Source organism: Cibotium barometz, chromosome 54, assembly GCF_041138505.1.
Source record: "Cibotium barometz isolate CiBa-2024 chromosome 54, ASM4113850v1, whole genome shotgun sequence".
Lineage (NCBI taxonomy): Eukaryota > Viridiplantae > Streptophyta > Polypodiopsida > Cyatheales > Cibotiaceae > Cibotium > Cibotium barometz.
Window position 1 is genome coordinate 39164032 of NC_141099.1, and position 72089 is coordinate 39236120.

Consider the following 72089-nt stretch of genomic DNA (forward strand, 5'->3'; position numbering starts at 1 on the left):
ATCTACATACAGGTTTGCATAAGTTTAATTGTCTAATGGACAATGCATACAAAGCCTTGGGTCTTTTACACAAACTATACATATTGCATCTAACCCATTGGCTTGCAAGTTCTATGTGGTTCCCATAGGTGAGACAAAAGAAGCAGTCATCCTCAGAGGAAGCTGGGTCCAGAACGCTACAAGTAAAATCAACTCCCCCGCTGACAACACAGCTACCCTCAAGCTTCCCCAAGGCAAGGCAATAATGATCCTCTGGGACGAGGAGTGCATCAACTCTGATCCTTTTCCCCCATCAACTGCTTCCACAAAGGGTACTCCCTCACCCCCCACAATAACTAGTAAGTCTTCCACTGCCCCTAAACTACCACCAAAACTTAACTCACCAAGAATATGGATTGGAATCTCTATTGAGAATGGTCTACAATGATGGCAAGCCCACATATATCCTATGGTCCACACCAATCTTATATTCTTGGAGGTGTGGAAAACTCTTGGACAACCCACACTAACAAAAGGAAATACTTGCATTCAAATTTCAGATGAAATGTGTTCAATGAGTGTTGGGTATTTCATTCCTAAAATTTCTATTGGAAATAATCAGTTGGAGTGCAGATTTCATGTTATAGATGTAGGAAAATTCCAAGGCCAGATGATAATTGGAAAAGAGTGGATTCAAGCCACTCACTGCCAAATTAATTGGTGTGAAGAAACGGCCACCATGGAAAAGAGTGGATTCAAGCTACTCACTGCCAAATCAATTGGCCTCATATCTTTATCATCATGACAATCAATGGTAGGTGCCCAAGAATCTTCTGGCCACTCAAGGTTTCTACGATGGCTACATAGAACTATGGATCCTCAGACGGCCATCTCTAAAACCCAAGCGTAAAAAGACAACTAAGCCAACAACCACCAACCCTGAGACAAAGCTTCAATGTTGGCTAGTTCCCGACCACCTACCAAGGCTACTATGAAGGCAACACTCACCTCTGGCTACCCAAGCATTTTGCATGTGCTCATTCCCCACATCAACTCCCTAGGATGCCGTGAACAAAAGGTCCCACAACCCCACAGGTTAGGCAACCCCAAGCACAGTGAAGCCACCAATAGTGGGTACCTACCAATATGCTCAAAACACAAGGCTTCCATGAAGGCAACACACACTTGTGGCTCCCCAAGCCACAATCAAAAGCTTCTCCTCCACGTCGACAACCACCTCATAACTCAAAGCCTCATCAACAAAAAAGCTAGAAGCCTCGCCAACCATGGACCTTCATCACCCGGCAGCATTGGGTGCCCAAATGTCTCTTAGAAGCCCAAGACTTCCATGATGCAATTCCATCATTTGGCTCCCAAGGCATACCCCTCAACAGTTTGCCCAAACCACACCTACCATGCCACACCTGTCCAATCGGGACAAAGATTGTTTTTATACCAACAAGCAGGCAAGTTCCCTCCTCCTCAACAAAATCCTCCGGACTTGCCCACACCCAACCCATGGGCACTCCAAAGCTCAATTCGTCCAACCCTTTTAACCCACGGAGCCTCATCCATGATGAAGCTCCATCCCGCCCCTTGACTTTGTCGCCAAAACAAGGGGTAGTGCTACACATGGCTGAGCTTATCCAACCACTTAAAGATAAACTCAAAGGTAATCTCACAACTCTAGCCACATGGGCCACTCAGTACAAAACCCTCTTTATGGGTGCTAACCAATAATCACATATCACTCGGTAATGTTGGGTGCCCAAATGCCTCTCAAACCCAAAACTTCCATGATGGAAATTCCATCGTTTGGCTCCCAAGGCATACCCCTTAGCAGTTCGCCCAAACCACACCTACCATGCCAGTACCTATTCAATCGACAAAGATGGTTTGGAGACCAATAGGCAGGCAAGTTCCCTTATCCTCAACAAAATCCTTTGGACTTGCCCACACCCAACCCATGGGCACTCCAAAGCTTAATTTGCCAACCCTTTCAACCCACAGAGCCTCATCCAATGAAGCTCCACCCGCCCCTTGACTTCATCACACCAAAACAAGGGGCAGTGCTACACATGGCTGAGCTTATCCAACCACTCAAAGATAAACTCAAAGGTAAGCTCCTATGCACACATCGCATAAAGCTTCATCATCGAAAGCTATCCAGGTACATCTTTGGATGGGGGGACCATGGTGGGCGCAAGCCTGGTCCATGGTACAACCCATCGCGTGGATCTTCTTACTCACCCCTACTACACCCGAATAATTGTGCCTCATGTCTAATCAATCCTACCCAAAAATTCTTCTTTGGCTCAACACCTATGGATCCTCGCCATCAACTACTAGATCCCAGGTCCATGAACTTCCATGATAGAAGAGGACAAAGCATAAAAAGAAAAAGAGAGAATACCATAACCTGGTGACTCAACATCCATGGGAGCCAAGATACCCATTACAGTGTCTTGACATAGATACTAAAGCTTCATGAACATCGCCATCGACCTACAGCATCTCGGAGCACAAGTAGTCTCCATGCGTGTTGCCTCCTTGTCCCTCTGGAATTCCCCCCTTTCCACTTGCTTACTAACCCCATTTTTTTACTAACTCCTCTTTAATCATACCATCTACCACTAGGATACTAGTCATTAAGTATTCCATGCTAGTCTACTCATTCAGAATGTCTTGTTGGCAAAGGTGACACTCCCAAGGCGAATAGGCAACTTTCCATAACAAGTTAGGGTAGGGTTTCCTTAACATCTTTGCTACCACTGCTGGGGAGTGCCAATTCGCTACTTGTCTACACATCTTTGATTCGAATCCGATGGAGCCTCCATAGCCCGGTGCCAAGTAAGCTTTTTGACATGCAATTTTTTGATTTTTTAATGTATTTTGATGTTTTGCATGGTTTTTGTTGTGATTCATGTATAACTTTGTGTTTAGAGTAAGATTATTACTTGTTTGAGTGAAAAAACTTGAGATTTGGGTGATTAGAGAGCCTAATTAAGAGGATTTTTGCTTAAACCTGGATCATTTTTCTTAATTTTTAGCTTAATCTTGTTTCTTTTGCTTAATTCCTTAGCATAGGTAGGTTAGCATTGTTAAATAGAACCCTAATCCATCAAAAAACCAAAAACTCTCTAATTTTCACTAATCTATTGGTTAGTGTGATTAATGGACTTAAAGAGAGCAAAAAACCCAAAAAATGAGCTTAATGGACTTAATGGACTTAAAGAGAGCAAAAAACCCAAAAATGAGCTTAATTGCTTGTAATTAGACTAATTAGAGTGGCATTAGTGTTCTAAACACTTTTCTTGATCCCCTATAGGGTTGATGGGCTATGCAATTTCCAATGGCACTTGTCCTCCACCAACGTAGCCTTAAGGCGATAGGCTTACTATGCGGCCTGAGGACATTCTTTGTGAATGCCCTTGTGGATCCCTTTGTGATGAGGTAGTCCCGGACATTTCCCCTAGTTCCTAGTTCCTCGTCCAAATGGAGAAGAATTGGAATTGGGCTCCGTGGGGTAAAGGCACTTCTATAATGGGCTCTTGTGGAGAGCAGGACTCCTACTTATGCTATGTACGCTTGTTGTTGTGTATGTACTACAAAACATTTATCCCTAGTGGTACAATAAAAGAGACTCCTGTGGTGGAGAGTGAGACTCTTAATTATGTTGTGTACACTTGTTGTTGTGTGTATACTGCAAAACATTTATCCTTAGTGGTACAACAAAATGGACATGTTCCATTGTTGGGTTGCTTGTTGTCGATCATGGTCTACTTAGGATAAGCCTAACTTAAGATCAACACCAAATGTTTGAAACATTGTGGCGTTTGACATGGTTTGACCACTTCATGTGGGAGAAGTGAACCTTAAGGCTACTTACTAGTCCTACTCGTGCTCCTTCACTAGAGTTGAGCCCAAAAAAAGAATAGTTGAACACCTTCTTTATAAAATTAAGGCGCTATGTTAATAGAGCCAATTGGTGAATTTGAAGCTTGGAGGCTCGCTGTGTGAATGGCTCGTGTTTCTAGGGGTTTCATTGTTCCTCTACTGCATGTGTTTTATTCTCTCATTTCTTCCTATATCTCCTCACTCTAGAGGTGGATCTAAAGGAGGGTAGCCTTTTTAATAGGGGAGTACTTTGGTGAGCGTTGGTCATTGCTAGGATCAAAGGCTTGATAGGTTTAAGAAAGTGTGGTTTGATATGCTATAATTTACTATATTATTATTTCTAACAATTAGACTAGATGGAGTTCACATCCCTTGAGTCTTTGGTGCAAAATGGTTTTATACAAGCTTTTTTCTTGTTGCTAGGCTCATGTGTCCAAGTTCACATCTCCACATTCACACTTCTAGACTCACATCTCTAGGTTCATGTTTGTAGGTTTACATATATAGATTCACATCTCTAGGTTCATGTCTCTTGGCTCACATTTCCAAGTTCACGTCTCTAGACTCATGTCTCTGGGCTCAAAGGTCCATTTTCCTGCCTCTAGACTCATGTCTCAAGGCTCACGGGTCAAAGTTCATGCCTCTAGACTCATGTTTGTAAACTCATAGGTCTAGGTTCTTGTATGGAGGTTATACCTCTAGACTGTAGGCTCATGCCTGTATGAACATAGGTCACATAATTCCCTTGTATGAATGTGGCCTACTTGGGATTCAAAAACTAGGTCTATGATAAGTCATGAAAATTATTGGGTAATAAGTGTAGTCAATTCTCCAATAATTATGAGAGGATAAGAATTTTTATTGTATGATAAGAAAATCTTCCAAGAACATGGGTTGGTGTGTCTGTAAAAATCTTTATGGAAATAAATAATTGGTCCAGACTATATTTGGTATACCACCTCCAGACTCACGTCTCTAGGCTCATGTGTCCAAACTCATGGCTCGCATGTCTAGACTCACGAGTCATGTGTCCAAGCTCATGGCTCACATGTCTAGACTCATGGCTCACATGTCTAGACTCATGACTCATGTGTCCAAGCTCCTGGCTCATATGTCTAGATTCATGTCTCATGTATCCAGGCTTATGTTTGTAGGATCACGTCTTTTTGCATAAGGCACATCCCCCTACGAGAGCTGGTTTGGCTTGGTTCTCACATCTTTTTGCAAAGGACATGTACCCTACAAAAGTTGGTTTTTGATGATTTTTTTTTATTTTTAAAATATGATGGGGTATGATTAATGGTCTTAATCTTAATTAATGGTTGTGAAACAAATAATTAAGTGTTTTTTAATTTATTTTTTATGGTTTAGCATGTTTCTAATCTAGCAATTTCAACAATGCATGAACAATTTATGAAAAATTATGAAATGCATAAATAAAACTTGAAAAGCCCACTCTAATTCAACCTAATAGAGCTCAATGTTTATGTTTTTGGAGTGGATTCCACTATTAATCATAATTGTTAAGCTAATCCTTAGATTAAAGCAATGAAATTTAAGCCTCTTTAGCTCCAATTTCATGCAAATCACCCAAGAACCAAGGTTTTTCCCTACTAATTGATGAATATATAATGCCCTATGCAAAATAAACTTCAAATCAAAATCAAACACACAAACAAATACATCCAATGGCTTCAAAACCATATATTTTTTGGAGTGTGACCTCCTAATGAAAATCAAACACACAAACAAATACATCCAATGGCTTCAAAACCATATATTTTTTGGAGTGTGACCTCCTAATGAGCACTCTGGTAGTATAGTGATCCCAATAGCTTAAAATGGATAGAAAAACAGAGCTAAGCTCAAGGCTAGTCCCTTGTACAACATCACCAAATATGTTTAAGTCAAAGATTACCTTAGCCTTGCCAAAGCATGTGTCATTGGGTGTTTCCTTCAAGCTACAAACAAGTGCAACTTCCTTGTGTGGGTACGCTAGCTTGTCCCCATTACAATGCTCCTTGTGAAAGGAGTGAAGGGAGAGCTCTTAATACCTAGTTGAAGGCAAACAAAGAGATGGTGATGGTTCTCTCTCACACAAAAGGTGGAAAACCTATAATCACCTACTTAAAAAGTATCACACAATCAAGTAAGAATACAATGGCATACAAGCAAGTGAAAGATCCCTGCCCCCTCCGTGCAACGAATTCGGGGGTGCTAGCAGCGGAAATAGCCCTTCTTGTGCAAGGCAAATCCTCTAACTCGGGGCCTCGCCCACGGATATCCGGACAAGAGACTAATCCCTCGGTTTGTTCCAAAACCGTACCCGAAAAAACTTCCCTTGCCCAGAAAGCACGGGTGATTCCTCTAGGATATTTTTATTCTAACGTAGTCAAGAGCCTTAACTAACCAAACTGATCCGACCGAACCAGTAAGTCACATGGTCAGATCAAGGAAGAGACTTGCACTTGGATCATAGAGACCAACGCTTTTTTCCTCGTCTCACAGCCGTTGATTCTTTTCCATGAAACAAGGACTATCCGATATTTACTTCATCTATCGTAACATAACAGGATTGAGTCTTATTTTAGGGATCCATCAGTCCAGCCTAACCCCATCCAATCCCATGGGTTAGCCAACCGCTGTAGTAGTGATAGGATCCATTTAGGAATTTGGTTATGTTTTGCTCCGAGTACCAGGGAAAAGAGTTCCCAGGCCCCCTAGCCGACGCTTTATGCAAACTTCAAGATAGTCACACCACTTACACACCCAATATGAAATTGCTTGTTTCACAGATTCAGCTGTCTTTAAAACAATATGAAATTGCTTGTTTCACAGATTCAGCTGTCTTTAAAACAATCTTTTAATAAAACCATAGTATCACAGATCATAATCCTCCAAAATATCTGGTTGAATTCTAATTTCCAATCATTCCTTCATCGGTGTACCTATGGCATCATTGGCAACTAGAACGCTCACCACCTGTCCACTCAGGGGCCTTTTTAATAGTTCCTAGCTCATAGTACCCAAAAATATATTCACTTATAAAAATCCAAATGGACTCTTTGTTGAAGATTAGCAAGATCAACTAACAGATCCATATAAAAGAGCCATGGACTCATCCTTTGAGGACCAACAAGGTCAATTAACCAGATCCATGCCCGTGTTCAGAAAACAACTCTAACACCTTGTTCCATTTTCTTCCTCGACGCATGCATGGGTATCTTCGGCGACCTAGAGCCTGAGCACCGTATGGTCAGCACCCTCTAGGATCCTTCGCAGGTCACCTAGCGTTTCACTCATAGGCCGCTTCCTTGGTCCCTCATCCACCGTACCGGAAGCTCACCATTTAAATCGAATCGAGGCTGGTCAAGACCTTGGCTGACCTTGCTACACGAGACGTCCTTCGTTGACTCTCTGTCCAGCCAGCTGTTGCAACTTTATCACTTAGGTCTCCACGACCTCATTCACAAGATGGTCAAAATGCACTCTTGACATAAAACAGTCATTTAAAAACAGGTCATAAATACAGATTCTAACAAACTCTCATCATTCCACATTGTTTCACATAATTTCTCGTTATTCCACATTCTTCTACATCAATTTACTTTGCTTAATCCACATCCAATCATATGTATTCCTATCGTCCTTCATCCATTCTCATCCAATCACATCATATTACATCTCATCACATCTCATCCATTCTCATCACGTCTCCTCCATTCACATCTATCCTGATTCACATCACATCACATCACATCCATTCACATCACATCTCATCCATTCACATCTATCCCGATTCACATCACATCCATTCACATCTCATCTCATCCATTCACATCTATCCTGATTCACATCACATCACATCACATCCATTCACATCTACCCCGATCCACATCACATCACATCTCTTCCATTCACATCTATCCCGATTCACATCACATCACATCCATTCATATCACATCTCATCCATTCACATCTATTTACATCATGTCACATTCACATCCATTCACATCTACCCCGATCCACATCACATCACATCCATTCACATCACATCTCATCCATTCACATCACATCTCATCCATTCACATCTATTTATATCACGTCACATTCACATCCATTCACATCTCATCGCATCCATTCACATCCATCACATTCATTGCATCCCCGTCCCATCACATACATTCCATCCACATTACATCACGTCCACATTTATCCACATCCACATTACATCACGTCCACATCTATCCACATCATATCTCATTCATTCCATCCACATTACATCACGTCACACCCATTCACATATCATAACATCTCTTCACATTCACATATATAACATCTCTTCACATTCACATCCATATATATTTACATCACATCACATCTTATCCCATCCACATCCACATCCATTTACATCACATCACATCCTTTCACATATCCTCACATCCCATTCTCATCTCTTCATCCACATCCACATCCACATCCACATCCACATCCATTTACATCACCTCACATCCCATCCACATTCATTAACATCACACCACATCTTATCACATCGTATTCTCATCTTATTCAGATCTATTTACATTTAGTAACATTTTCTACTTTCGATACCGATAGGACTTTTTCTAAATTTCTGCGAATTACTTGGCCTAGTTAAAGGTACTTTTTCTCGATGGATATTTTCATATTCTTTCTCAAATTTCTCAAGTGAATTATATTCAATATTCTTCTTTTGAGTAAAAGATTCATGGGATTTACAAAAATCAATTCTACCCATATTTCCCAATAATGCTCAAAATTCCACTTTTGATAAATACTCATAATTTGAATTGTGCTAAAAATTCCTCTTTTTCCCATTTAATTTCTTGGATCTCAAATATCATGGGAATTCCTCGTTTTATATTTAAATGATTGAATTCCAAATGTCATGGGAATTCCTCTTTTATCATAAAATAAATTTATCTAAAATTCCTCTTTTCTTTAATAAAATATCCATTATTTCAATTTTACCAAGAATTCCACTTTTACCATTTAAATGATTGAATTCCAAATGGCATGGGAATTCCTCTTTTATCAGTTAAATTTTCTCATGCATAAATTAAATTTATCTAAAATTTCTCTTCAAATTTAAATAAAAATATCCATTAATTCAAATATGCCAAGAATTCCACTTTTACTATTTAAATGATTGAATTCCAAATGTCATGGGAATTTCTCTTTTATCATTTAAATTTTCTCATGCATAAAATAAATTTATCTAAAATTTCTCTTTAAATAAAATATTCATTATTTTAATATATCAAAATTTCTCTTTTTCCATTTAATTACATGGATCTCCATTATCATGGGAATTCCTCTTTTTGCATAAAAATAAAATTACCAAAATTACCTCTTTTCTTAATTACTTATTTATGCATAAACACTAAAAATTAGTTTTCCATGAATGTGATGAAAATCATTCTTTTAGCATAGGATGACCAATCCTAGAATATAGTAGGAAGTCCTCTTTTCACATTATGTACAAAAATGAATTATGTATTAATTTCTTAAAAATTTTACCATAGCTTTGCTTGATATTACTGATAATTTTTAATATTTTTGAAAAGAATAATACTTTATAATACAATTATGATAGAATAACTATCATTGGACCTAAATCCAATTTATGCAATTAAATCATAAGTTTACTATAATTTCATTAGCATAAAAGCATAAAAATCCATTTTCATAACCTCTAGCTTAACTAGCATAGAGTTTGATTTTTGAATTGAGAATTTATCAATGAGAAGCATCCATTTGAATAAGAATTAGTCATAGGAATGACCATTCTTTTGGGAAGAGAGAGATATACATAAAAAGCATCCTAATTAAGCATAAAAACTAACTTTTTGTGATTAATCATTAGAATTCTTATAAAGAGCTTAATTTGCATTAAAAAATAATTCATTTGAAACTTCTCAAACTTGAGAGGGGTTGAGAGGTGAAAACATTGAGAATATTAAAGAAAACCATGAAATTACATCTTACCTCTTGATTTTGCTTGCTTCTTTATCTTAGAAGGAAGCCCCCAACTAATCAATTGGTTTAGTATGTTGAGAAGAAAGCTCCAAGGATTGTTGAAGAGAGAGAGAAGCTCCAATCTCTCCAAAAGTAGAGGATTTTTAAGGGATAATAGAAAATATCATTATTTTAATGTAATGTATAGCTCAAAGATGAGAATACAAAAGAATAAGGGTCTATTTATAGGTGAGGGAGGCCACTAACTGAGTCCAACTAAGTTCTTTAATTTTCCAGCTTCAGTTTGGTTGAATTTGGACAAGATTTGGATCAGTTTGGCTCCCTTTTTTATTTGGTTTGATCCATGAGAGAGGAGAGATAAAAATATCACAATTGTTTTGAATTAAAAACTCATCCACGTGTGAAATAGGTGCCTACCTCAAAGGTCTCACCCTCCTTTACCAAGGTGTCAAAAATTCATCATTTCTCCAAAATATCTCATTTTTTTGGTAATATATCTTAGTTTTTAACTAATAAACCTTATACTCAGTCAACTCTTCATCTTATGTGAGCATTTACTCATTTTTGGGTATTTTCTTTTATTCTATGGATTTATCTCATTCCAACACTTGGATTAATCTTATTGGCCCATAGGAACCTTAATTGGACCATAATCTAAAAATTTCAAAAAATCTTGACCCTTAGGCTAAGGTCTTTTAAATCATTTCTAATTCACCTTAGAGAATTTATTTTGAATTTCTATTTTAGGAAAATATATTTTTGATATTTGTAGAATTTTTATATCAAAAAAATCTCAATATTAAATTACCTCTCTCTAGACATTTTCTCTCTCTAGGCCAAAATAGGGTAAAACAAGATCTTTCTTCTATTTCAGAGAGGGGAATAATTATAAGAACAGAAGGGGAGTTTCTTACACCTTTACACCTCAAAAGCTGGAGGGAGAAATCTTACAAGCAAGGAAGAAGAGGGAAGAAGGAGAGCTTACAAGAAAACTATTGCAAGGGGATAATTGTGTATTGCTTGTTATAAAAAATGTCTTCTATACAAATGATTAGTTTTCACACTAGGTAGACCAAACTTAAAAAATGATCCTATCTCTACTACTACTACTCGTAGCTATGTACATTAAGTCTTTAGACTTTTCCTATTTGACATTAAATGCATGGTAAGGCACCTTTATATATAATAGTTAAGTGCCCATTCACAAATGATTTTGACTTCAACAGCAGCTACATCAAGAGTTTCTTAACTCACTTTAATTCACTTTATTGTATAGAGATTGTATATTTGCTAGTAAGAGCACAAAATATATTTATACATTTTTAAAAAAAAGCACAGAATGAAGAACATAAGAATTCTGTATACTTTTCCTATTTGACATTAAACGGATGGTAAGACTACTTTATACCTTCCAACCCTATATTACAAAAGTTTAAGTTTCTATTCTCATGGGTAAGATGGTGAAGTGCCTTATAGTAAGTCAGGTAGGCTAAAACCGTGTTAAAACCAATGGAGTGGTTAGTACTCTCCAACATAGTGGATAGTACTCTCCAATGATTTTGACTTTAACAGTAGCTACATAAAGAGTTTTCTTGACTCACATTAATGTACTTCATTGTAAATTTGGTAGATATTTATGGCAGTACTATAGTGAGACGTACTGATGCCATAGGCACTTTTATCCCACTGAGTTTTTTCCTATGGCCATTTAGGTGTGAACAAACACCTTAGGATTAGCTAGTATATAAGCAACCTCATCCATTGCTTCAGGTTGCTATTTATTTATACTGTCTCCTTTGTACTTGTAGAAGCTTCATCTCTCTCCTCTTTAAGCTAGACATTGTCTCTCACACTCTACACTCTTGTGTTCTTCTCATTGAGCATTGTGTGTGTAAGTTCAGATCCATTTGTGAGCTAACAGTGGTATCAAAGATAACAGTTTCTTCTTGTTGGATCTTTGGTGTTTTTACAAGCTTCGATTGAAGCTTCTCCTGTATCTTTAAAGCTTTCATAACTTCTTTCATAGGTGGACAGGTTTAGTATTGAGAAGCGATTGAACCAACAATCGACTACAGTACTACTGCTGTGCAACATGAGGCGGGCTTAACAATCGGCTACATTAATACTATTGTGTAACATGAGGTAGGTTTAACAAGCTCTTCTAACTTTGAGTAGTGCAATCATGTCACAGTGCATTCGGTTCATTTCCAACATTCATTTATAAAAACAGTTAACTCAATCCAACTTGTTAATTATGGTTCCATCCCAATGACTTGACTTTAACTCCAATAGGCGTGACTCGACTTTAGCTCTAACAGGCGACTCGACTTCAAAAGTTTAATCGTCTCCAACATCCATCTCAAATAACATCAACAACTCCGTCACTTTGCAGCTCTGTCAATCACGCCATCAAATCGTACATGACATTGTCAACTCGTCACTTCTCCACAGGTCGACATGTGGAGGATATGTCATCAGCTCACTACTTCACCATAGCTTGACACGTGGTAGATAATCTTTACAATTACCTGATCCAAATTTTACAATCCTATCGACCAAGTTGATAATTTTTTGATTCAACTACATAATTCAATTGTGTGATTCGGGTCTAGTTCGATTGGTGATCCAACCTTTACAACAATTGTTAACTAAGATCAGTTCAATTAGCAATCTAACTTTTTCAATTGTCTGATTTAACTTTTTCGATTGATGATTTCACTTCTTCAATTGGAAATTCAACTTTTTCGATCAACATTTTCGCCTTTTTCCATTGACAATTTTACTTCTTCAATCGATCGATTTGACTTCTTCAACTACCTGCCAATTCTCCTATCTGATTCTTCTACAGAACTTCAATCATCTGATTCTATTACAGTTTGATGATTCTACTTCAACAATTGTCTAATCGAGGGCTTTAATTTTTCAACTTTAACTATTTAATTCAATTGTTGCAGACTTCAATCATTTTCGATTCAACTATTGTAGACTTCAATTGTTTTCAATTTAACTTCTATAGACTTCAATCGTTTTTCAATTCAACTGTTGTTGCTTTGCTGATATCAATCATCTCTGATTCAATTGATTCTAAGTGAAAATTTGATAGATTAGTCATCTGCATCTTGTGACTTCAGTTTAAGCTATTTTTAGCATCTCTCTTTCTCAGATTCAATAGCTACAGTTAGGTATGGCCACACGTACTCATCCAATGATTTGTTTGGTATTATTTCAAAAGAAGAAAAGTTTGATGGGTTACTCCCTCTAGAGTTTCATGTAAAAAAATGCCCTTATTGCTAAGGGTTTATGAGATCTTACAAAACCAATGAGCCCCACCCTGGCACAATTGTTCCTACCACTCTCCTCAACAGGGAAGTCAATATGAGCCATTGTAATAAAATTCTTTCACTCGAATTCAACTTCACTTACCCTCTTTTGACCAAGATGTTCTAGCAAATCAATTCGTTTTAGAACTGACTGCACATAAGAAAAAATGCTTTAATTAGCATTTTGGTGGCTAAACAATAGTAAAAAATCATGAAAATACTATCTAGAATTAACCAAATGGAAACAACTATAAATATGAGGCATACTCGTATTAATTATACATAAATAATCCACATCTATCTAATGTCAGCACGTAAAAAACATACTTCAACACTAGATAACCCTCGAAAATATTAAATTCTTGAGAAAAAAAATTATTATAATTTTTCCTATTTTACTAGGGCCTCAAAATTTACTAATTTTGAAATCCACCAAATTCTATCTTATGGCACTCCAAATCTAAAATTTTCCAAAAACTTTTAGCAATAAAATTTACCAAAATACAATTGATATTTTAAAAATACCAATTTCTAGGATTTTTAAAATAATTTCTAGAATTTTTCTAATTTTTGGTAATTTAAAAAATTACCCCGAGAATCCCATCGAATGTGAAATTTTTTATTCCTCCTGACAATTGTCAAATCCAATTAAAATTTACAATTTTAATGAATTTACTAATTTTTTGGGCAAAAATCTTTTTTATAAGGAATTTGAACGGTCACAAGCATCCAAATGGACACACCACATGCTGGTCACCAAACCCAATATTCCAAAAGTTTGAAATAACCTTTGTCTAATTTTCCATGAGTTTTTATTTTTTTAAAAAAATTTAATGCACCCCAAACACCTTAGAATACGAACAATAAAAAAAACCGAAACCCGAAAGGTCATCCCGGAATACGAAAAGTCAAGGGTTGCTCGAAAATGAAAAGACAAAAAATACCAGAATTCGAAAGGCAAAAAAAAATTGGACCCCAAAGGTCAAAAGATCTCTGCATGAATTTTTTGTTTTTTTTTTAAATATGAAATAAGAAGTTTTTTTTCTCTTTATTTTGAAGCTTTAAGCTAATTTTAATTAGCTTTAATTAAAATTAATAAAGCTTAATCAAAAGCTTTAAATAAGTTTTAACAAAATCTTTTTTTATTATTATTAAAGATAGACGTATGGGGTTTGTGCGCCGGTGGGCTAGTGATTAAATTGTTTAATCATAATTATCATTTGATAATCATGATTAAAGCTTAATCATGTTTAATTCAATCCCACCTAAAAGGTGTTTACACACGAGGGATAAGAATATGAAGGAAATTATCATTTGATAATCATGATTAAAGCTTAATCATGTTTAATATAATTCAAACCCACCTAAAAGGTGTTTACACACGAGGGATAAGAATATGAAGGAAATTTCGGATTTGAGAAATAGAAAAAATGCCACGCACACCGGAGAGTACCTGATGCACCGACTTGCTGTCCCCTACCAAAATTCAGCAGAAAATCAATAGCATGCTCGTGTGGGAAACCTGTAAAAAATGCATTAAAAATGCTTTTTTAACCATAAAGTGCTCAAATAATGTCCCAAAAATTAGAAAAATTTCCTAAATTTATTTGAGATGTAGAAAAATCATTTTTTAGTAAAATACCCACATATCATGTGCGGTATTTTAGTTTTAAAAAATCCATAAATGCTTATTTTAACCATAAAAATAATGAAAAAAATAGCATTTCCACTCACAAAATTTCCCCACAACGTCAATACATCATCCAAGTTGAGAAGAACAATGTTCCAACTGCCGTATTGATGTTCCAATGCATAGACCACCAAAACAAACCAAAATTTTATATTTTTTTGCTTAGTAAATGTTTAAATTTACTTAAACAATGCTAAAAATTTACTTAAACAATGCTAAAATTTTTAGAATAATGAGATAAAAATAAGAGGAGTATAACATCAAAAATTAACTAGAGACCGCTCTGATACCACTATTAAAACCCTAAAAATCTCTCTAGCTAATAACCATGCATGAACCAGGTATATACTCATCCACCCAACCACCCCCGAGCCCAAGGGTACACACATAAATACAATGAAGTATCACATATCTTACCTTAGTGTCCCATACCACCAAGAGATATGACTTCACTCTAACAGCACTTGGCTCTAGCTTGAAATGGCAACAGAGTAGACACAATGCTCTACACAAGAGAACATCCCTTGAGAATGCCCCATGCCCCTATTATATAGGAGGGACCTCAAGTGACTCTTGACTCTCCATTTCCATGTGTGACCCTTGGTTTTCTGACCCTAACCTCAACCCAAGTTAGACCTAACCCTTGCCCCACTAGAGCGTATTCCCATGCTCCCATGTTCACATGCTTAGGGTGGGCTAGCCTCCTAGTATATGCACATATAATGTGCACATAACAATTTGTAACATGGTAACAAGAAGTTAATACGCCGATGCATTTTGAATCATAACCATTAAATGAACTCAGAACAAGATTTGTTTCCTTAAGTTTTGGTTTTCCTCTTGTAATGCATCCTGTAGCACAAGTAAAGAAGAGCTTCAACAAAGAACACAAACTTGTTTTCCAACAAATAGTGTCGTAACTTTTTTATTGCATAGACTATGTCCATTCCTTCTCTCTCAGTAGTTGTGTAATTTTTCTCAGCATCATTGAGTTGTCTACTAGCAGAACAGATAGGAAAATCCATATCATGTTCTCCGGAGGTTAAGCTAGTATAAAACCAATAGCAAATGCAGAGGCATCGATGTGAACATGGAAGATTATGTCCCATTTTGGTGTCCTTACTATAGAAGCTAATGCCAATTACTTTTTACGTTTATCATATGATTCTTAACATTCCTTCATCCATAAAAGTATAATCAAAAGTTTGCACAAAGGTCTTGCAATTTTTACATACATGAAGATAAATCTTTTGTAAATAGCCAACATGACCCATGAACCTTTGCACTTCCTTGGGATTTGTTGATAGAGGCAATTCTAGGATCACTTTAATTTTACCATCATCTATGGAAATACCATTTTTAGAGACAATGTGACCCAATATTTCTCCATGCTTTACCACCATGAATTGGCATTTCTCAGGATTCAAAAAAATTCTATAGAGTTTACATCTAAGAAACACCTTCCTTAAATAGCTTAAATGTTCCTTCCAAAGTGATGCTACAACTAGATCATTCATAAAGATTTTAAAAAATTCTCTTAGATAGTCTTAGAAAGCCATACACATTAGCCTTTGAGCATTGGTCAAACCAAAAGGCACAACCTTGTAAGAAAAAGTGCCCCATTCTGTAATGAAAGCTATCTTATGTTGATCTGCAGGATCAATTTGAGCTTGATTGTAGCTAGAGAAACCATCCAGAAATCTATAAGCCTCCTTTCCAACCACCTTCTCTAATACATGTTCAATAAATGGTGAAGGATAATGATCCTTAACTATGGCTACATAACTTTCTTTACACACACTGAGTTTTCCATTCTTCTTTGACACAACTACAATTGGTGAAACCCATTTTGTGTGCTCAATTTTATAAATGAACTCAGATTTGATGAGCTTATCGAGTTCTTCTCGGACTAATTTTTCATACTTAGGATTCATAGATCCATAATAGGAATTATGTGCTTGACCCACCTTTCATATTTGTGTATTTCTAGGCAAACATAGATTCTTTGAATTCTTTTTTAAAAGATCAATAAGATCTTGCTCCTCCTCTTTTGTAATCTTGGTAGCAATGTAAACCGGCTTAGACATGCTTGACCTCAATAGGCCCTTCATAAGAGTGTCATGTACTTTCTTCCTTGGTTCTCGTGGCCTTTTCACCATAAACAATGTGTTCACCTATGTTATAGTTTCTAAAATACTTAGGGATTTTGGACACATCTTCTTCAAGCTGTTCCTCTTCCCAAGTTTTCTTTTTCGTTTCTTTTCAGCTTCTTTCATAAGCTTGTTCTTCTTCTTTTTGGCACTTCTAGTCATCTTTTCAGAGGACATGTCTTCTGAAGTTGTTTCAATTTGATCATTGGCTCCTCGTACTAACTCGAGGGTTTGAGTAGGAGTGATACAATTCAAATCTTCTCCAAGAGTTTGAACTAGCTTATCATAGGATTGCATAACACCCACATATTGTAGGAAATGATTCTCACTTTCAAGATCTGGATGGGGACTTGGCCTAATTCTCAAAGGTTTGTTTTTAGTTTTACCCAGTTTCTTTTTCCCTTTGTTTATTGTCTTATAAAGGATATATTTGGAATCACTTCCACTAGAAGATTCATCACTAGATATTTCCTTTATCGATAAAACATTCATCATACACAAATTAGCTTCCATGTTTTTATCCTTCCAAAATTTGGTTCCAATTTTCTAGGGTACTACATCCATGGTTCCCAATAATTGCATCCAATTTTCATAGTAAGTTGGATCTGGAATAGATGCTATCTCATGGTTATGTTTATCAATCTCTATTGCAATTTGGTTAAGATTAACGTCTAGTTCTCCATTTATAACATTTGCTTTTTCAGCCAAAAAAATCATGACGTTTAATCTTTTCTTTGCACATAAGACATACACTAGTTACAACGGATTTTCTTGAATGAGAAGTAATATTAGAATCCAAATCTATTGGAGATCTAGTTGTTGGAATTAGGGTTACAAGAAAGCACACAAAGCCTGGAGAAGAAAAGCAAGAATGCACACAACACACAGTGTATTAGATTGTGTCAATGTACAAAGATAAGTTAGCCCTAGAATGATGGGCGTATATACAAGCCAGGGGAAAAAACCTCCTAAGGAGGGAAAAAGTGCCCCGGCGGTCCTAAGTGTGTTCACACACATCACTGCCTATATATATGGCAACAAATCCCCCTGGGAGTGATGGTGTGAACGAGAGCTGGCACTCATGTATAGGGAAGTGCCATTCTCGAAGTAGATCAGTCCACAAAAGGGAGCAAGTCCAAAGCTTTGCGGAAAGCTTTAAACTTCTCACGACGAGGAAGCGCCTTTGTGAAAATATCGGCAAGGTTGTCTTGTGTTGGCACATATGCCAAGCTGATCTCTCCTGCTGAGAGTCTCTCCCTGACATAGTGATAATGCACCTCAATGTGCTTTGTGCAAGCATGAAAAACTAGGTTTCTCTGAACTGCCAATGCGCTCTAACTGTCAGTGTAGATAGAGGTGGCAAACTCCTGTCCAACACCCAAGCCATAAGCCGTCTGAGCCACACACACTCAACCGTAGCTGTGAAAGCTACCCTGTACTCAGCTTCACAACAACTAGAAGTGGCCATGGTAGGTTGCTTCTTGCTCAACCAAGATATGCATGAGCATGAAACAAAAACCACTTGTGGACACTCTTGTGTCATAGCAACCAGCCCAATTTGAGTCCGAAAATGCATGTAAATCTGGCAGCAACGATCCCCCCTTGGGATAAGACAACCCAAGATGTATGGTGCCACTCAAGTAGCAAAAGATGTATGGTGCCACTCAAGTAGCGAAAGATGTATGGTGCCACTTGTGGACACTCTTGTGTCATAGCAACCAGCCCAATTTGAGTCCGAAAATGCATGTAAATCTGGCAGCAACGATCCCCCCTTGGGATAAAACAACCCAAGATGTATGGTGCCACTCAAGTAGCGAAAGATGTATGGTGCCACTCAAGTAGCGAAAGATGCATTTAACTGCCTTCCAATGCTGAGACCCTGGGCTATGCATAAACCTGCTCACCTGTGAGACTGCAAATTGAATGTCCGACCTCGTAATGCATACATAAATGAGGCAACCAATAACTGTCTGATAGAGTGTGACATCAAAGTGATCTCCAGCATCATGATGAAGACTCAACTTCAAACCTGTCTCCATTAGAGTAGCATCATGAAGACTCAACTTCAAACCTGTCTCCATTAGAGTAGCATCATGAAGACTCAACTTCAAACCTGTCTCCATTGGAGTAGTAATAGGCTTGCAATCTTCAAGGCCAAATCTCCGCAACAATGTCTGAATATACTTTGTCTGACACAAAGCAATACCTCCATCACACTGCTTAAATTGTATCCCCAAATAATGATGCAAATGCTCCAAATCTGACATCTCAAAAGAGGCATTCAAATCAGCCTTAAAATAAGCAATATGACTCGCATTTGGTTCTGTGAACAGCATGTCATCGACATAGAGAGCAATGATTAGATGTACATCATCCACACGTTTAACATACAAAGTTTAACATACAAAGTGCTTTCTGTTGGACTATTCTGAAAACCATGTGCAGTCAAATATGCATGTATCTTTTCATACCAAGATCATGGAGCTTGCTTTAAACCATACAAAGCCTTTTTCAACCTGCACACTTTGTTTTCCTATCCTCTTTGAACAAAACCACAAGGTTGCGATACATACACCTCCTCATGCAAATCTCCATTCAAGAACGCAGTCTTTATGTCCAACTGATGTACATTCCAACCATTATGAGCTACCAATGCACAAATGGTACGAATGGTAGTCATACGATAAGTGGGAGCAAAGGTCTCATCAAAATCAATGCCCTTTTCTTGAGCATAACCCTTTGCAACAAGTCTAGCCTTATAGCGATCAACACTGCCATCTGGCTTTCGTTTCAACTTAAAAACCCACTTACATCCAATGACCTTTTTACCAATAGGCAAATCACACAAAGACCATGTACCATTCTTCATTATAGCATCATATTCACTTTGCATTGCACAGCCAACCAATTTTTTGATTTTTGTGCCTCATCAAATGAAAGAGGTTCTTCCTCTTCACACATACTAGACATAGCCAAAGCATAACAATCTGATGCATAAGAGGTAGGCTGAAAACCTGAATGAGTATGACTAGAAATAGGTGCATCAATTTTACTATCACGCAAGGTTTGCACCAGCCATTTAGGCATACCTCTAGCCTGCTCATTTTCAGCCCTATCCTCATAAATTACATCCTGTAAATCTGCATCAGAAATAGGCTGATCTATGATGTCATTTGAAATCTGCATAGGCTGAATATTTGCCTCATTAGGACTTACATTTGAATTCCCACCTGTAAACAAAGGCAACAACGTATCAAATACATCCCATGAGCTCACACCTGTCTCTTTGGTACATGATAACAAAGGCTGCACAGGATCTTCCACAAAAACAAACTCTCGACTAATCAAGATACGCTTTGACTGCGGATGATACAATCTATAACCCTTGCTCTCAGCACTAGAGCCAACAAAAGTGCATTTGACAGCCTTATCATCCAATTTTCTATGTTGTTGCACAGGCACTAAAGCATAGGCCAAGCAACCAAAGACACGCAAGTGACCAATAGAAGGCTTCCTGCCATGCCAAGCTTCGTATGGAGTGATAGACTGCAAGGCCTTAGTGGGACACCTGTTGAGTACATATGCAGCACACATGATAGCCTCAAGCCAAAACGCATGTGGCAAAGCTTGGCTCTTGCCCATACATCGTGCCATCTCCATAAGTGACCTATTTTTCCTCTCAGCAACACCATTTTGCTGAGGGGTATACAGCACTGTACGTTGGTGTTTTATCCCACGACTAGCCAGAAATGCATCAAACTCTTTAAACATGTACTCCCCCCCCTCGATCAGAACGGAGGGTAACCACAGTACAATTGGATACATTTTCAACCATAAGCAAAAACTATTTGAAGCACAAAAACACTTCGAACTTTGCCTTCAGTGGATATACCCATGCATGCCTTGAGTAATCATCAATGAAAGTCACGAAGTACAAGTGTTTACCAAATGACGGAGTTTGCATAGGCCCACATACATCACTATGTAGAAGATGCAATTTGCGAGTGCCCCGCACAAAACCATCCTTTGGAAATGCAGAACGCTGCATTTTGCCCAAAATACAGCCTTCACAAACATGTTTTAATGGTGCCTCAAGAGGGGGCAATGAAGCAACCATATCAAATTTCTGCAAACGCAACAAACTAGCAAAGTTCAGAGATGACCAAAACGAGCATGCCATAGTTTTGCATCTGAAACTGCCTTTTCATCAGAAACTGCATTTGCTAAATCTTCCACACACTTGTCATAAGAATTGAGCCTATACAGCCCATGAAACAAGGTGCCAGATGTAATAATCGTATCACCAGAAGTCAAATCATGAATAGTACATCTCTCATCCACAAATTTGACTACAAGTCCAAGTCTAGTAAGCGCAGAGATAGACAATAGATTCTTCTTTATCCCTGGCACATACAAAGCATCTGAAAGTGTGAAAGCACTGCCATTTGCAGCAGTAAGCATAATTTTACCAACGCCCTTCAGGATAAGAAGCATTATTGGCACATGTGACAGTATTCCCATTAAAGACAGCCTCAAGATAAGTGAACATATCACAATGCGAGGTAATGTGCTTTGTAGCACCACTGTCAAAATACCATACATCAGAGTCAACAGAAACTGCCAAACATGCATCATGTACAGATGGGTCATACTGGCAATACACGCTAAAAGCCCATTCTGTATCCTGCACAACATTTACAGAATCTGCATTTGTAGAAGCATCCGCTATTGTGGCTGCATTTGACTCTTTCTTCTTTGCTTCTTTAGCCTTTAGCTTAAGGCAATTCTTAATGACATGATCAGTTGCCTTACAATAGTTACGGCTGATTTTTTTCTTGCCTTTATCAAGAGCCTTCTCAGACCTATTGTTGCTACCTGTGGAAGGAGAAGAAGTTGCAGACCTACTAATAGGAGAAGAAACAGTGGAAGGGACTGCCTTACCACTTTTTCTCTGGGCAGCAACAAATGCCTGATCAAACTGCACACTGCCTAGCCCTGTTTTGCCTGGACTGCGCTTCTTGCAAGAGCTTGTTGACTAAAGTATCATACTTGACAACATCAGGTCTGTCCTCAGTAACAAGTCTCCACGTGGAATCAAAAGTCTGATATGACTCAGGTAAAGCATCAAGAGAACAGTGTGCACAAGAGAATGATCAGGAATAATCTCACCTGCAGAAATCAACTGTTCCTTGAGATCTTTAATCTCAGCAAGAAAAACATTCATGTCATCATCTTCCTGCATAATCTTCGATTTTATCTCTTTACGTAGGTAAGAGATTTTTGCCTCGTTACGACCTGCATACAAACCAGCTAGAGTATCCCAAGCCTGTTTTGTTGTTTTAGCTAAATGAATATGTGGAGTGATGTTACATTTGACAAAAAGTGCAATCAAGGCATGAGCCTGCGTATCTTTACCATTCCAATGAGCTTGTTCAGCAGTGGGTAAAACAGCAGCAACAGTAGAGCTGCTAGAACCTGCAACATCCTCAACAGATCCTACATCCACAGAACCTGGAGGTACATCCATACCCTGCACAATGTTCCACACTCCTTTTGCAACCAAAACATGTGGCATCATGTATGCCCAAAGTGGGTAGTTGCTGTCTCCATCCAATTTTATCATTAGCAGACAACATGCGAAATACATCATTGTTGCTGTTATCAACCACGGCCACTGACTGAAACTGATGCAAAAGCTACCTGTAATGAAGCAAAGACTGAACAGAAAACAACTCATGCTATGTAGCACGGTCCACAATAGAATACGTATGCCTGTTTTGCAAAAAACTGCACTGTCAAAATTTCTGCACAAAATGATGAAAACACTTGTACAGAACTTGTAATGCAAAAACGGAGCCCGAAACGACCTCAGATGCAATTTCTGAGAACGTACAGCCCTATGAGCTAATCTGCAGAGTATAGGGACCTGCAAGCGCTTGTGAAAGCTCATCTCAATCGGAGAACGTGAGTCAGAGGGTGCTAGCGGCGTAGCCCTAGGAGCCGATGCCTGCTCTGATACCAATTGTTGGAATTAGTGTTGCAGGAAAGCACACAAAGCTTGGAGAAGAAGAAGCAAGAATGCACACAACACACAGTGTATTAGATTGTGTCAATGTACAAAGATAAGTTAGCCCTAGAATGATGGGCGTATATACAAGCCGGGGAAAAAAACCTCCTAAGGAGGGAAAAAGTGCCCTGGCGGTCCTAAGTGTGTTCACACATATCACTGCCTATATATATGGCAACACTAGTAACTAGATGAGCACTATGATGAGTGAGCACTATGATTAGCCAAATTGACTTTGATCAATTGCTCTTTCTTTTGAAGATAAATGTTATTAGTTCCTCAGTCATGAATCATTAGCAACTGTCTCATGAATGGCCTTCCTAAGATAATATCATAGTTAGTTGGCCTTGGAAAATCCATGATAATAAAAGTGTGCTCAAAAGTTATGCCACATGTTTCCATGCACATTCGACTAACCTTTGCCAAATGGCCATTCAAGAGAACCATCAGCCATTTTAGCTGACACACTAGTGGACTCAATTTTGGCTTTCTCCACTTTTCTTAGCATGTTTTAGTGGCTATGCTCACCCCAGCTCTGCCATTAAGTATGGTTGGAATTTTGTATCCCTTATTATAAGAGATCAAAAGTGCGGCATTCATGTCTTTGCTTTCATAATCTTGGTACTCTCCCAATTTATCAATAGGGACTTTAGGAAGAATTTCTTCTTAATCCAAATATGAATTCTCATTGTGCTCAACATCAGTCTCGTTTATTTTAGCCCTAAGGCGGCCATTTAGCAATTTTTGTACATCATTCCACATGGCAGGCTTACCTTGTAAGACTTGGCCCAAAGGAATAGTGAATGGAGTAGACAAGATTATCTACCACAATTTCACATTCCTAGACTTGATGATTTTGTCTTTGGAAAAAGTTGCCTTTAGGAAAACGTATAGACCTTATAGTAAAGAGACCATTATTAAACTTCTTTTATGTTTCTTGACCCTCGCTTCCAAGATATTGAGGAAAAGTTCCCAAAGATCCTACAAGGGAATCAAGGTCAAACCCATATTTCCAAGATCCTGAAAGAGAGTTTGCATCAATGATTGAAGGTACCTTAGATCTTTGAGAAGATCTAGGAATTTTATGTTGCCAAAGATCCTTGAGATCTTGATCAGGGTGTTGTTCAAGGGGATTCTCATTCCTCTTGAAGAGTTATTTTCCTCGGTTCATATATGAAAGCCCTTGCACTTCTTTGTCCTTAGTTAAATGTTCATTAATTATTCTCTCTTCAATCTCAATCTTGATTGATCCAGACTCGCAGTCAGGCATCATCAAGACTTCATTATCCATCTCTGGTATTACTGAGAGTGGTGTGGGAGGACAAGATTGGGGTGTCTTCATTGGCCCATACATGCTATCTAACACCAATTGGGTTTGTTTAACCAAAATTGTAGCTTCAGGTGTTTCTTTTCTTCCACTGGGTTGGGATATTGCACCAACTTTTTGGGTAGCTTTTGCAAATTTTGTCTACCAATCGATGGCTTTTTTGGTATAGTTTAAAGTTTCATTAGCATGGATAAAAGGAGACAAATGTAGCTCCTACTACACATGTCTTGTAGTGGATATGTTCCTCTCTCGTCATTCCAAGGGGGCGTACCATCAACACCAATCAACCTATCCCCAAAAGGGAAGTCCAAAATAATGACGTCTGCAACACACTTTACTTTTTGTCCCTTTCAAACAAATTCCTTCGAGACTTTTGAAAAATCCATTCCCACTTGAATGTACTCAACTAGCATATGTGACTCTCGATCACAAAGCACTAAATCTGGCGATGGTGGCTGGAGGTTTGTAGATGAACTCCTCAATTGCCTTTACCACATTTCCTATGATTTTTCACATGTTAGAATAACTATAATAAAGTGAGCTATACAAGTAAATTTTAAACAATAAGAAAATTATTACCATGTGGCAATTCATCAACTATAAGCATTGTATCATCACCGGCACTATCATCTTCTAGATTCACCACATCTAGTAATATATTAAGGAATAAGTCTTGTTAATTAGACACACATGTATATGTCTTAAACAACCAACTCCATAAGATATGAAACTTCTAAACAACTAGGATTAAATGTTTCACATTTAACTATTTATAAACTAATAGACATGGATAAAGTGATACCTTCTCTTATGGTATGCTCTTTAGTTTTTTTTCTTATCAGATGTTTGAATTTGCTTTTGTGCCTCTATTTCTATGTGATCTCCACTGCTAGCACAACCACCATGGGTGCTTTGAGTACAAGCATCAAAATATTCTCTCTTCATTGTTGTTAGTACATGGCCATTTGGCATGTCAATCCACTAAGGACACTCGGCCAACTTGTATGAGTTGAGTGATCGCATAGATTCTAGATATATACATAGCTTTATCATCCCAAAGTATAGCCATGTTCTACATTGAGATGGAGTCTCAGGAATTGAAGAAGTCTTCCTTTTTTAAGTGAAAAATAAACCTACAAAATGAAGCAAAAGTAAAGAACATAACTTAGATAATGAGAATTAATTTAATGCATATATAACATATTGATATCCACTAACATATTGAAAAATAAACCTACAAAATGAAGCAAAAGTAAAGAACATAACTTAGATAATGAGAATTAATTTAATGCATATATAACATATTGATATCCACTAACATATTGATATCCACACAAGTCTATGGGTTTCCATCTTAGATAATAAGAATTAATTTAATACATATATAACATATTGATATCCACTAACATGTAAACAAGTCTATGGGTTTACATCTCAAGATTCAATGTGCGAGAATCCTTTGGCTTTCCTTCACTCCCTTTCTTTATAGTAGGTAGGAAATATATTTTCAACCCTCTATTTGTACATTTTCAAAGTACTCATGTAATGTAGGAGATGATGGCAACTCAAAAGGCCTTGTAACTAAGACCATATCTATGGTTTGAGATAGTATCCTCAATGCTTGCTTCTCCACAGCTTTGAAGAAGCACTCATTATTCAACTAACTCCATAAAAAGTATGTTTTTAGACATGAGAATCCAAAAACTTTTGAGAACCACCCCCACCATGCTTCCTTTTTCTCCTCTTTTACTTGAAGATACTTGGACTATGGACTCGATTGAGTATCATCAAGAGGGGGCTGCTTTGCATGAGGGCATCTCCTCACCAATAAACACAAACACCCTAAGGTCACTAGTCATGGCCTCACCCACTAAACCAAACTGACAGCCTCATTTAGGAATGGCCCTAGACTCACCACACCACTCTCCACAATGAGTGCAAACTTTCTCGCTACCCTTATCCACCTTATTTGTTGGATCTAGGTTTAATTTTTGTTTATCAGCTTTCATTTCATTCTCTTTATCATAACCATAGCATAAAGATATCATTGCAAAACTTTGGGAATTAACTTAATCCTTTTTACATTTTTCCATGATGAATAAATTCTCATAGTAATTTGCATGCTCTTTTAAATTTTCCCTTAACACACCCATAACAATTTGCTTTTAAAAGAGTAATTATTGTACTTAAACAATATTCTTAATCACAAAAATCACTTGTAAATTAGATATAAACATGAAAAAGGACCTAGATTAAGAAAATAAAATCCTTTTTACTCATGCACTCCAATTATCTCTATTAATGAAGAAATAAAATCTCCTTTTAATTTCCTACATTCTCACAAAACCTATGATTCCTTCATAATACAAGAAAGGGAAATCATAGCTTGTGGTATGCCTAATTATACATAATTAATTCATCCTCTCCTCGATTTAAAATTATAAAGAATATTTCTCTACTTAAAGAGAGACAAAATTGTAACCCTAATTAACTATACAAATCTCTAAGCTCTTTTCTGCACGCTATAGCTTTGACAGCTGGGAGAGATTCGCGAGCAAGAGCATCGGCTACGACGCAGCCTTGCCTCGCTTCAGCGCCTTCAGGAGCAGCAGCCTGCATGTGAGTGGGTGACGTCCCAGCTGAGCCAGGCACGCCAAGAGGTTAGAGAGGTAGAGGAGCAGAGATATGAGTTTTACTATCGTTGCCAGGCCTCTCAGTGGTGGACGCAGCTTGGTGATATAGTGACTGGGGAGTTTTTTGAGATTACTAGACCCCGCCATGCTCGAGCAGGAGTCCGTCAGCTTGGGAGACTGGACGGATCTGTAGCTACCGAGCCCGGGGAGATCAGCTCCATTGCCACTAGGTTCTATAGAGACTTGCTTTCAGCGGAGCCAGCCCACTGAGGCTCGAGATGCTTGCAGAGGCAGACTGTGTGGGCCCATGTGCAGAGGAGGGTCACAGATTATATGCGTACAGTTCTTGGTGCGCCTCTTTCAGAGGTTAAGCTTGCTGAGGCCTTGAGGGTCCTGCCGCGCCATAGTTGCCCAGGGGAGGACAGGCAGATTAGAGAAGGTAGATTTTCTCTAATTTTCTTAAAAAGTATAAAAGAGATGCTTAAGCTAGTTGAAAAATAAGAAAACACTATTTAAGAGATTAGAGAAGGTAGATTTTCTCTAATTTTCTTAAAAAGTATAAAAGAGATGCTTAAGCTAGTTGAAAAATAAGAAAACATAAAGAGACATGCTTAAGCTAATTTAAAATTTAAAAAACATAAAGAGATATCTTTAATCAAATTAAAATTTAAGAAAACATAAAGAGAGGGAAGAATTCCTATGATTCTCATAAATGGATGAACTCTAGCAATGAATTGATTTTACGGATAGTCTAACCACATAATTTCACTTCTCTATTCACACTCTGCTCATTAAACCTAATTACTAATCTTAAATAATGGAATTCCATAACTTAATTTGTGAGAAAGAGCTCTCTAATCACAAAGTTGAGAGCAAGAGAGAGAGAGAGAGAGAGAGAGAGAGAGAGAGAGAAGAGTAGAAAACTCCAAGAGAAAGGGCCTCTCAAGGCACTATATGGCACTCCATAGCACACATTAGTAGCATAAACCTTAGGGAAAGCTTAATTAAGATTAATTGATGAAAGTTCAGAGAAAAATAATAAAATTACTTACAAGACACTTGTCTTGACTTTGGGAGAGCAAAAAGTGGTCTCCTAGCTCCAAAAAACTACTTCAATATCACTTGAGAGTGGATAGGCAACAAGAGGGAGGGTTAATCAAGACCGAAAGAAACTCACAAAGCCCTAGGAAGTTGGTGCATCTTTCATCTTGAAGATAGGGAGAAGAAGCCTCCATACATTCCAAATACATTAGCAATATGGTGGGTGTGGTCACACAAGGAAATGGAATGGTGAGAGTGGTCACACAAGGAAATGGAATGGTGAGAGTGTCACGGTTTGCCCGTCCATCCTTCTATGGTTAATTGGGGACACCTAATTACCACTATATTCAAAGCATGGCACTTGGGTGATTCCAAATATTCCATGTGTAGGACATATGAAATTAGGGATAGCTGGAACTAAGTGTGGATTTATTACTTATGTGTTGTCGTGGACTTGTAGCATGTGTTGCTAACTTGTAGTGTGTTTGAATGAACAATCTTGTACATTGGTGAGATTGACGTGATGGCGGAGATATGGTGCGAGCTATTACCAGGATGGTTCTCATTTTGATATTTTTATCGTAGTGATTTTGTATTTGGTCACCCATTTTGATGTATTCGAGCGTGGACCTATTGAGCCACCCACTTTTGTCATATTGGGCGTGGATTTATTTATTTGCACGTGAATTAGCCCTTGGGGTTCTTTTTGTAATTATCCTTTAGTGTTTAGATAGGAACACTTCACCTAAGCTTGTGTTAAAAGAAACCCCCATTTTTGTAAAGGGCAAGCCCATGCATAAGCGTGCATTTATTTTTGGCTTATGGGCTATTTTTGATTAATAAAGCATAAATACTCAAGAAGTGGAAGGAAGCCGACACTTCTTGAGGGGGGATAGATTGCACCCAATGATTCTCTTTTGTGTTTTTATGCTATTTTATGTTTTTATGATATTTATTAATTTTTCAGTTATGGTAATTTGATTGAAGTGATGAACCAGTTGGTATTTGGTTGGACGGTGTGTCTCCCCATGATCCTAGTGGTTTCAGTGGTATCAGAGCAAAGGGGGGAGAGAAGGTGAAAATTATTGAGAAAAATCAAAGGGAGGAAGGTTTGCAAAAGAAAGAGAGAAGGTATGTGCAATTCTCTGGTTTCTGAGATAGAAGAAAAAATTCAAAAAATTGCAAGGGAATTGAAGGCTTAGTTGAGGTCTCTTTTTCAAGTTACATGAAGTAAATATCCAAGGGATAAAAGCTTTACCCAAAGCTTTAAATGAGTTATAATATACAAAGCTAAAATAAGCTTAACTAAAGCTTAACTAAAGCTTTAAATGAGTTATAATACAAAGCTAAAATAAGCTTAACTAAAGCTTAAGCTTAGCATTAAGCTTCTACACGGCTTGCTAATCCCTGCCTGTTAGGCTAGCGCACGGTGCATCCTTCTTTGCTTGGAAATTCAGCTCACAATTTTGTAACTGGATCAAACATCTGATCCATCAGATGTTTGATCCATTAGATGTGTCCGGCATGTTCTCTTGCACAAATCCTGTACCCTATCTGAGAGGTTTCATGGAAGATCCATGCATTTGAATTTGCAATGGTGGAGAAAGCTCTGCAAAAATCAAGGGTGGAGAAAAATTACATATTTGCTTTACTCAAAAAGGTCTAAAAAGATAAGAGGAGATTCATACGCAAAGCTTCTTCAGGCCAAAACTTCATCAAAATCAGCCTGAATTCGTCCAAATTTGGCCTGACTTTGAACTAGAAATATTTTCAGTTTCTTATTTTGGTTTGGCTCAGAAAATTACAGTGATTCAAAGTTGCGGGATTTTCAAATTTGGTTATTTTGCACCTTCCCGAAGCTTAAATTCACTCTCGATTCTCAATATTTTTTCTACCAGACAACCTTTCGACACTTCGAGACTACTTCAAGCACTTTGGTGATTGCATTGGATGGCGACACTGCTCTTCTAATTGCCCACGGGATTCAAGATCTTCAAAATCATTACCACAAGTGAAAAATTATATAAGTATTTCTAACTTTTTCCTATCTTTATTTCTTTTTAGCATTCATGGCTGATCTACCTGCATTTCCATCTATTAAGAGCAACTTACAACTTTACAAGCACAATTGGTCAATGAATGAACTCATAGACTAAGACCAATTAAAATCACGTAAGAGGCATAAGCATGACACTGAAGGTGATAGTGATGAAGATTCTATTCTTCAAACCATGAAAGCAACTTTAGATGCTCAAACGGCTTGAAAAGAATCTTGCACATTAGTCGCAAAGCTTTTTCTTTTCAGAATTTTGATGTAAAGAAGGACGCACGCACTCTTTTGTCTTGGATTAGCCAATTCGATGACTATTTTTCAGGAGAGAAATTTATCGAGAAAGATAAGGTCAAGTGTGCTGCGAATCACTTGATTTAGAATGCTGCTTTATGGTGGAATGCTACCAAGAATGGTTGGCAAAACCCTCATACTTGGGAGGATTTTCAACACGAAATTAAGAGACATTTTCTACCTCCTCAAGTACAAGGCTAAAACCCAACAGCATTGGGATACTCTTAGGTAATTGAAGGGAGAGGATGTCCACACCTATATTGAAAATTTTTGAAATGCTCTCATTCAAATGCAATCTATAGAAAAAGTGCATGAAAAGCATCCTAAAAGGAAGTTCATCTTAGGATTGGATCCAAAGATTAGAGCGGAGGTTAATATGTTCCGTCCTCACACTCTTTTCCCTGCTAAATCTCTTATTCTAAATTGTGAAAAGAAAAATGGTGTGCCCAGGTTCCAACAGAAGAATCATATTTCTAAATTCTCCAAAGATTCAACATCTTCTAGTGGTTTTGACAGGCGTTCTTCATTCAAGCGACCTTTTAACAAGGGTCAAGATTAAAGAAGCCAACAGTTCAACAACAAAGAAACGATTGGCAACAATAGCAATGGAGCAAGTGGAGAACCAAAGAAGACAGATGTTCTAGATTCATTGGCTCTCGAGATGAAAAAGCAAGCAATGTTCGATGTTACACTTGCCATCAGAGGGGACACTATGCTAATAAGTGTCCAAATGACACCAACAACAACAACAACAATAAGAAGAAGCCAATGGCACAGCTTAACATGGTGGATGGGGATTGAAGACACTGGCAAAATGGAGACGACGATGATGCTTACGATGACAACTACGAGCCAGAGTCTAATGGTAACGAGTTCAATGGTAAATCTGATTAAGAAGGTCCTTTTAACCTTGATCCTCATTCTTTTTCACCACATTCTTTTACTCAAAATGAAGGAAAAAATTCAAGATAAGGAAATCACAATCTTGCATGATGATGGTAGCACACACAACTTTATTTCTGAATGTCTTGCACGTGCTCTTCGTCTTGACATGATTCCTTCTCGTTTTAAAGTAAAGGCTTCTTTTTAAAACCAAAAGTATAATTGCACTAAGAAAGTAAAGAGTCTTGCTTTTTCTATTACACAATTTTTGGATCAATGTACTGTCTTAGTAGCACCTTTGCATGGTATTGACATGATTTTGGGAATGCCTTTTTGACATGAGTACACACCACATATTGACTATGCAAAGCACACAATGTCTTTTATACATCATGGAAAGAATGTTTTTTTGCAAGGAATTTCTGAGGGTAAGGATCAACCACTTTTGAGTCATACTCAGGCAAAAAGGGCTTTGAGGAAGAGGGAGAAATCTTTTCTAATTTTGGTTAATCAGCTTAGTGGTCACAAGAACCACCTCCTAGGGATACATCCCATGACTCTTTCATTTCCAAATTCTCTGACTATTTTCTCAATGAGTTACCTCTTGAACTCCCTAGATCACGTCCTGAAGATCATCACGTAGACATTATTCCAGGTAGTGCACAGCCTTGTAGAGCACCTTATAGAGTTAACCCTCTTGAGCAAAGAGAAATTTAAACTCAAATCAAGGAATTGCTTTCTGGGGACTTATTAGACCAAGTAGTTCACCATATGGAGCACCAGTCCTTCTTGTAAAAAAGAAAAATGGTACTTATTGTATGTGTGTAGACTACAAGCTCTCAACAAGAACACTATCAAGAATAGATTTTCAATTCCTAGAGGAGTTGATGATCTACTTTGATAGATTAAGGGGAGCCAGCGTCTTTAGCACCTAAAATCTGGATATCATCAAGTAAGAATGGCCAAGCAAGATATCTATAAAACTGCTTTTAAAACTCAGACTGGTCACTTTGAGTTTTTAGTAATGCCATTCGGTCTTACTAATGCTCATGCGACTTTTAGTCGTATGATGAATAGAATCTTTCTTGAACATTAAAAATTTGTGGTTGTCTTTTTCGATGATATCTTAGTTTTTAGTAAATCTGAAGAAGAGATTGAAAAACACATGGAAATTGTATTTAATTTGCTCAAGGAAAATGAACTTTACATTAATCCTGAAAAGAGTAGTTTCTTCCAGAGTGAGATTGAGTATTTGGGACATATAGTTTCTGCTAAAGGCATATATGTTGGTCCCAAGAAAATAGAAACTATTACGACATGGCCACGTCCCAACAACCTTCATGAATTACAATCTTTTCTAGGGTGGTGTAGCTATTATCCGTAAATTTATCCGTAATTTTGCATATAAGGCACACTATCTCATTGAACTTCTCAAGAAAACCAAACCTTATGAATGAACCAAACTTCAAGAGAAATTGTTTCTTGCATTAAAATATGCACTTACTCATGCACCTGTGTTACCAATTACCTGATTTTTCACGTCCTTTCTTTGTGGTTGTAACCGATGCTAGTGGTAAGGGCATTGGTGCTGTATTAATGCAAGATGGTCATCCTATTGCTTTCAAGAGTAGAAAATTTTATCTTGCTGAAAGTATAGAACTTATGACAAGGAGTTGTCTGTTGTAGTCCATGCATTGAAAATTTAGAAACATTATTTGATGGGCTCAAACTTTCTTATAAAGACTGATCAACAGAGTATCAAACATTTGCTTTCTCAACCACTTATTTCGGATAGACATATTAAATGGACAGCTTTTATTCAAAGTTTTCAGCCTATTATTCAATACCAACCTGGTAAAGAAAATGTAGTTGCTAACGCTTTGAGTAGAAGACCTTCCATTCAAAATATTTCTGTGATTGAGAATATATCTTTTGACTCTATGCATGAAACTTATGACCAAGACCCTGACTTTAGTGATATTTGGTCTAGATTGAGAGACAATCATTGGACTCCTTTTGCATTACTCAACCTTTCAGACATTCTATTTTAGAGGAATTACATCAGCCACCTTATGCGGGGCATCAAGGTGTTTCATCCACATTCCAGACTATCTCTAATGACTTTTATTGGCCTAAAATGAAAAATGATGTAGCTACTTTTGCTTGATGTTATAGAGACCTTGTACTAGGCCTGTGTAATGTATGAACTCAAATTGCTAAATTTGGAAATTGCCTAAAACTAGCAACCGTGCTCTTTTCCTTGTTTATGCCCACCTAAAAATAGTAGGTGGACTTTGGAAAAGAATGCCTAAAGTACTAAGACTGAAGGTTAGTAGTTGGACATATCGCATATCAAATCCTATCTAATTTCGACTCTGAATCACTTGAAACTTTATAGGTGCCTTAATTTCACCAAACTTGATCGGGTGGCGCACTAGCTATTTTTTAGTATTTCTACAGACCCCAAACCTTAAGCAAGTCACTAATCCATGACTAACTATAATTAGCAATTTATATACCTATTCCAAGTGAGCATGTGGATGGAGGTGGTCCTTGCCTAGGTCTACAGTCCTGTCTAAATAGAATTATGTTCCGACCACTTGTGTGAAGATGACGGCTAGGTGTAAATGAAGCAGGATTCTTCCTACTTGTCCACACTTCACTCTAATCGCCTACTCAGGTAGAGTTCATACAAATTAAATATACACAGTAGTAGATGGTATCATGGAATACCCTCACACCAAATTTGGTTTTGTTTCAACACGATAAGATTACTGCCTATTTTTAGCAGTTCATGCTAAAATGAGCAAGAATTCAATATAAACTGTATTTGAAGCATCCACATCGGATCTTGCACTCTAAATATACATCCTATCAAGTTTGGCTCACTTTGGATTAGTTTTGGACCAATTAGAACCCATTTTCAACTTCTTTAAAAGAGAAAAAGCTCAAAATTTGTTTAACTCTGTGAAGCGGATTTGGGAATTGAAAAGAAATTTTGACAAGGCTATATCTTTTCTCTCAGAGATATGTTTCAAACACAACCTAATACAGTGATACTATATCCATTGAAGTTTGAGCTTGTTAACTCACCATCTTAAGAATAGCCTTAGAGAGCTTGTGTGGACCTAACAAAAATAGCCATCTAGAGAGGTAAGTTTCCTAAAATTGGTTGTTATGCACTCCTCAAAAAATTGTTTTGATGAGAACCAAACATAGGGCTTAGCACCTAACCTTAAGGAGTATCCACACGCCAAGTTTAAGCATGTTCTAACTACTTTGAAAAACTTACTATTTTTAGTCGGCACATTTTGAAGTAACCTAAAACTAAAAAATTGGGAAACAAATTGGCCTAGAAGTGAGCCTACAAGATGGTTTCATTGAAAACTTAAAGTCTAGAGACTTAACTAATGAATGATGCGATCGCAAATCCATTGTTTGCACGCATGAGTGAATTGCATGCAATATAGAATATCGCAATGTGTTTTAGAATAATACCCAATAGAGCTAAGAGATACTACTTTGATCATAGACCGCTATTAGCAAACTACTTGGGATCAAGGTTGGGAAGAAAACTTGCGAGAGCAGTTGGGCCAGAGAACCTCCATTATGGCAGCTTTGCCACATGGACCTTGAGAAAGAGAAAGTTGTAGGGAGGCTAGGAAAAGGAGAAATGCCTCTATAGCTACCTACCGAGCAGCCTTGGAAAACACAACAAACATAAGGGGCACCACCAAAGCATGATGCTGGAAAGAGAAATCTCTCAAAACATCTCGTACACCACTCCACCCACACCAAAGCCCAAAAGAGAGATGGGGAACACACTCAATCGCACATACACTCTTCAAAGCACCAATAAACTGTAGACACACAAATAGGGGAATTAACCCCACAATCTCAAACACCACCTGCACTTCCTCTCTCAAACACACACCATCAAGACGAAATAAATAGGAAGCACATTAACTATCTCTTCTTAACTCATTGATTAGGTACATGCAAGAGAGAGAACCCCTCAATGGGGAGGACACATAGATTACAACCACACTCCCACCCCAGATTATACTTCCAGGCATCATAAAACACACTCACTAGCTCTCGTGCTAGCGCTTATAGAAAGTTAGAAACCCCGGCCCCCCAAGATGGCAAGCACATGATTTACTATATTCGACATCTAGACATAATCTAAGGTCTCCATTATTCCAATCTCTGAGGCAGCATCACATGAAAAATCTCCTTCACATGCATCATCCACATGTCTTGGCTTAATCCATCACCTTTTCATAGGCACAATCACAAAAATACAACACTTCAGCAGTTTGCTCATCAATATTCCCTTAGCTAGCATCAGGGCCATCCTCTGAGCCCATCTCAAGATAGCTATAAGCATCCATTATTTCCCTTGTGAGTGCTTTTGATCTTCTCTTATTATAGTGACCTTATCATCAACCTATCCAATGGCTCTCCCAATTCTCTATTGCCAACAATCTCCAAGCTATGTTAATGTCATCAAGACCAAAGCAACTCACACTCCTCCTACATGACCTGAGCAAGCATAAACTCAAAGCACATCATCGGTGACAAGTCCAATAACACATGCCAAGCTAATGTCCAAGGCTCAAAACTAAGTTTTCAAAAAACTCCCAACATAGTTTTCCCACCCCCCCAGCCTGGAGGACATTCATGTCTTGGCAGTAGCAAGACATTCATGTCTTGGCAGTAGCAAGACATCTGTGAGCCTCCACTAGATCAAATAATAACCTTGGCTTGCTCCAATGCAAGATAGCTCAAATGCATGATCTGTTAGAATCATATGAAAACAAAGGGTATCCCTTCTCAAACTATTGTCCTCTTGGACGATATAAGGGTGAATCCATGGCTTTTCCGATTCCTCAACACACTTCATTGACTTATATCCTGCAAAGGCCTCCATGTCAGACAATTTATTGGGACCATCCATCATGTCATCCCAAGTCTTAACATCCTCTAGCAAACCATCAAGGGGTTCTTCATAGCTTTCTCTAGTATCAACCTATTCTTGTGGATCTTCTTTCAACTTCTGCAACCTTTGTGAGGCTTCATCCACATTCACTTGCATCTTCTCATCCATTTCCACTTGAGGTTCCTCAAAGTCTCAAACATATTCATCATCATTATTCAAAGGATCTAAATCCTCATCTCGCTTTTCAAATTGGCACTCTACCAAGGCCTCTCCAATCACTGGCTCCAAGAACTCCACATTTGGCATAGCATCCCAATCTTTATTTTTCTCTAATACTTGATCATGCAACTCTAAATGGCCAATTTTTTGGTCCTCGTCCATAGTAACTGGATCACTAGTCATCAAAAATTTAGCATTTCAATCTTTATTTTTCTCTGATACTTGATCATGCAACTCTAAATGGCCAATTTTTTGGTCCTCGTCCATAGTACCTGGATCACTAGTCATCATCAATACTTTAGCATCCTTAAATGTGCACATCCCCTTTGTGTCTTCTTTATGCACTACATCTTCCATAAGCTTAATAGCAACAAGTTTCTCCTCTTCTTTAGCTATGCCTTCATGTTTGGCAGTTGGGTCCTTCATTTGCTCATCTCATGAATCTTTGCTTCTTCTACCTTTTCTTCTTCTATTACACCCTCGACCACACCCCTACTCCCCTTGGAGACTTGAGCTTCTTCACTCAACTCATCATCTCCTTCTTGCACACAAATATCCAAAACATTGGACAAAGTATTAACCTATATATCTTCAATTGCCACCGCATACTCCATATCTGGTATATCTTTGACTTCCTTGCATCCTGCATCCTAGTTACCTTTGTCTTGAGCATTGGACAAAGTATTAACCTATATATCTTCAATTTCCACTGCATACTCCATATCTAGTATATCTTTGACTTCCTTGCATCCTGCATCCCAGTTACCTTTGTCCTGAGCATTGCATTTGTTAAGAACACCATCCGTGACATCCTTGGTAGTAGCTGTCAATTCCTTGAGACCAATCAAACATACTATAGCAATCTCCTTCTTCCCCTGTACTTGCATATAGGATCAACATCCTGCTTGGGTTCCACCACTGTAACCTTCTTAGCAAAGAATCTAGGAGGCATAGAGAACATCCCTTTATCCACTTTCTATGGCTTCCTATCTTCAAGCTGTACTTGTCCAAATTTTCCACCCTGGTAACTTTTGGTCATAGAATGGAGACCACCTCCACAACTTGCTATTATGAGATTGATATCTACACTTTCAGTAGGCTTGTCCTTGTCATCCAACTTCATCCCTAGCTCTTTTAGTTGATGCAGCTTCCATTCCTTTGCCATAGCTAGCTTCACTGCATCCTCAAATGTTTAAGGCCACTTCAACTCCACCTTTACCCATATATCCCTTAACAAACGTGCAATAAACATGTCCTTCTTGAACATAGTAGGAGGAACTTCATTCCGTAGAGTAAAACACCATTGGTTCCATAGTTTGCTACACTCCCTTGCAAAGTCTTCAACACTTTGATTCTCCAACTGCTTACATCTGGTGATTTCATACCACAATACATTCGGATTTTTCACAAACTTGGATAGTAGTGCTTGTTTCACACTATCCACTGTTACTGTTCGAGGAGGTTTAACCATTGATTCTTGTTCTTTAAATTCCTAAAGCCAAACACGGGCAGCTCCTTTCACACAAATTTGTATAAGCCACAAAATCATACCTGGGTCCACAATATGGTTGCTAATGCATGCAACCTCCATCTGCTCTAGAGAAAGGCATCCACATCTTCACCCGAACTGCCCCCCATAGAATTCCAGATAAGAGAACACCATCTTCATAAACTAAAGGGCTTAGAAAAAAATTCCTTAGTGGAGGCACCAAAAATCTATAGGGGAGGCTAGGAAAAGGAGAAATTCCTCTATAGCTACCTACCCAACAGCCTTGGAAAACATAAAAAACACAAGGGGCACCATTAGCCCAATGCTAGAAACAAAAATCTCTCAAAACACCTCGTGCACCACTCCACCCACACCAAAGCCCAAAAGAGAGATGGGGAACACACTCAATCGCATACACTCTTCAAAGCACCAATAAAATGTAGACACACAAACAGGGAAATTAACTCCACAATCTCAAACACCACCTGCACTTGCTCTCTCAAACACACACCATCAAGACGGAAGAAATAGGGAAGCACATCAACTATCTCTTCTTAACTCATTTATTAGATACATGCAAGAGAGAGAACCCCTTAGTGGGGAAGATACATAGATTAGAACCACACTCCTTCCCCGGATTACAGCTTTCGGGCATCATAAAACACACTCACTAGCTCTGGCCAGCTATTAATTACCGAAGTTTTTGTATCCACGATGGTTCAACCATTGATAGAATCTCTATTATGAAAGAGACTTCGGCTCAAGGAATAAATGGAGGAGATAAGAGATGTTGGGGAGGAGGGAATGGGCATGGGCATGGACAATCCTTATGATTAGTGAGCTTCACACTACTAGCGAGACGATTAGTGAGCTTCACACTACTAGCGAGACGATTAGTTTTCTCTTTATTTATGTATGGCACCTTTTTGTACCTCTTTAAATTATAGTGCATTTTGACATCTTCTCTTTGGTTATGCACTTGTCAAATTAATTTCTTTTCTTATTTACTTTATCTTGATGTTGTTTCTATAGCACCCTTCCTCCTTATGCTGAAGTGATGGTGGCGAAGTATATGTCTACTAGTGCCAAGTATGATGGAGTGTTGTGATACAAACATCATGATCGATATTTCTTCATTGATGAGATGAATGCTTTGAAGATTGAGTGGAGGGACTTTGGCCACATTCACAGAACTATAATTAGGTGTCCTTTATGATGTGAACTCTACCAATGCAAAGATGAAGTATTGTCTGTTGATTGAATGTCATGTGTGGTATTCTTTTATTAATTCATTTAAGATAATATGAAGGGTTTAAGCTTCATTTCTAGTGCTAAAATTTAGCCTTCTTAGTAATCAAATAGATGAGTGTGGTGTGTATAATATCCCTCCTTTCTCTTGGATGCAAGACTTGGATGCAGGAAGGAGGCTTAATCCTTATGTGAGAAAATGTTATGCTGTTTAATTATGATTTATAAATTTAATTTCACATGTCATGGTGAAAACATACGTATTTATAACGGCTAATTTTAGTGTGGTATTTGTAAAAAGGATGACTACATACTAATTTAACTCTTGCAATGATTTTTTGGTAGTAAACATTGATAGGAATAACCTCATAGTCTTGAAAATTGTTACTACATATGACAATATATGTATTATGTTGCTCGTTGCTCGATTCTATGTTGCTCACTGCATCGATTGCCTCCTCTACCTCGTGATCACATATGGACCACAAAACTTAGGAGGGAGTTTATGGAATTTTACCAAGGATTTTGAACCCTTCTTTGGTTTGACCAGAGAAATACCATGTCTCCTTCTTTGAATAGTCTCTTGGATATGTTTATATCTGCATAACTCTTATGTCGATCCTGAGCGGCTTTTAGATCTTATCGAATATTTGCTTAACTCCAAGGCAGATTAGTGACCAAGCCTATGCTACTTCTACCTCCTCATCTTCGAGTTCACAATGTCTTAGGGGAGTAGGTTGCGGGGTAAGGGTTTAGGGTGTTTTTTTAATTTTGGAAAATGGAAAAAGTAAAATGTAAAAGGGTTTTTTTAAAAGTAAGTAGAAAATCAAAAAACAAAAAGGGGATTCTTCTTTTTCTCTTTTTGTTTTTTTTATTTTTTATAAATTAATTGAAAAAAACAACAAAAACAAGGGGGTTTTTTCCTTTTTAAATATAAATGGGAAAATATAAAAGAACGAGGTGGAGTTTTTTTCCAGAGGGGGCAAGGGTGTTGTGCACACGAGGATATGTGCAATGCAGGTGAGAAGTGTGTAGGTGAGAAGTGTGCATATGCATATGCGGGTGAATAGGGTGTGTATGGGAGTGTGGTTCGTGGGTGCATATGCAAGTGAAAATGTGTATGGGTGCACGCGCGAATGAGTAAAGGGGTGGGCTTCGCTGGCGTGATTGATTAAGCTTTATCTTGCTAGTTCCAACTTGTAAGTTGGTATTGTGGCATGGCATGCTCAGGTGTTTTCAGGTTGTCGGTGACCTTTGGGTTGTTGCAAGATCAGGGTGTCCAGTTTTGTCCAATTTATACTGGACTGGGACAATGCTTGGAGAGCAAATTTTGGGGGGCAAGGTACTTAAAATGAGATCAAGCAAATAATAGACAATACGCTTGCTCTTAAATTAACCCAGTATAACTTAAATTAATATAAATTAGTCTAATTAATCAAAATTAATCAAAAATATGATGAAATGATAAACAAATGATCTTTCCATACTTAGAGTGATCCAATTTATTTTTCCATAGATGCACCATTACAAGTACACTAATCCCTATAGGTTTTAGATGATTCACATCAAAAATGTAATTTTACTAATTAGATTATCAATATTTGCAGGCCTTCTGATAGTCTGGAAGAATTTTGAAAAAGAGATCATTAAAAATCCAACCATTGGATTTGTAATTTTTACTACCCACCACATTCTACTAATGTCTCAGTATCTATCCACTCTTTTGATCTACAAGATTGAGGATTTTAAGTGGTAGCTATTGTGGGTACAAAAAGTGGCGTATATTATAACACTTTAAAGACCTTGAAATATTTAAAGAAAATAGACAAATACCTTAAATTTTTCTCAAAAAATCAAGTTAAGCTCCATATTATGTGAAGATCTAAGGTACAAAGTGGGAATCTCATATGAGTTTATATGTAAAATATATTAGCATTTTATGGAATCAGTTCAAATTTGGGACAGGGTGTATACATTGACTTTGTACCTAAGAAAATGAGGACTTTTGACTATCTAATGCTTAATCAAATTATGCAACTATATTTTCAACTTTGAATATGATGTTTCAACAAAAGAAATTGAAACGAAATTCCTTCATTTACTAGGAGAGATTAGCCACTAAAGGTAAACAAATGCCTGTTTTTTTACTATTTACAGGGTGCCTGAGTGGACAAAACTGGGCACCCTGATCTTGCAACCACCCCTTTTTGAGCCTTGGGGTTTCTCAACAATGCCACAAAAGTGTGTGCATGGTTCTCTTTGGGTGCTTTTTTAGTGAGCAATTACGGGTGAGCAGTTTTGCGAAACTAGCAGTGGTTGAAATCATAACACATAAGTACCTCTAATATTTCTCTCTCTCTCTCTCTCTCTCTCTCTCTCTCTCTCTCTCTCTCTCTCTCTCTCTCTCTCTCTCTCTCTCTCTCTCTCTCTCGGGATATTAACACATGTACACACCAACACATTTTCACACTTTTGGAAGATATTGATAAAAATCACTTCCATACATGAGGCAGTGAATACTAAATCCATGGAAAACATCAATAAGTGTTCTAGGTTAGAATCGTAATGTAACATACCCATCTTCACTAATAAAGAAATGTCCATGTAATAGATAAATTTATGAGTTTTTATGGTATAAAAATCAATGATTTTATTATTTGAGTCATTTCTACTTAGAATCTTCAAATTCTGAGCCCAAATTTGGAATCTACGCACGATTTTACCCTAATATAAGATTTTACAACATCCAAAACGGACACCGGATCAAGCTTATACATAAATTTTAGTCATTTTAGTTAAAAAGCGACGACCTTTAAACCTTAATAAATGCACGACCGGGCATCCGCGACCAAGAGAACCTCCCGGACAAAAAAAAAATTCACTCCCCCCCCCCGACGGTCCGACATGCAAATCGAGGCGAGCATCCCAAATTTGGGGACCCCACCCCAAAATTTAGACCATACACACTTATTAGGGTGCCCGTACGATGGTCGCCCAGGAACCAAAGGACGGCTGCCCACTGTATGGTCCACACGTACCCCTACGTGGACACCCATGCTGCCCCAGACCAGATACGGTACATGCATACCACTCCTTTCCCTGGCAACAACCGACACCGTACCTTTCCCCTAGACCCATGCAGGTCACTGATCCATAGCCTTTGATGGTACAGGAGCGCACAATAATGAGATTAGGGAAGATGCTCCCCCAACCCTCCCTTTACAAGCTCCTCAAGGAAATGGTGGCCAGGTTAGCTTGGTCATATTTTAAAGAAGCGTTTTTTTATTTAGTGCTAATAAATGTGTATCTTTTCCTTTAAAATAATGACATAAAATTGTATGAAGTTATGAATTGTGTGATGCTGTATTCAATAAATTGCATTGAAAGTGTTATCTTTAAACAGTGCAAGTTTTTCCTGGCTTCAACGCTAACTCCGTTCTATGCTTGTGTAGCCGGGCGGCGTCGTTAGCAAAGCCCGAGAATGGCCCAAAGTATCCCTCATACCATTGGGAGAATAAGGTTTGCCGATTGAGGCGAGAGGTTATGATGGTGCCTAGTTCTGAGTAGTTCCGAGGGCCCAAGCTAGTGCAGTAAATAAGCCCACCCTACTGTGCAGACATTCCTCTGAGGGGTGGGAGGATCGAGCGATGGAGCTTGAGAGGGTGACAGGCCGGCTTGAGTCCTCGCCAGCTGCCGACGATGAGGTGTATGGTCCCATGGGGTTTTGCCCACTGGAAGGCCGAATTCTAGATCATCGGCAGAATAAAGGAAAAGAATAAGAGAGCCGGTTTGGCTTGTATGGAATTGATTCATGTATCAACTTTTTATATATATATCTTGTCTTTGGCATGATTGTATTGTGTAACAAGGCTGTTTTAACAAACCTTGTGAAAAGGGCCGTAATTAAGAAACATATCTATTTATGTCAAACAGTGTGGTAGGATTAATTAGAAAACAAATTGACGCGTGAGTAGGGTGGGAAGTGGGAGGATAGAATGCCCCGATGGCACCATCCTACGGACGAGTGGACCCGGTTAGTCGGATAGCTTTCCAACAGATTAAGTGAAAGCCCTACGCTAGATAAATAGGTTCTTGGGCAATTCTATTCTAGAAGACTAGGTCAGTGGTGGCTGTGCCTTGCATGGATGAGGAAAAAAGCATTGCCTCTAGAAATCAAGTCTAGTAGTTGCCCAATTTATGATCAATTACTCTATGGGTGATTTGATTTTTAGAAGATCACGCTTCCCCTACGGGATAGGACTAGGTCTTACCTATGAATCGTATCCTTGAATCTCTACATGGTCAAGGTGTCAATAAATAGGAAATGTTCTCCAAGTTAAGACTTAGTGGACTATCTTAAGTGTTTCTCCTATTTTAGAAGGGAGGAACCTTACAATTGGTATCAGAGCCGATCTTAGCTCCTAGGAATTGCCATTTAAGGACTGTTTTGTAAATGAATGTTTTACCTAACATAATGCTAATTAATAAAAACATCTTACTAAAACAAACAAGTTGAATTGATGTTTGAATGATTGTAGGAAGAGGAAGATGCCTACTCGAAGTTTCTAGTTTTCCAATGCATCTTCGAGACTGCTAGTCACTCCTCAAATTTCGAGTTCTGTGACACCATGGTGCAGATACTAGAGAAGATATCCCTCCCTCATTTCTCTCGTATTGAAAGAGGATGGGGTAGAGATTTTTGGAGTCGTGGGCCGAGATATTTCTTCATCCGAGCAGATCGAATTGGGAACCTCACCACCGACCTAAAGCAGATTCGTTGGATTGAAAAGTTGAAGATGATCCGTTTATTTTGGTTCGTCGGTACCCCCAGGGCCGACACCTCGATGACTATAGATGGGATTCGCATATCTCAGGATCGCTGGGTGTAGATCTTACCTGCTGATAGAGTAGCTGTGTTGGGATCTACCCCAATCCAGAGTTTACCACCCTTACCAGTTTTTAGAGTCTTAGAAACTATAGCGGAACCCCCGTATTTCACCTATGTGGACCGCTCTACCCTTATGTCATAGTCAAGCTTAGGAATTTCCCTTGATGGCAAATAAGTCTAATTATATTAGTCTCAGATCTTTGTAATAAAACTCATCCTTGTAAATATTTGGAAATAAAATAATTTCAATGTTTTACTCTCCAAAAATATGCGTTGTGCAAATATGAATCTTGTAATCTTAAAATTGTTTTTACAATGATGGCCAGGATGATCACCCTCCACTTCCCAATGCGCTTTACATTGATACCCAAGAGAAGAAGCTCCTGCTCAAGCAAATGCAACCTCCCTCCTTTAAAGGAGAATGTTCAAAGGTTGAGAAGGATGCTAAAGTCTGGATTGAGGCGATGGACGATTATTTCTCTGTCGTCGCCGGTACTGGAGTAGCAAATCAATCTATGCTTGCACGGTTTCGCCTCATCGGAGATGCTAAACTCTGGTGGAAACAGTGGTGTCATGACAAGGAAGTCACCGAGCATTCTCAAACGTGGGAAGACATCAAGAAAGCAGTGAAGGAAAGATATCTTCCCCCATCCCATGAATCCATAAAGATGAATGAGTTTTTTAGTCTTAGGCAGTGCAACTTAACTTAACTCTTGAGGACTACTATTCCAAATTTATCACTCTTCGGAAGTATGCCCCAGCTATGATGACTACTTCCTAGCAAGTGGCTCGTTTCTGCCAAGGGCTAAATGAACCCTTAGATTCCCGCCTTGAAGAAATGAGGCCAAGCACATTACAGGATGCTCTCATACAAGCAAAGCCCCTTGTGAAAGAAATGAAGACTGACAAACCTAAGCATCAAAAGAGATCTTACCCTGAGGCAAATCCTAAAGATCAACCCTACAAGAAACCCCAATAGAATTTCCCCTACTACAACAGAGGGCGACAAGGCAACTCTTTTGTCCCCGGCTCGTATGCTGCTTCTTCCAGAGAAGGCCCTCTATGTTTTGAGTGCAATGAGCCCGGACACTTTAGAGCCAACTGTCCCAAGATGGCAACATCATTTCCCCAAGGTAGCAGAGGAAATCCAGGCCGTGGAACCCCTATCCACCAAGGTGCAAGAGGCGGTGGGCATGGTAGGAGCAGTTGCTAGAACCGCCTGTATTATAAGTGAAGAACTGACCTTAGAAATGGCTGAAGAAGAGCGCGCCACCATCCATGCGGCAGTAGAACACCAAGGTTCAAATAAACAATTTTGTGTAATCCAAACCCCAGCCACTCATCACAGTAAGCCATTTCAGCTTTTGATTGATTGTGGTAGTACCCATTCATTCCTTTCTCTTAGATGTTTGCAAAAATTAAACTTGGGTCAAAAAACAGCTAGAAGAATGATTGTAGAGTTAGCCAGTGGGAAAGTAGTATCTCGCCACTCTATAGGAAACCTTGATTTTGAGCTGGGTAATGAGCAAACTCATGGCCACTTTAGAGTCTTGCCCCATTAGGAATTTATGATAGAATCCTTGGGATGGATTGGTTAATTGCAAACAAAGCTAGCATTTATTATAACCAGGGGAGTATCACTTTTGAAAATGAGCATGGCCAAGTAATATCTGTTCAGGGGATAACAGGAAAACCTAAATCTAGGGTAGTCAAGGCAAAACAACTTCTCAAGGGAACACGTAAGGGTTAGCAAGTTTTCTTTGTCAAGCTCAACAAAGCCATTGAACCTAGTATGGAGACAGAACCCTCTTGGCTCCAAGAATTCTCTGACATCTTCCCTGACGAGCTTACAGGGCTATCGCCTCCTCGAGAAGTCGATCATGAAATCGAGGTGATCCCTGGAGCTCAACCCGTCTCAAAAACTCCCTATAAAATGTCCCTTCCTGAAGCCATTGAACTTAAGGAACAACTTTCCCAACTCATTGAGCAAGGATTCGTACGCCCCAGTAGCTCTCCTTGGGGGGCACCTATTCTTTTCCAAAAAAAGAAGGACGGAACTCTCCGCCTCTGCATAGATTATCGAGGGCTAAATCAAGTCACTGTCAAGAATAAGTATCCTATCCCTCGCATCGACGAACTTCTTGACAGACTTCATGGTGCCAAAGTCTTCTCAAAAATAGATTTGAGGTCTGGTTACTATCAGATCAAAGTCAAGGAACCAGATATACCCAAGACAGCCTTCAATACCTGTTATGGCCACTATGAGTTTACTGTAATGTCATTCGGGTTAACCAATGCTCCTGCAACCTTCAACCACCTAATGCAAGATATATTCCATCCTTACTTGGATGAATTTGTGCTTGTTTTCTTTGATGACATCTTGATCTACTCCAAATCAATGGAAGAGCATGAGGAGCATGTGCGTAGAGTTCTGCAATTGCTGCGCAGACACAAACTCTATGCCAAGAAAAGCAAATGTACCTTCTTTACTCATCAAATTGAGTATCTTGGATTCATCGTCTCCAAAAATGGCATTTCAGTAGACCCCGCCAAGGTCAAGGATATTCTGGAGTGGCCACCCCCTAAATCAGTTCGTGAAGTTCATGGGTTTTTGGGAATCACGGGATGGTATAGGATCTTTATCAAAGATTATGCCTTGGTAGCTGCACCTTTGACGGATCTTCTTAAGAAGGATTGCAAAATAGTGTGGCTGCCAATCCATCAAAATAGTTTTGATCAACTCAAGGTCATTATTACTTCTGCCCCAGTCCTGAAACTTCCTGATTTCGCCAAGGAATTTGAAGTGGTTACTGATGCTAGTAGTCTAGCACTTGGGCCAAGAAGGAAGACCAGTCGCTTATATTTCCCACAAGCTGAACTTGGTGGTGTCTTAGGCCAAGAAGGAAGACCAGTCGCTTATACTTCCCACAAGCTGAAGCAATATGAAGCAAATTATGCCACCCATGATTTAAAGCTCTTAGCAGTTGTTCATTGCCTCAAATTATGGAGACATTATCTCTTGGGGGGAAAAATTCAGCTTGTAACTGACCACAAAAGTCTAAAGTGGATCTTCACCCTGCCTAACCTCAACATGCGGCAAAGGAGATGGATTGAAATTCTACAAGAATATGACTTCGACATCAGACTGAGAGAGTCAATCAAGTAATTGAAGACATTCTCATAGCATATTGTGGACGTGAACCAAGAAGGTGGATTCAATTCTCCTCTAAATTTCTCTGATCCGACCAAAAGAGTTGAGGCATCCAGGAAAATGCTCGAAGAGATGGAGGAACAAACCAACGTAATCCAAAAGGATATTAAAGCTGCCCAAGATCGACAAAAGCATTATGCTGACACCAAGAGGTCTGAAAGGATCTTCAAGGAAGGAGACAGAGTTCTTCTATGAGTGTGACCCAAACGAAGTTCTCCATCACTTGGGAAATATAAGAAACTCAGCCCTAGGTATTGTGGTCCCTATACAGTTATTATCAAGTGTCTAGGTAAAAGTGCCTATAAACCCCAGCTCCTAGCCCATATCAAAGTCCACAATGTATTTCATGTAAGTTTGTTAAAACCATATGTACCCAGTCTCGATCATATTCTTGATGATGAACAAGTTGTAATCCCTACTCAAGGAGTCCTTGAATTACAGCCTAGTAGCATCATAGATTCTAGGGAAAGGCAACTCCGAAATAGAACTCTTGTAGAACATCTAGTATAGTGGAAAGATTACCCTGAAGAGGATGCAACTTGGGAAGATGCAGCTACACTCTTAAAGGATTATCCCCAATTCATGGACAAGATGAGGACATCTCGATTTCTTTAAGGGGGGAAGGATGTAACATACCCATCTTCACTAATAAAGAAATGTCCATGTAATAGATAAATTTATGAGTTTTTATGGTATAAAAATCAATGATTTTATTATTTGAGTCATTTCCAGTTAGAATCTTCAAATTTTGAGCCCAAATTTGGAATCTGCGCACGATTTTACCCTAATATAGGATTTTATAGCATCCAAAACGGACACCGGATCAAGCTTATACGTAAATTTTAGTCATTTTAGTTAAAAAGCGACGACCTTTAAACCTTAATAAATGCACGATCGGGCGTCCGATTGACGAACGGTCTGAACCCCAACGACCAGGAGAATCTCCCGAACAAAAAAAATTCTCCCCCGGGGTGGTCCGGCACGCAAATCGAGGCGGACGTCCCAAATTTGGGGACCCCACCCCAAAATTTAGACCGTACACACTTATTAGGGTGCCCGTACAATGGCCGCCCAAGAACCAAAGGACGGCCGCCCACTGTGTGGTCCACACATACCCCTATGTGGACACCCATGCTGCCCCAGACCAAATAAGGTACATGCGTACCACTCCTTTCCCTGGCACCGTCCTTTCGTCCTTGCTTTGCGCAGCGCCCGTACCCATACCCCCAGCTGCTCCACAGGCAACACGCATCTCTGTGCAGTGCATGCCCTGTCGTACCGCCGTCCATCCCTGTGCAGTGTACTTGCTGTAGTACAGCCGCCCCTTGCAACCGCCCCTCTCACACCCCCTCATTTGCCTCTTTTCAGATAAGCCAATTTTCCTCCACCCCCCTCTTGCTAGGAGGCAGTGTCCTTAACTCTTCTCCCCCCTGGTGTGAATAGACTTATAGCAGCCCTCATAGCCCTCCTCCACATTTTTGGTCTTACGGACATCTCACAATCCCCCCCCTCCCCCCCCATTTGTGTAGACTTTAATAAGGGTTTTTTGCCTTAAGAAAGAGTTCGTGTGCCATAGTCTTTTGCTCATATGGTGAGCAAACTTGTGTAGTCGGGCGACGTCGTTAGCAAAGGCTGGGAATGGCCCAAAGTATCCCTCATACTATTGGGAGAATAAGGTTTGCCGATTGAGGCGAGAGGTTATGATGCTGCCTAGTTCTGAGGGCCCAGGCTAGTGCGGTAAATAAGCCCATCCTAGTGTGCAGACATCCCTCTGAGGGGCGGGAGGATCGAGCGATGGAGCCTGAGAGGGCGACAGGCCGGATTGAGTCCTCGCCAGCGACCGACCTACGATGAGGTGTATGGTCCCGTGCGGTTTTGCCCAGCAGAGCAGGTAGAGGCTGGAAGGCCGAATTCTAGATCATCGACAGAATAAAGGAAAAGAATAAGAGAGCCGGTTTGGCTTGTATGGAATTGATTCATGTATCAACTTTTTATATATATATCTTGTCTTTGGCATGATTGTATTGTGTAACAAGGCTGTTTTAACAAACCTTGTGAAAAGGCCGTAATTAAGGAACATGTCTATTTATGTCAAACAGTGTGGTAGGATTAATTAGAAAACAAATTGACGCGTGAGTAGGGTGGAAAGTGGGAGGATGGAATGCCCCGATGGCACCATCCTACGGACGGGTGGACCCGATTAGTCGGGTAGCTTTCCAACAGATTTTCAACAAATTAGTCGGGTAGTCGGGTAGCTTTCCAACAGATTAAGTGAAAGCCCTATGCTAGATAAATAGGTTCTTGGGCAATTCTATTCTAGAAGACTAGGTCAGTGGCTGTGCCTTGCATGGATGAGGAAAAAAGCATTGCCTCTAGAAATCAAGTCTAGTAGTTGCCCAATTTATGATCAATTACCGTATGGGTGATTTGATTTTTAGAAGATCACGCTTCCCCTGCGGGATAGGACTAGGTCTTACCTATGAATCGTATCCTTGAATCTCTACATGGTCAAGGTGTCGATAAATAGGAAATGTTCTCCAAGTTAAGACTTAGTGGACTATCTTAAGTGTTTCTCCTATTTTAGAAGGGAGGAACCTTACACGTAACACATAGGACATTTCTCTCTCTCTCTCTCTCTCTCTCTCTCTCTCTCTCTCTCTCTCTATATATATATATACATACATACATACATACATACATACATACATACATACATATACATACATATATACATACATACATACATATATATATATATATATATATATATATATATATATATATATATATATATACACACACATATACACATATATATATATATATATTGACACATGTACACACCAACACATTTCACACTTTTGCAAGATATTTCACATGTAACACATAGCACATCTCTCTCTCTCTCTCTCTCTCTCTCTCTCTCTCTCTCAATATTGACACGTACACACTAACACATTTCACACTTTTACAAGATATTGATAAAAGTCACTTCTATACATGAGATAGTGAATCCAAAATCCATGGAAAACATCAATAAGTTTTTGGCAACCAATGACATGGCCATCTCCATGACTCGTATTCCATATGAGGCATCAGCACTACTTGAAGTTGCACGATCTTGCTGGATGGTGTTGGGTCGTGGTAGTCCCCCCAATTCAGATACTGATATGGGTTGGTCATGTTAGGTTGTGGTATACTATAAGGGTATGGCACCATTGTCGATGTCATTTCTACTCCTAGTGGTGGTGGATAATAAGCAAGTTGTAGGGCTATATTGGTAGCTCCAGGTGGTGGTGGATAGTAAGAAAGTTTCTAAGCTGTATAAGTAGCACCATGTGGTACATATGCATCCTGCCTGGCAACCATTGGGGTTATCCATGCCAAGGTTCCTCCAACGAAATTTGAGGTTGCATGCTTTCTTGATTAATTTTCTTAGATTCTTTACCTTGAAACCATGTGGAACCTAGGTCTATCAGCACATGTTGGCAAATGAGCTAACTCCTGATTATAGCACACCCAATCATTTTCTATGCTTATACAATGTTGGTGAAGCTCCTTACATACCTTAGCCAGGACACCAATCCTTGCAAAGAAATCAAGGACTAGTTTCCCCTCCATTGTGAAAATACCAAAAGGAGCCACCTACCAAAATGAAGAAAAACTTAAGATCAATGTCTTACATTGTATCGAATCATTACCAATAAAAAGCGTGTAGTGTTTATTCTTTACCTTATAGTCTCAACAGGTCGCTCAATTACACGTCGTAGTGGTTGAATATCTGTCCCCCTAAAATAAGTGGCACGCCTTCCTTTTAGGTGGAGTGACTTACTCAAAAAGTCAGTGTAGTGTGTAAACCCACAGGTTGTAGTAGATGCATCATACTAGAAGAAAAGATAGTGGTGGTTCATACCTCTTCACTCAACGGGTGAGTCCATGACTCTTTTATATGGATCTGTTGGTTGATCTTGCTGATCTTCCATGGAGATTCCATTTTGTTATGTAAATATATTGCCGGTTACTTATGAGCTAGGAACTATCGAAAAGGCCCCTGAGTGAACAGGTGGTGAGCGTTCTAATTGCCAATGATGCCATAAGTACACCGATGAACGAATGATCGGAAATAAGGATTCAACCAGAGATTTTGAGGATTGTGATCAGTGACACAATGGTTTCATTAAAGGATTATTTTAAAGATAGTTGATGCTGAGAAAAAGACAATTTCATATTGGGTGTGTAAGTGGTGTGACTAGTTTTATGTTTGCATGAACATCTGGCTAGGGGACCTGGGAACTCTTTTACCTGGTACCCGGGACAAAACCTAACCAAATTCCTAATTGGATCCCATCACTACAGTGGTTGTTGGTGGGCGGTTGGCTAACCCATGGGACTGGATGGGGTTACGCTAGACTGATGGATCCGTAAATCGAGAACTCAATTTCTATTTAGTTCGATAGATGAAGTAAATTCCAAACAAAAATTGTTCTATGGAAAAGAATCAACGGTTGTGCCTCTCAATGAAGAAAAAAGCGTTGGTCTCTATGATCCAAGTACAGTCTTTTTCCCTGATCTGACTATGGGACTTATGGGCTCGGTCAGATGAGCTCAGTTAGTTAAGGCTTTTGACTACGTTAGGGAAAAGTTATCCTGGTGGAATTGCCCGTGCTTTCTAGGCAAAGGAAGTTTTTCCAAGTTCGGTTTTGGAAAAACCGATGGATTAGTCTCTTGTCCGGATATCCGTGGGCGAGGCCCCGAGTGTGGGATCCTGCCTCGTGCAAGAAGTGCTACTTTCGCTGCTAGCACCCCTGAATTTGTTGTGCGGTGGGGACAGGGATCTTACAGTTGGTATGAGAGCTATTTGGCTAATGAGGATCAACCGAGAAGCCAAATATGTCAAAAATTTATCAAGAAGCACAAAAAGGTTGTAATTGTGTGATAAAATTCATACAATTTGATATTCAAACTAAAATTCGTAAATTAGTAATTGGGTCTTCAGATGGAAGTACCGCAATTGTATGGAATCCTTGACCTGCTTAAGGCTTGGACCCTGATGGTATTTACCTTATAGTTCCAAGAACCATGACTACCCGTATATACCGAGGGTATAACTGCAGCTCTTTTACTGGCAATATATACGAGTAAATCTAAGACTTGGAATTATAAGCATTAATGCTATCCAGATGATGAATTCGAATGTGGTTGATATGATTTTTAAATTCTGGTTGAGAACTGATGAGTTGATTTGGATTCTGATTGAAAAATGATGATCCCTGAAATTTGGTTGAAATGTAATAAGCTGAGCGAAACCGCAATGAGGATGAATGGGACGAGTCCCTGTGATGATGTTCTTAACTGGAATGATGTTAATGACTTCAGCCAAATCACTATGAGATTAGTGGATTGTGCTGGCAGATTGCTACTGTTAACTTTTGTCGAGTGGATCAAGTTAAGGGATGATAAATTAAAAATCTAAAAAATTGAAATTTCCTTGGAGGACTGTTCAAATGGAAAAAAATTAGTCTGATGGACCATTATTGTGTTAAAGATATGAATGAGATAATTTTGAATGAATTGTAAACTGATAATGCGTTCTATATGAGTATCTTTATCCCTTGATTTTGTGGAGAGCCGACCTATTTAGAGAACCCCGGAATCAGTTGAATCAAAAATCGGATTGAATCATAAATAAAGAGACTTAATAAGAATTTTCGTATTGATAGGAACATGGATCGAGGTCATCGTGGTAGAAATGTTAACCCCCAACTCGATGAAGAACGACCTGGATGTTCGTAAAACTCTTCATAGTTCACAGCCTGGACCTTTCAAGGGAGAAGGGAAAAACTTGGGTGAGGCTATGGAGAAGTGGATCGAATCAATGGAAGAATACTTCGATGTCACCGGGTACAATGAGAAGAGCAAAATGGCTCTTGCAAGGCTGAAGATAGTGGAGACAGCTAGAGTGGCATGGAGAAACCACTGCGAGACAAACCATCGCGACCGAAATACCCAAACCTGGACTGATCTCAAAATTTACGTAAGGACGATGTTCTATCCTCTCGGCTTTTTAGAAAGAAAGATGAACGAATTCTTAGAGTTAACCCAGGGGAGTAGAGCTATTGAAGCATATCACCAAGCATTTGCCCTCCTTCTCAAATACTCGCCTCCGTTGGATGAAGAACAACTGATGGCCAGGTTCATTCGGGGACTGAACGAACCTTTGAATATCCAAGCCAGTTTCCATGGCCGAAGCAGTTCGGATGGCGAAGGATTTTGCCAAAGCCTTTGATGTCAAAGTCCTGCTAAAGCCAGCACCATCACCTTTCAAAAGGTTTTTATTCCCAGAAGATGATTCCAACCTTCCTCCGCCTAAGAGATATCAAGGTCAAACCCAGGATATGGGAAGTTCCAGAATGGAAGAAATGTCCTTTTTCCAAAACTCAATCCCCTGGATTTCAACTTCAGAAATTCCACCCTTGAACAAGAGAGTGAAATGCTATAACTGTCAAGGGTTTGGACATCGCAGCATGGATTGCCCAACTCCTTTTGGATCAAGGTTTTCAGAGCAGGAAAATCAAGGATCAAGATTCCAGACTCCAGCCCCTTCCGTCTAGAGTAATCAGGGTTGTATCCGCCAAAATCAGGGAAATCCCAGAGGTAGACCCTCTATCCAACCAGCAATTTCAATCCAAAGTAATGAAAGACTTCCACCTCAGAATAGGGGAAGTCAAAGAGAGTTGTTCCCAAATCGGCCGTCCACTTCCAAGGCAGTAACGCTGGAAGGGATTGAAGAAGAAGAAGAAGATCAAAGAGATCATACTCCACCTGCGAGATGATGACATCTCGCATTTTTTAAGTGGGATAGAATGTAAGATTCCTCCCCAGCCTCTCAAGATGTCCAGTATCTTCCCCTGTAGTCAAATCCCTCTTCAGAAATATAAAAGATCTTTTTTCTACTAGTTTTGGCTTCGAGAGGGAAAATCTTCTAGAGAGTGGTAATTCAGTTTTTAAATATTTTTGGATGAAAAAATATCTCTTCTTATTAAAATAAGTTCCCCCAAAACAGATGTTCAAAAAGATTTTCAGAAGGTGCATTAGAAATCAAGTATAATCTGTTCAAGAGGCCTGATCCTAGGGGTCAAGATTTTTTCAAAATTTTAAATTAAGGTTCCTATGGACCAATAAGATTCATCCAAATGTATGGAGGAGATAAATGGAAGAATAAAAGGTAAATCTCCCAAAACTGAGTAAATACTCACATAAGATGAAGAGTTGACTAAGGACAAGATTAATAGTTAAAAAAGAGAGATATTTAAAAGAAATGATGCATTTTTGACACCTCAGTATGGGGGAATTCCCCTCATGAAGGAGGCACCTATTTTACATGTGGGAGAGTTTTAAACTCCCAAATAATGAGATATTTTTATCTCTCCTCTCTCCTGTTTCAACTAGATCCAAAAAGTGGACTAAACTAACCCAAAAATGGTCAAAAATTGACCAAACTAATCTGGGAAATTCTAGAATCAGTTGGCTTGGTTAGAAGCTCACTTTTCCTATAAATAGAAGCCTCCTCCTTTGTTGAAGCTTAATAGTGTTTTTGCACTATTACCCTGCTTCTCCCAAGAGCCAAAAACTATGAATTTACTCATAATTCATTAGTTTTTGACCTTCCCTCTTCTAAAGATTGGTGGCCACTCTTGTTTCAAACAAGAGTAGATCCCTCAAACCATCAAGCCAAACGAAAGCTCTCAAATTCTCCTTGTAAGCTGGAGATTCTTCTCTTTTCCATTTCATTTTATGGTTTTTATGATTTTTGTCTTCTCTAATATGAATATGATGTTATGCCTCATTGAAAAAAGACATTCCCCTCTCTTCTTCAGTAAATCCAACCGTTCTTTATCCTAGATGAATGATTAATGGATAAAATCAAGTTTTTCATAATGTTTCTCTTAAATAAGTAGAAAATGTTTACATTAGAATGATTTAAATAAGAACTTTTTTTTAATTCAAAAAGAGTAATTCCCATCGTATATGTATTCTTAAAGTGTTATTTTTCATCCTAAGTATAGAAAAATGCATATTAAAAATATTTTATTAAAAAGTGTTACCTTCTTTAGAATTAAATTCTATACATAGAAAGAAGCATATTGAAATTGTTATTTTGATTATAAAAGTGTGATTTTCATCATAAATGATTTGTATGCATAAACATATGCATAAAAGATATTTTTTATATTAAAAGTGTGATTTTTATCATAAATGATTTTTATGCATAAAAGATATTCTTTTAGATTAAAAGAGTGATTTTCATCATAAATGATTTGTGTGCATAAACATATGCATAAAAGATATTTTTTATATGAAAAGTGTGATTTTCATCATAAATGATTTTTATGCATGAATGGATGCATAAAAGAAATTCTTTTATATTGAAAGAGAGATTTTCATCATAAATGATTTGTGTGCATAAATATATGCATAAAAGATAATTTTTATATTAAAAGTGTGATTTTCATCATAAATGGTTTTTATGCATAAATGGATGCATAAAAGAAATTCTTTTATATTAAAAGAGTGATTTTCATCATAAATGATTTGTGTGCATAAACATATGCATAAAAGATATTTTTTATATTAAAAGTGTGATTTTCATCATAAATGGTTTTTATGCATAAATGGATGCATAAAAGAAATTCTTTTATATTAAAAGAGTGATTCTCATCATAAATGATTTGTGTGCATAAACATATGCATAAAAGATATTTTTTATATTAAAAGTGTGATTTTCATCCAAATGATTTTTATGCATAAATTAGATGCATAAGAGAAATTCTTTTATTCTAAAAGTGTAATTCCTACTAAATTGGATTTATGCATGGAAAGATGCATAAAGAATTTATTTTAATCCAAAAGTGTTATTCTCATCAACTTGATTTTATGCATAGAAAGATGCATAAAGAAATCCATTTTTAATTCAAAAGAGTTGTTTTCATCAATTTTGATTTTATGCATAAATAGATGCATAAAGAATTTTATTTTTAATTCAAAAGAGTTATGTTCATAAATTTTGAGTTTATGCATAAATAGATGCATAAAGAATTTTTTTTTAATTCAAAAGAGTTATGTTCATAAATTTTGATTTTATGCATAAATAGATGCATAAAGAATTTTATTTTTATTCCAAAAGAGTTATTCTTATCAATTTTGATTTTATGCATAGAAAGATGCATAAAAGATTTATTTTTTTTTCAAAAGTATTATTTTCATTGAAATTGAATTTATGCATAGATAGATGCATAAAAGAATTATTTTTATTTTGAAAGTGTTATTCTCATTAAAATGGAATTTATGCATAGTAAAATGCATAAAAGGTTTATTTTTAATTCGAAAGTGTTATTTTTCTTAAAATTAAATTTATGCATAAAAAGATGCAAAAAATAAACTTTTTTTAAAGTGTTATTCCTACTAAAGTTATCTTTATGCCTAATTAGATGCGTAAAGAATCTTTATATCAAAAAATTAGAATTCTCTTACATTCTATAAATAGATGTGATGAGATGTGATAGGAATCAGATAGATGTAAATGGATGGATGGAAGTGATATAAATCAGATAAATGTAAATGGATGTGATGTCCTGTGAAATAGGATGTGAATGAATGGTATAGGATGTGAAGGAATGTGATGGCATGTGAATCGTGATATGAATGATAAGATATAGGATGTGAAGGAATGTGATGGCATGTGAATCGTGATATGAATAAATGATAAGGGGTGTGAATGAATGACAGCATGTGAATCGGATGTGGATGGATGATGTGGTTTGATGTCTGAACGATGTAGACTAATGTGGATGATGTGGTTTGCTGTGTGAATGATGTGGATTGATGAAGATGGATGAATGGATGATGTGGATGTGGATATATGAATGTGGATGTGGACAGGTGGTGAGCGTTCTAGTTGCCAATGATGCCATAAGTACACCGATGAAGGAATGATTGGAAATAAATATTCAACCAGAGATTTTGAGGATTGTGATCAGTGACACAATGGTTTCATTAAAGGATTATTTTAAAGATAGTTGATGCTGAGAAAAAGATAATTTTATATTGGGTGTGTAAGTGGTGTGACTAGTTTTATGTTTGCATGAACATCCGGCTAGGGGACCTGGGAACTCTTTTACCTGGTACCCGGGACAAAACCTAACCAAATTCCTAATTGGATCCCATCACTACAGTGGTTGGGTGGTTGGATAACCCATGGGACTGGATGGGGTTAGGCTGGACCGATGGATCCGTAAATCGAGAACTCAATTTCTATTTAGTTCGATAGATGAAGTAAACTCTGAACAAAAATTGTTCTATGGAAAAGAATCAACGGCTGTGCCTCTCAATGAGGAAAAAAGCATTGGTCTCTATGATCCAAGTACAGTCTTTTTTCCTGATCTGACTATGGGACTTATGGGTTCGGTTAGATGAGCTCAGTTAGTTAAGGCTTTTGACTACGTTAGGGAAAAGTTATCCTGGTGGAATTGCCCGTGCTTTCTAGGCAAAGGAAGTTTTTCCAAGTTCGGTTTTGGAAAAACCGATGGATTAGTCTCTTGTCCGGATATCCGTGGGCGAGGCCCCGAGTGTGGGATCCTGCCCCGCGCAAGAAGTGCTACTTCCACTGCTAGCACCCCTGAATCTGTTGTGCAGTGGGGACAGGGATCTTACAATTGGTATCAGAGCTATTTGGCTAATGAGGATCAACCGAGAAGCCAAATATGTCAAAAATTTATCAAGAAGCACAAAAAGGTTGTAATTGTGTGATAAAATTCATACAATTTGATATTCAAACTGAAATTTGTAAATTAGTAATTGGGTCTTCAGATGGAAGTACCGCAATTGTATGGAATCCTTGACGTGCTTGAGGCCTAGACATGATGATATTTACCTTATAGTTCCAAGAACCATGACTACCCGTATATACCAAGGGTATAACTGTAGCTCTTTACTGGCAGTATATACGAGTAAATCTAAGACTTGGAATTATAAGCATTATCCAGATGATGAATTCAAATGTGGTTGATATGATTTTTAAATTCTGGTTGAGAACTGATGAGTTGATTTGGATTCTGATTGAAAAATGATGATCCCTGAAATTTGGTTGAAATGTAATAAGCTGAGCGAAACCGCAATGAGGATGAATGGGACGAGTCCCTGTGATGATGTTCTTAACTGGAATGACGTTAATGACTTCAGCCAAATCACTATGAGATTAGTGGATTTTGCTGGCAGATTGCTACTGTTAACTTTTGTCGAGTGGATCAAGTTAAGGGATGATAAATTAAAAATCTGAAAATTTGAAATTCCCATGGAGAACTGTTCAGATGGAAAAAAATTAGTCTAATGGACCATTATTGTGTTAAAGATATGAATGAGATAATTCTAAATGAATTGTTAACTAATAATGCCTTCTATATGAGTATCTTTATCCCTTGATTCTGTGGGGAGCCGACCTATTTAGAGAACCCCGAAATCAGTTGAATCAAAAATCGGATTGAATCATAAATAAAGAGACTTAATAAGAATTCTCGTATTGATAGGAACATGGATCGACGTCGTCGTGGTAGAAATGTTAACCCCCAACTCGATGAAGAAGAGCTCGACCTGGATGTTCGTAAAACTCTTCATAGTTCGCAGCCTAGACCTTTCAAGGGAGAAGGGGAAAACTTAGGCGAGGCTATGGAGAAGTGGATCGAATCAATGGAAGAATACTTCGATGTCACCAGGTACGATGAGAAGAGCAAAATGGCTCTTGCAAGGCTGAAGATAGTGGAGACAGCTAGAGTGGCATGGAGAAACCATTGCGAGACAAACCGTCTCGACCGAAATACCCAAACCTGGACTGATCTCAAAATTTACCTAAGGAGGAGGTTCTGTCCTCTCGGCTTTTTAGAAACAAAGATGAACGAATTCTTAGAGTTAACCCAGGGGAGTAGAACTATTGAAGCATATCACCAAGCATTCGCCCTCCTCAAATACTCACCTCCGCTGGATGAAGAACAGCTGATGGCCAGGTTCATTCGGGGACTGAACGAACCTTTGAATATCTTGGTGAAGAATGCCAAGCCAGTTTCCATGGCCGAAGCAGTTTGGATGGCGAAGGATTTCGCCAAAGCCTTTGATGTCAAAGTCCCGCCAAAGCCAGCACCATCACCTTTCAAAAGGTTTTTATTGACAGATGATGATTCCAACCTTCCTCCACCTAAGAGATATCAGGGTCAAACCCAGGATATGGGAAGTTCCAGAATGGAAGAAATGTCCTTTTTCCAAAACTCAATCCCCTCGATTTCAACTTCAGAAGTTCTACCCTTGAACAAGAGAGTGAAATGCTGTAACTGTCAAGGGTTTGCACATCGCAGCATGGATTGCCCAACTCCTTTTGGATCAAGATTTTCAGGGCAAGAAAATCAGGGATCAAGATTCCAGACTCCAGCCCCTTTCGTCCAGAGTAATCAGGGTTGTATCCGCCAAAATCAGGGAAAACCTAGAGGTAGACCCTAACTAGCAATTTCAATCCAAAGTAATGAAAGACTTCCACTTTAGAATAGGGGAATTCAAAGAGAGATGTTCCCAAATTGGCCGTCCACTTCCAAGGCAGTAACGCTGGAGGGGATTGAAGAAGAAGGAGAAGATCAAAGAGATCATACTCCACCTACGAGATGAGGGCATCTCGCATTTTTTAAGTGGGATAGAATGTAATATTCCTCCCCAGCCTCTCAGGATATCCAGTATCTTCCCCTGTAGTCAAATCCCTCTTCAGAAATATAAAAGATCTTATTTCTACCAATTTTGGCTTAGAGAGAGAAAATCTTCTAGAGAGTGGTAATTCAATTTTTAATTATTTTTGGATGGAAAAATATCTCTTCTTATTAAAATAAGTTCCCCCAAAACAGAAGGTGCATTAGAAATCAAGTATAATCTGTTCAAGAGGCCTTATTCTAGGGGTCAATATTTTTTCAAAATTTTAAATTAAGGTTTCTATGGACCAATAAGATTCATCCAAATGTAGGGAGGAGATAAATGGAAGAATAAAAGGAAAATCCCCCAAAACTGAGTAAATACTCACATAAGATGAAGAGTTGACTAAGGACAAGGTTAATAGTTAAAAAAGAGAGATATTTAGAAGAAATGATGCCTTTTTGACACCTCATTATGGGGGAATTTCCCTCATGAAGGAGGTGCCTATTTCACATGTGTGGGAGAGTTTTAAACTCCCAAATAATGAGATATTTTTATCTCTCCTCTCTCCTGTTTCAACTAGATCCAAAAAGTGGACTAAACTGACCCAAAAATGGTCAAAAATTGACCAAACTGATTTGGAAAATTCTAGAATCAGTTGGCTTGGTTAGAAGCCCATTTTTTCTATAAATAGAAGCCTCTCCCTTTGTTGAAGCTTAATAGTGTTTTTGCACTATTACCCTGCTTCTCCCAAGAGCCAGAAACTGTGAATTTACTCATAATTCATTAGTTTTTGACCTTCCCTCTTCTAAAGATTGGTGGCCACTCTTGTTTCAAACAAGAGTAGATCCCTCAAACCATCAAGCCAAAGGAAAGCTCTCAAATTCTCCTTGTAAGTTGGAGATTCTTCGCTTTTCCATTTCATTTTATAATTTTTATGATTTTTGTCTTCTTTAATATGAATATGATGTTATGCCTCATTAAAAAAAGGCATTCCTTTCTCTTCTTTAGTAAATCCAACCATTCTTTATCTTAGATGAATGATTAATGGATAAAATCAAGTTTTTCATAATGTTTCTCTTAAATAAGTAGAAAATGTTTACATTAGAATGATTTAAATACTCTTGGTGAAATTCTAGTTGATTTTAGAGAGTTAAAATTTGAAAAATGGTCAGCCATACAAAGGAGGTTATGGCGAAATTTTCTAAAATTGTGTAAAATAAGTTTTACTTTTTTTTAATTCAAAAAGAGTAATCCCCATCGTATATGTATTCTTAAAGTGTTATTTTTCATCCTAATTATAGAAAAATGCATATTAAAAATATTTTATTAAAAAGTGTTACCTTCTTTAGAATTAAATTCTATACATAGAAAGAAGCATATTGAAATTATTATTTTGATTATAAAAGTGTGATTTTCATCATAAATGATTTGTATGCATAAACATATGCATAAAAGATATTTTTTATATTAAAAGTGTGATTTTCATCATAAATGATTTTTATGCATAAATGGATGCATAAAAGAAATTCTTTTATATTGAAAGAGTGATTTTCATCATAAATGATTTGTGTGCATAAACATATGCATAAAAGATATTTTTTATATTACAAGTGTGATTTTCATCATAAATGATTTTTATGCATAAATGGATGCATAAAAGAAATTCTTTTATATTAAAAGAGTGATTTTCATCATAAATGATTTGTGTGCATAAACATATGCATAAAAGATAATTTTTATATTAAAAGTGTGATTTTCATCATAAATGGTTTTTATGCATAAATGGATGCATAAAAGAAATTCTTTTATATTAAAAGAGTGATTTTCATCATAAATGATTTGTGTGCATAAACATATGCATAAAAGATATTTTTTATATTAAAAGTGTGATTTTCATCATAAATGGTTTTTATGCATAAATGGATGCATAAAAGAAATTCTTTTATATTAAAAGAGTGATTCTCATCATAAATGATTTGTGTGCATAAACATATACATAAAAGATATTTTTTATATTAAAAGTGTGATTTTCATCATAAATGATTTTTATGCATAAATTAGATGCATAAGAGAAATTCTTTTATTCTAAAAGTGTAATTCGTACTTAATTGGATTTATGCATGGAAAGATGCATAAAGAATTTATTTTAATCCAAAAGTGTTATTCTCATCAACTTGATTTTATGCATAGAAAGATGCATAAAGAAATCCATTTTTATTTCAAAAGAGTTATTTTCATAAATTTTGATTTTATGCATAAATAGATGCATAAAGAATTTTATTTTTAATTCAAAAGAGTTATGTTCATAAATTTTGATTTTATGCATAAATAGATGCATAAAGAATTTTAATTTTAATTCAAAAGAGTTATTTTCATCAATTTTGATTTTATGCATAAATAGATGCATAAAGAATTTTATTTTTATTCCAAAAGAGTTATTCTTATCAATTTTGATTTTATGCATAGAAAGATGCATAAAAGATTTATTTTTATTTCGAAAGTATTATTTTCATTGAAATTGAATTTATGCATAGATAGATGCATAAAAGATTTATTTTTATTTTGAAAGTGTTATTCTCATTAAAATGGAATTTATGCATAGTAAAATGCATAAAAGGTTTATTTTTAATTCGAAAGTGTTATTTTTCTTAAAATTGAATTTATGCATAAATAGATACATAAAAGAATTTTTATAAAAGTGTTATTCCTACTAAAGTTATCTTTATGTCTAATTAGATGCGTAAAGAATCTTTATATCAAAAAATTAGAATTCTCTTACATTCTATAAATAGATGTGATGAGATGTGATAGGAATCAGATAGATGTAAATGGATGGATGGAAGTGATATAAATCAGATAAATGTAAATGGATGTGATGTCCTGTGAAATAGGATGTGAATGAATGGTATAGGATGTGAAGGAATGTGATGGCATGTGAATCGTGATATGAATGAATGATAAGGGGTGTGAATGAATGATGGCATGTGAATCGGATGTGGATGGATGATGTGGTTTGATGTGTGAATGATGTAGACTAATGTGGATGATGTGGTTTGCTATGTGAATGATGTGGATTGATGAAGATGGATGAATGGATGATGTGGATGTGGATGTATGAATGTGGATGTGGATGTGGATGTGTGGATGTATGAATGTAGATGTGGATGTGCGGATGTGTGAATGTAGATGTGGATGTGGATGTATGAATGTGAATGTGGATGTGGATGTATGAATGTGAATGGGGATGTGGATGTATGGATATGGATATGTATGTATGAATGCGGATGTGGAAGTGGATGTATGGATGTGGATGTACGAATGTGGATGTGTATGTGGAATAATGAATGCAAATGTGTATGTGAAATGATGTGACATCGATATGAGTGAATGGATGAGATGTGATGGCATGTGAATTGGGATGTGAATAAATGATATGTGATGTGAATGAATCTGATGTGATGAGATAGAAAATGATGTGATTGGATGAGAATGAGTACACATATGAATGGAATGTGGAATAAGCAATGTGGACTGATGAGGGATAATGCGGAAAGACGATGTGGAAAGACGAGAATTCATTATAGAAACCGTATTTGTGACCTGTTTGTAAATGACTGTTTTATGTCAAGAATGCTGGGGAAGCATTTTGACCGTCTTGTGAATGAGGTCGTGGAGATCTATCTGTTAAAGTTGCAACTGCTGACGGAGAGTCAATGGAGGACGTCTCGCGTAGCAAGGTCGACCGAGGTCTTGACCAGCCTCGGTTTGATTAAAATGGTGAGCTTCTGATACAGTGGATGAGGGACCAAGGAAGCGGCCTATGAGTGAAGCGCTAGGTGACCTGCGAAGGATCCTAGAGGATGCTGACCATACGGTGCTCGGGCTCTGGGTCACCGAAGATACCCACAAGTACGTCGGGGAAGATATTGGATCAAGGAGTAAGAGTTGTTTTCTGAATTCGGGTGTGGATCTGGTTAATTGACCTTGCTGGTCCTCAACGGATGAGTCCATGACTCTTTTATATGGATCTGTTGGTTGATCTTGCTGATCTTCCACGGAGATTCCATTTTGTTATGTGAATATATTGCCGGTTACTATAAGCTAGGAACTATCAAAAAGGCCCCTGAGTGAACAGGTGGTGATACACTGATGAAGGAATGATTGGAAATAAGGATTCAAGCAAAGATTTTGAGGATTGTGATCAGTGACACAATGGTTTTATTAAAGGATTATTTTAAAGATAGTTGATGCTGAGAAAAAGACAATTTCATGGTGTGACTAGTTTTAAGTTTGCATGAACATCCGGCTAGGGGGCCTAGGAACTCTTTTACCTGGTACCCGGGACAAAACCTAACCAAATTTCTAATTGGATCCCATCACTACAGTGGTTGGGCGGTTGGCTAACCCATGGGACTGTGGATGGGGTTAGGCTGGACTGATAGATCCGTAAATCGAGAACTCAATTTCTATTTAGTTCGATAGATGAAGTAAATTCGAACAAAAATTGTTCTATGGAAAAGAATCAACGGTTGTGCCTCTCAATGAGGAAAAAAGCATTGGTCTCTATGATCCAAGTACAGTCTTTTTCCCTGATCTGACTATGGGACTTGTGGGCTCGGTCAGATGAGCTCAGTTAGTTAAGGCTTTTGACTACGTTAGGAAAAGTAATCCTGGTGGAATCGCCCGTGCTTTCTAGGCAAAGGAAGTTTTTCTAGGTTCGGTTTTAGAAAAACCGATGGATTAGTCTCTTGTCCGGATATCCGTGGGCGAGGCCCCGGGTGTGGGATCTTGCCCCGTGTAAGAAGTGCTACTTCCACTGCTAGTACCCCTAAATTTGTTGTGCGGTGGGGACAGGGATCTTACAGTTGGTATCAGAGCTATTTGGCTAATGAGGATCAACCGAGAAGCCAAATATGTCAAAAATTTATCAAGAAGCACAAAAAGGTTGTAATTGTGTGATAAAATTCATACAATTTGATATTCAAACTGAAATTCGTAAATTAGTAATTGGGTCTTCAGATGGAAGTACCGCAATTGTATGGAATCCTTGACGTGCTTGAGGCCTAGACATGATGGTATTTACCTTATAGTTCCAAGAACCATGACTACCCGTATATACCAAAGGTATAACTGTAGCTCTTTACTGGCAGTATATACGAATAAATCTAAGACTTGGAATTATAAGCATTATCCAGATGATGAATTCAAATGTGGTTGATATGATTTTTAAATTATGGTTGAGAAGTGATGAGTTGATTTGGATTCTGATTGAAAAATGATGATCCCTAAAATTTGGTTGAAATGTAATAAGCTGAGCGAAACCGCAATGAGGATGTTCTTAACTGGAATGACGTTAATGACTTCAGCCAAATCACTATGAGATTAGTGGATTTTGCTGGCAGATTGCTACTGTTAACTTTTGTCGAGTGGATCAAGTTAAGGGATGATAAATTAAAAATCTGAAAATTTGAAATTCCCATGGAGGACTGTTCAGATGGAAAAAAATTAGTCTGATGGACCATTATTGTGTTAAAGATATGAATGAGATAATTCTAAATGAATTGTTAACTAATAATGCGTTCTATATGAGTATCTTTATCCCTTGATTCTGTGGGGAGCCGACCTATTTAGAGAACCCCGAAATCAGTTGAATCAAAAATCGGATTGAATCATAAATAAAGAGACTTAATAAGAATTTTCGTCTTGATAGGAACATGGATCGACGTCGTCGTGGTAGAAATGTTAACCCCCAACTCGATGAAGAAGAGCTCGACATGGATGTTCGTAAAACTCTTCATAGTTCGCAGCCTGGACCTTTCAAGGGAGAAGGGGAAAACTCAGGCGAGGCTATGGAGAAGTGGATCGAATCAATGGAAGAATACTTCGATGTCACCAGGTACGATGAGAAGAGCAAAATGGCTCTTGCAAGGCTGAAGATAGTGGAGACAGCTAGAGTGGCATGGAGAAACCACTGCGAGACAAACTGTCTCGACCGAAATACCCAAACCTGGACTGATCTCAAAATTTACCTAAGGACGAGGTTCTATCCTCTCGGCTTTTTAGAAACAAAGATGAACGAATTCTTAGAGTTAACCCAGGGGAGTAGAACTATTGAAGCATATCACCAAGCATTCGTCCTCCTCAAATACTCACCTCCGCTAGATGAAGAACAGCTTGGCCAGGTTCATTCGGGGACTGCACGAACCTTTGAATATCCTGGTGAAGAATGCCAAGCCAATTTCCATTAACGAGGTTCTATCCTCTCGGCTTTTTAGAAACAAAGATGAACGAATTCTTAGAGTTAACCCAGGGGAGTAGAACTATTGAAGCATATCACCAAGCATTCGCCCTCCTCAAATACTCACCTCCGCTGGATGAAGAACAGCTGATGGCCAGGTTCATTCGGGGACTGAACGAACCTTTGAATATCTTGGTGAAGAATGCCAAGCCAGTTTCCATGGTCGAAGCAGTTTGGATGGCGAAGGATTTCGCCAAAGCCTTTGATGTCAAAGTCCCGCCAAAGCCAGCACCATCACCTTTCAAAAGGTTTTTATTCCCAGAAGATGATTCCAACCTTCCTCCGCCTAAGAGATATCAGGGTCAAACCCAGGATATGGGAAGTTCCAGAATGGAAGAAATGTCCATGCTTGGATGTAAGCTCTATAAATTGAGGCATTGCCCTAATGAGAATTTGCTGGTTTTTGAGTATCCATGTCTACATTAATCTATTTGTTGATTACCCACTAATTACGTCTTAATTATTTGCTAATCACTTTATTAATGATGTTGATTCTAGTGTTTGATCCACCATAGCTCATCACAATGCCCTAATTTCAACATGGTATCAGAGCCATGCTAATTTGTGAGCTCATTATCTTGCTAATTATTTTGCTAATTAGGATAAGTAGAAAATTATAATTTTTTCTCTTTTTTCAACTCACCTCTGTTCCCCCAGCCAGTGGAGGAGCTCCCTCTCCTTACACACATAAAATTAGCCCAAACCCTTCTAGCCATAGATGGCCAACTCCTTGCTACTCCAGCCAGTCAAATCAGAAGCGCAAACCGCCAACCAGATGAAGAGAAATCACGTTTTTATCAAGCTACATTTTTCTGCAGCAAATCAGTAATTTCCACTTCATCAAATCAAATTGCTCTAATTCCTCTTAGCCCCGGGGGTTTTCAAGCATGCTCTACAAGCTGGTGAAGACATAATTCAATTTGATCAAGTCTACAGTGAGATTAGATAAATGTAAATGGATGTGATGTCCTGTGAATTAGGATGTGAATGAATGGTATAGGATGTGAAGGAATGTGATGGCATGTGAATCGTGATATGAATGAATGATAAGGGATGTGAATGAATGACAGCATGTGAATCAGATGTGGATGGATGATGTGGTTTGATGTGTGAATGATGTAGAATAATGTGGATGGATATATGGATGATGTGGTTTGTTGTGTGAATGATGTGGATTGATGAAGATGGATGAATGGATGATGTGGATGTGGATGTATGAATGTGGATGTGGATGTGGATGTGGATGTGGATGTGAATGTATGAATGTAGATGTGGATGTATGAATGTGAATGTGGATGTGGCTGTATGAATGTGAATGGGGATGTGGATGTATGGATATGGATGTGGATATAGATATGTATGTATGGATATGGATGTGGATATAGATATGTATGTATGAATGCAGATGTGGAAGTGGATGTATGGATGTGGATGTACGAATGTGGATGTGTATGTGGAATAATGAATGCGAATGTGTATGTGAAATGATGTGACGTCGGTATGAGTGAATGGATGAGATATGATGGCATGTGAATTGGGATGTGAATAAATGATATGTGATGTGAATGAATCTAATGTGATGAGATAGAAAATGATTTGATTGGATGAGAATGAGTACACATATGACAAAAATTGTTCAATGGAAAAGAATCAACGGTTGTGCCTCTCAATGAGGAAAAAAGCGTTGGTCTCTATGATCCAAGTACAGTCTTTTTCCCTAATCTGACTATGGGACTTATGGGTTCGGTCAGATGAGCTCAGCTAGTTAAGGCTTTTGACTATCCTGGTGGAATCGCCCGTGCTTTCTGGGCAAAGGAAGTTTTTCCGGGTTCGGTTTTGGAAAAACCGATAGATTAGTCTCTTGTCCGGATATCCGTGGGCGAGGCCCCGAGTGTGGGACCCTGCCCCGCGCAAGAAGTGCTACTTTCGCTGCTAGCACCCCTGAATTTGTTGTGCGGTGGGGACAGGGATCTTACACTACACCTAGGAAAGGTGTTGCCTCTTTGTTGCTTAGATTCTATGAGCTCTTTCAACTGTTTTGAAGGTGTTGCCTCTTACTGCTCAGAGAGTCCACGGGCTCCTCCAACTTTTCTAAAGGTGGTGTCAGCACTTAAGTCAAGGTGGAAGCAACTACTCTCCATTCCTGGGAGTTCACATCAAAGGCATGGCTTTGGGTCTCCACCCCCACTTGGATTTGACGTTCAAGGGTGCGTTTACGAGAGTTTGAGCCATTGCACCCAAATTTGGGAGTTCCCTTCATAAAATCCTTGTGTGCTTCTAGGAATTTTTCCAAGATCTGATGAAGAATCGACTTTTGAGGTGGTACTGAGTACTAAGGCTATCACCTAGATCTTTTTGGCTTCCCAGGTTGTGTGAATGGTGAGATAATTGGGATGCAAATGGATAGTTTTCCTTCATAGAAGCCTTGGTCTTCTAGTAGCTTGTGGACGCGGTGTTAAGAACAACTACTACCAGAGACTTCTACACAGTCGATGTTGACTGTCCTACAATTTTCAACCAATTTGGTCAATGTCATCGAAAATGCTAGTTCACTTAAACAAATCATGTAATGTATTATTTTGTGTGTGTAATTGCCGCTTATCTGTAAAGGTGTGCCACAAGATCTTAGGTTGAGAGTGCTAGCTTTAGAATAGGTGTTTTCACTAGTTAGAGTGGCCAAATGAGCCGCCCGAAGACCAGACTTTTAACTTTGGCTACCCAAGAGTGTGATCCCTAGAGGTCACCTACAAAACCTTAAATGTAACTCTCACCACTCATTCTCTTATACATTATTTAGTGTGCTCTTCTCTACTCCCTTGCATGCTTGCCTCTTGTGCTTGAGCTCTTATATGCCCACATATTGTTGTGTGAGTGAGTGAGTGAGTAAGAGGATCAAACTATGACAAGTGTGTGGAGGTAAGGACGACAGATGGAGCTCATTCTGTTGCGAAGTGTACCTGCACATAAACTGCCTCTTGATTCCCTGATTTCTCAGGAAAGCACTAAACTCATTGGAGAAATATTCTCCCCCACCATCATCTGATCTTAGACATTTTATTTGCATGCCTTTTTCCTTCTCGACCAAGGCTTTAAATCTCTTAAAGTGAGCCAACACCTCACTTTTCTCCTTTATGAAATAAACCCACACTTTCCTAGTGTGGTCATCAATGAATGTAACATAGTACCTGCAACTTGCAATGAATGTAACATAGTACCTGCAACTTGCAATTGTTACAGTTTTGGTTGGTCCCTATATACATCTAAATGTATGACATCCAATGGCCTTGCACTGACATGCTTTTCCTGTGGGAAAGCATGTTTGGCTTGCTTACCAAGTTGGCATGCTTCACATACCTTATGTGTATCATCAACCTTAAACTTTGGCAAACCTGCAACAATATTTTGGGCTAGCATAGATTTCAATCATTGTACGTTCACATGACCAATGCGCTTGTGCCATATGTCAATATCTGCAATGACTCCTGTTCCATACGCAAACATGGTTGCCTTTATCTCAGGCATGTTCACATCCAAAGTAAACATCCTACCATTTTTGTTACCCTTTACAACTAAGCGACACTTATTTTTGAAGTCTTCCACAAAACATCCTTAAGGATCAAACCTCACTTGCAGACCACGCTCAACCATCTGTCCCCAACAAAAACCAGGTTCTTTTTGTAATATTTAGAACATGAAGTACATCAACCGAGCACTTCATTTTGCCATTCCACATAGACAATGGCACTTTACCAACATGCACAATGGGATGTTCAGTATCATCACATGTTTCTACATAACCTAGTTTTTCCATTTTCTACATATCTCTAAACCACTCAGCAATTACTGGTCATGTGGTTAGAGGCGTCAGAATCCACATACCATATATCTTGAGATCCTGACACATCCCTTGTTATGGAACTAAGCATGTGCTGCATCACAAACAACTGCTCACTTTTGTCATCACCTCCATGTTTGCTAGATGATGCATAGTTGCCTTGCTGTGCAACTTTCCACTTTTAATGTCATTCTGCTTTTGTAGCAGTCCTTTACCATGTATCCTAGTTTCCCACAGTAATAGCACTCTATGCTATTTGCATTTCGATTTCTTTGCCAACCAACTAGGCCTCTTTGGCTCCCCCTGCCTCTAGACTGGCCTCTTCCACCTGTGTATGATTGCTATGAATCATTGGACTGTTGTTGTTAGAATTCTGATTTCCTTGTCGGCCACCACCTTGGCATCAACCACGGCTTCTACCTGTGCCTCTACCTGAATTAGAGTAGAAGGCATGTTCCGATGTGTTCTTGCTTTGTGAAGAAGAATCCTCACCTAATGCCTTTTCTTCTATGATCAGCATAGATATCAAGTCCCAAAAGTTGGGAATATTCTCCCTAAATGTAATGGAGGTCTTGAATGTGGCTTGTACTCTTTGCCAAGCCCATTTATACAGACACTCACCAAATCATCATCCTCCACTGATACATTGAGAGACCCAAGGGATTAAATAATGCCCTTGATCTTTAAGGCATATCCATTGATGGACATGCTTTTCTTTTCCACAGTATGCAACTCTTGCTTTAACTGCAACTTCCTTGCCTTTATGTTAGTCTGGAACATCTGAACCATATTCTGACATGCAAATGTTGGAGTGTTTGCATCTTGTATGTGTCCTATCATAGTGTATGTGACACTAATTGAAAGCCAATGCATGACTTTTCTTGCACCTTGATTCCAATCCCTGAAAGCCAGTACATGACTTTTCTTGTACCCTGATTCCAATCCTTGAATGCCTTTATATCTGCAGGAGTGACATTCTCCTTAGATAACTCTGGAGGCTCCTCATTATCTCCTTCTACATAATCCCAAAATCCTTTACCTATTAGGAAATTGGTCATTCTAAACTTCCAGGCATGGAAGTTATTCTTATCCAGCTTCTCACTAACAATCTGATTAATTCCGTCAGACATGTTTTCTTGCAGAGCAAAAATCAAATAACCTGTAAAAACAGACAACTTCTGTATGCAACCTGTAAACAGACAACTTCTATATATGCAACCTGTAATAAAGTAGTATCTAACCGTTGCAGCAACAATACTTCAGCACAACTTGTGTGTCACCAAATGTGACCAGAGTACATGTACGTACACCCAGTATCAACTATACATGTGCAAACCCTATCTGCACTTCCAAAATGCGATGTTGCATTGCAATAACCAGATTTCGAGTAGAAACAGTTCTCTACCAGAACTTCCAGAAAACTATCAAAAATACCCTGCAATGACGAAACAGGGCCCGTAACGCACCCGAAATGCAAATCTGGCCAAAAAAAACTATATCCAATATAGGACCTGTCCCAATAGCTTCCCTGTAGCTCCGCTCACGTGAAGAGAGCTCCTCAATCAGAGATGTGTAGCTCCCAGAGCTACTAAGGGGGTGTTGTACCTAAACCAAGAAGGGGAAAGAGATGATGGTGCTCTTACTCATGTAGTACTGCTTCCTTCCTTACTTGTTCTTGTCTCTTACTTGCCTCCTTAGCTCTCACACAAACTAGGCTCTGAAACCATAAAGAGAATGTGGGGGAGAGGGAGAGCTTCAAACTCTAGCAAGCAAACACACACACATAAGAGAGAGCAAGACATAAGAGAGAGATGGATAGCTGAATTTTCTTCTATCTTCTTCTTCTCTACTCAACCAACATAACTTAAAGATAAGAGTACACACTATA